Source organism: Mobula birostris, chromosome 21 (genome assembly GCF_030028105.1).
Source record: "Mobula birostris isolate sMobBir1 chromosome 21, sMobBir1.hap1, whole genome shotgun sequence".
In the NCBI taxonomy this organism is placed as follows: Eukaryota; Metazoa; Chordata; class Chondrichthyes; order Myliobatiformes; family Myliobatidae; genus Mobula; species Mobula birostris.
Window position 1 is genome coordinate 5,635,372 of NC_092390.1, and position 72,089 is coordinate 5,707,460.

A 72,089-nucleotide genomic window follows, 5' to 3' on the forward strand; every position below is an offset into this window, starting at 1 on the left:
GGGTGATCTGTAATGGACCAAATTTGATTAGAGAATATAGGGTAATGGAACCCTTAAAAAGAAGCGATCATAATATGATAAAATTCACCCTGCAGTTTGAGAGGGAGAAGATAACGTCAGATATATCAATATTCCAATGGAGTAAAGTGAATTACAGAGGCATGAAAGAGGACCTGGCCAAAGTTGATTGAAAGAGGACACTCAGGGATAACAGCAGAACAGCAATAGCTGAGTTTCATGGGACAATTCAGAAGGAACTAGATGGATACATCCCAAAGATGAAGGAGTATGTTAAAAGGAGGGTGAGGCAAATGTGGTTGACAAGGGCTCTGGGCCGTACCCTCTAAATATCCGGACCTGCCTCTCGGTTTTTCTGCACTACCTTACTTTCCATTTTTCTATTTTCTATTTATGATTTATAATTTAAATTTTTAATATTTACTATCAATTTGTAATCCAGGAAGCGGGAAGTGCAGAATCAAATATCACTGTGATGAGTGTATGCTCTAGTATCAATTGTTTGGCGACAATAAAGTATAAAGTAAAGTAAAAGTCAAAGACACCATAGAAGCAAAAGAGAGGGCATATAATTTGGTAAAAATTAGTCGGAAGTTAGAGGATTGGGAAGCTTTTCAAAACCTACAAAAGGGAACTAAAAAAGTCATGAAGAGAGAAAAGATGAAATATGAAGGGAAGCTAGCCAATAATATAAAAAAGGATACCAAAAGATTTTTCATATATATAAAGAGTAAAAAAAGAGGTGAGAGTGAATAACAGAAACTCGAAAATGATGTTGGAGAAGTAGTAATAGGGACAAAGAAAAGGTGGAGGAACGTAATAAGTATTTTGCATCAGTCTTCACTATGAAAAACACTTGCAGAATGCCAGATATTCAAGTGTCAAGGGGCATACATAAGTGCTGTTTCCATGACTAAGGAGAAGGACCTTGGGAAGGTGAAAGGTCTGAAGCCAAATAAAGCACTTGAACCAGATGGGCTACACCCCAGAATTCTGAAAGAGGTATCTGAAGATATTATGGAGGCATTAGTATGATCTTTCAAAAATCACTAGATTACAGCATGGTTCTGCAACCATGGACTGGAAAATTGCAAATGTCACTCCACTCCTTACAAAGGGAGGGCGGCAGTGAAAAGAAATTTAGATTATGAAGACACGCAGTCCTCTTTTAGTGTCATTTAGTAATGCATGCATTAAGAAATGATACAATATTTCCTCTAGTGTGATATCACAAAAACACAAGACAGACCAAGACTGAAAAAACTAACAAAACTACATAATTATAACATATAGTTACAACACTGCAACAATACCACAACTTGATGAAGAACAGTCCATGAGCACAGTAAAAAGTTCAAAGTCTCTCAAGTGTCCCACACCTCACACAGATGGGAGAAGGAAGAAAAACCCTCCCTGCCATGCCCGATCACAGTCCGACTCTGAGTCGTCTGAAAACTTCGAGCCTCCGATCATCTCTCCGACACCGAGCGATTCGACCTCAATCTCGGTCGCCAACAGCAGGCAAAGCCGGGGATTTTGAGGCCTTCCCTCCGGAAGAGACACGATCGCGCAGTAACGACAGCAGCGAACGGGCATTTCAGAAATTTCTCCAGATGTTCCTCTGTGCTTTCACGTCTGTCTCTATCAAATCAGAGTTGTACACGGCCCCTATTTAACGGATACGATATCATTTTTCACCGGAGGCCAGTTAGTCTGACTTCAGTGGTTGCGAAGATGTTGGAGTCCATTATTAAGGAAGAGGTTTCAGTGTACTTGGATAAAATAGGCCAAGGTCAGCATGGTTTCCTTAAATGAAAATCTTGTTTGACAAATCTGTCTTAATTCTTTGAGGAAATAACAAGCAAGATATATAAAGGAGAATCAGTGGATGTTGTTTACTTGGATTTTCAGAAGGCCTTTGACAAGGTGCTGTATATGAGGCTGCTTTAACAAAATAAGAGCCCACGGCATTACAGGAAAGATACTGGCAAGGATAGAAGATTGGCTGACTAGCAGGTGGCAAAGAATGGGAATAAAGGGAGCCTTTACTAGTTGGCTGTCGGTGACCAGTGGTGTATCATGCAGGTCAGTGTTGGGACTGCTTCTTATCACATTATATGAATGTTATCATATTATATGAATGGTTTGATGAATTAATGGCTTTGTGGCCGGGTTTACAGATTACGTGAAGATAGGTGGAGAAGCAGATGGGTCTGAGGAGGCATGGAGTCTCCAGAAAGACTTAGACATATTGGGAGAAAGGGCAAAGAAATGACAGATGAGATATAGTGTGGTGAAGTGCACGGTCATGCACTTTGGGAGAAGGCATAAAGGCATAGACTATTTTCAAAATGGGGAGAAATTTCAAAAATCACAGGTGCAAATGGACTTGGGAGTCCATGTGCAGGATTCCATAAGACCATAGACTGTAAAATATAGAAGAATTAGGTCATTTCACCCATCAAGTCTGTTCCACCATTTCATCAAGGTTGATCCATTTTTCCTCTCAGCCTCACCCAATCTCTTGCCTTACCCCCCCCCCACCCCACCCCTGTATCCCTTCATGCTCTGAGCAATCGAGAACCTATCAACTTCTGCTTTATATATACATAAAGACTAGTCCTCTACAGCCACCTGTGGCAAAATAATCCACGGATTCACCACTCTCTGGCTAAAGAAATTCTTCCACATCTCCATTCTAAAAGGACACCCTTCTATTCTGAGTCTGTTCTGAGTCTGTGTCCTCAGTCTTAGACATTCACATTGTAGGAAACATCCTCCCCACATCCACTCTATCAAGGCCTTTCATTATTTGATAGGTTTAATTTGGTCACCTCTCATTCTTCTGTATTCCAGTGAATGCAGGCACAGAGCCATCAGATGCTCTTCATATGACAAGTCATCCGTTTCATCCTGGGTTCATTTTTGTGAATCTCATTTGAACCCTCTCCAGTTGCAGCACATCCTCCCTAAAAGATAAGCAGCCCAAAACTACTCAGAATACTCCAAGTGAAGTCTCATGTGTGCTTCACAAGGTCTCAACATTACACCCTTGCTGTAATTTTCTAGTCTTCTTGAAATAAATGCTAACATTGCATCTGCCTTCCTCACCACAGACTTAACCTGCAAATTTACCTTTAGGGAATCCTGCACAAGGACTCCCAGATCTTTTAGCAGCTTAGCTTTTTGTATTTTCTGTCCATTTAGAAAATAGACCACACTTTCACTTCTTCTACCAAAGTGCATGAGCATACGATTCCCAACATTGTATTCCATCTGCCCATTCTCCTAATCTGTCTGTCTTTCTGTAACCTCTCTACTTCCTCAAAACTACCAGCCCCTCTGCCTTTTGTCAGATCTTCTGCAAATTTTACTACAAAGTCATCAATTCCATCTTCCAAATCATTGACATATAAAGTAAAAATAATCGGTCCCAATATCCTGCAGAACACCACTAGTCACATGCAGCTTACCAAAAAAGGCTCCTGTTATTCCCACACTTTGCCTTCTGCCAATCAGCCACTGTTTTACCCATGCTAGAATCTTTCCTGAAATGCTATGGGCTCCTAGTTTGTTAAGCAGCCTCATGTCGGGCACCTTACAAAGGCCTTCTGAAAATCATCATCAACCAATTCTCCTTTGTTTATCCTGCTTGTTATTTCTTCAAAGAGTTCCAACTGATTTATCTGGCAAGACTTTCTCTTGAGGAAACCATGCTGACTAGCCTATTTTATCATGTGCCTCCGAGTACCCTGAAACCACATCCTTCACAGTCAACTCCGACATCTTCCTAACCACTAAGGTCAGATTAACTGGCCCATAATTTCCTTCCTTCTGCCCCTCTCTCTTCTTGAAGAGTAGAGATACCTTCGCAATTTTCCAGTCTTCTGGAATCTTTCCAGAATCTAGTGATTCTTGAAGGATTATTATCAATGCCTCAACAATATCTTTAGCCAACACACATCAAAGTTGCTGGTGAACGCAGCAGGCCAGGCAGCATCTGTAGGAAGAGGTACAGTCGACGTTTCAGGCCGAGACCCTTCGTCAGGACAGTGTGGTCGAAAAGTTGAAGAGCCGAAGAAATTACAGATGGGGAGCAGTGAGAGATGGTTTCACTGAACTCCCGTCGAAGAGAGGATCTAAACTTCTTCAGTGTAGGCATCACCGGAAGAGGCTTCGCAGTAGTGAATTTAAACGCAAACAACAGAATTCTGCAGATGCTGGAAATTCAAGCAACACACATCAAAGTTGCTGGTGAACGCAGTAGGCCAGGCAGCATCTGTAGGAAGAGGTGCAGTCGACGTTTCTGGCCGAGACCCTTCGTCAGGACTTTATATCTTTAGCCACCTCTTTCAGAACCCTGGGGTGTACACCATCTGGTCCAGGTGACTTATCTACCTTCAGACCTTTCAGTTTCCCAAGATTCTTCTCTCTAGTAATGGTAATTTCACACATTTCATGACCCCTGACATTGGTACTTCCAGCATACTACTAATGGCTTCCACAGTGAAGACTGATGCAAAATACTTATTCATTTCTGTGTCCCCCATTACTACCTCTCCAGCATCATTTTTCAGCAGTCCGATATCCCTCTTGCCTCTCTTTTACACTTTAAGTATCTAAAGAAACTTTTCATATCCTCTTTAATATTACAGGCTGATACTCTTTAATAATACTTTCATATTCCATCTTTATATTCTTAATTATTTTTTATTTACCTTCCAGTTTGTATTTCAAAACTTCCCAATCCTCTAAATTCCCCGTAATTTTTGCTCCATTATATATCCTTTCACTGGCTTTTATGTTGGCTTTGACTTCTCCTGTTAGCCATGCTTGTGTCATCATTCTTCCTACTTGGGCTGCATATATCCCATGCTTTCCAAATTACTTCCAGAGATTCCAACCAGTAGTCATCCCTGCCAGTGTTCTTTTCCAATCAGTTCCAGCCATCTCCTCTCTCATGCCTCTGTAATGTCCTTTACTCCACTATGATACTGAAACATCAGACTTCAGCTTCTCCTTCTCAAATTTCAGGGTGAATTTGATCATATTATGATCACCTTCCCCTAAGGGTTCTTTTACCTTAAGCTCTCCAATCAATTCTGGTTCATTGCACAACACCCAATCCAGAATAGCTGATTCCCTATTGGACTCAACCATAAGCTGCTCTAGAAAGCCATCTCGTAGGCATTCTAGAAATTCCTCCTCTTGGAATCCCACACCAACCTAATTTTCCAAATCTACTTGAACATTGCCCTATTGGCATGCATTTTATATCTCCCATTGTAACTTGTAGGCCACATCCTTACTACTATACTTTATACTTTATTGTCGCTAAACAATTGGAACTAGAACGTACAATCATCACAGTGATATTTGATTCTGCGCTTCCCACTCACTGGATTACGAATATTAAATATTAAAAATATTAAAAATAGTTAAAATTAGTAAATATTAAAAATTTAAATTATAAATCATAAATAGAAAATAGAAAAATGGAAAGTAAGGTAATGCAAAAAAACCCAGAGGCAGGTCCGGATATTTGAAGGGTATGGCCCAGATCCGGGTCAGGATCCGTTTAGCAGTCTTATCACAGTTGGAAAGAAGCCATTCCCAAATCTGGCCATACGAGACTTCAAGCTCCTGAGCCTTCTCCCAAAGGGAAGAGGGACTAAAAGTGTGTTGGCTGGGTGGGTCGTGTCCTTGATTATCCTGGCAGCACTGCTCCGACGGCATGCGGTGTAAAGTGAGTCCAAGGACGGAAGATTGGTTTGTGTGATGTGCTGAGCTGTGTTCACGATCTTTTGCAGCTTCTTTCAGTCTTGGACAGGACAACTTCCATACCAGTTTGTGATGCACTCTAGAAGAATGCTTTCTAAGGTGCATCTCTAAAAATTAGTGAGGGTTTTAGGGACAAGCCAAATTTGTTTAGTTTTCTCAGGAAGTAAAGGTGCTGGTGGGCCTTCTTGGCAGTGGACTCTGCTTGGTTGGACCAAGTCAGGTCATTTGTGATACTGACCCCGAGGAACTTAAAGCTTTTGACCTGTTTCACTTGCGCACCACCGATGTAAATTGGGTCGTGCGGTCTGCTACTCCTTCTGAAATCAACAACCAATTCCTTCGTCTTGCTGACGTTGAGGGATAGGTTATTGTCTTCGCACCATGCCACCAGGTTCTTAATTTCCTCTCTGTACTCAAACTCATCATTACCCGAGATATGGCCTACAATTGTTGTGTCATCAGCAAAATTATATTGAGTTTGATGGAAACTTGGCTACTCAATCACGGGTGTACGGTGAGTACAGCAGGGGTCTGAGTACTCAGCCTTGTGGGGCACCGGTGCTCAGAGTGTTTGTAGAGGAGAGCTTGTCTACAGCCTGGGTCCTGTCTGTGAGGAAGTTGAAGATCCAGCTGCAGATCTGAGTGCTAAGGCCCAGGTTCCGGAGCTTAGGAAGCAGCTTATTTGGAATGACGGTATTAAAGGCAGAGCTGTAGTCAATGAAAAGGAGCCTTATGTATGTGTCTTTATTTTCCAGGTGTTCTAAGGAGGAATGTAGGGCCAGAGAGATGGCATCTGCCGTTGACCTGTTGCTCCAGTAGGCAAATTGCAAAGCATTGAGGTTGACCGGTAGGCTGTGGTTGATGTGTGCCATAACCAATCTCTCGAAGCGCTTCATAGCAATTGATGTCAGAGTCACAGGTCAATAGTCATTCAGGCATGCCGCCTTGCTCTTCTTCAGCACTGGGATTATCGTTGCCTTCTTAAAGCACGAGGGGATCTTAGACTGAAGCAAGGAGCAGTTGAAGATGGGGGATCTGCATACAACTCCTATCAGGTTATTTTTACCTTAGTAGTTCCTTAGCTCTATCCACGATTCAACACTTCTGATCCTATGTCACCTCTTTCTGATGGTTTAATTTCATTTTTCACCAACACCACAACCTCTACCTTCCTGCCTGTCCTTTCGATACAATGTGTATCCTTGGACATTTAGATCCCAACTATAATCTTCTTTCAGCCATGACTCAGTGATGCCTACAACTTCAACCTGCCAAACTATAACTGTGCGTTGTTCATTGACCTTATTCCGTATATTGCATGCATCCAAATTTAACACCTTCAATCCTGTAATTTTGTCAATTTTGTCTGCCTTTTATGTTGCAACGCATGCTGTTGACTGCAATTTTGCCCTAACATCAGCCTCTCCTTGCTGGGATCCTCACTACACTTTCGCTCTGATTGTAAACCAACTACCTCATCTCAGCACTATCACTCCAATTCCCATCCTCCTGCCAAATTGGTTTAAACCACCTAAACGATTCTAGCCAACCCGCCCATAACGATTCTCTGAAGGTTAACTTGCATGTTGGGTCAGTGGTAAGGAAGGCAAATGCAATGTTAGCATTCATTTCATGAGGACTAGAATTTACAGTAAGAGTAAGGATGTAATGCTGAGGCTTTATAAGGCATTGGACAGACCTCACTTCCAGTGTTGTTTGAAATTTTGGGCCCCTTAACTAAGAAAAGATGTGCTGGCATTGGAGAGAGTTCAAAGGAGATTCACATCAATAATTGTGGGAATGAAAGTGTTAACCTACGAGAAGCATTTAATTGCTCAGGCCTAACTCACTGGAGTTTATAAGAATGTTGGGGGGGGGGGTTCTCATTGAAACATATCAAATATTGAAAATTCTGGATAGAGTGGATATAGTGAACATGTTTCCTATAGTGGGGAGGTCTAGGACCAGAGGGCACAGACACTTAGACCAGAGATGAAGAGGAATTTCTGTAGCTAGACGGTAAAGAATCTTTGGAAATTATTGCAATGGATGGTTGTGCAGCCTAAGTCAGTGGGTATACTTTAAGCAGAGGTTGATTGGTTCTTGATTAGTCGGGACATCAAAGATTACAAGGAGCAGGCAGGAGAATGGGGTAGAGAGGGATAATTAGACAGCCATGATGGAATGGTGGAGCAGACTCAATGGGACAAATGGCGTAATTCTGCTTTTATGTTTTCTGGTCTTACCCATGGTATTTCTTAAGACAACAGTTTTTTTTAAACTGTGAAATGTTTAGCATTGACGACAACATCATTTTGCTTAGCAACATTATTAAACACAAGTAGAAGGATAATCACCTGCAGTTATCACCTAAAAATGGCACAGGAGCAGATGTCATTTCGGGTCATTTAAAACAAGACAAATGCATCTGTATTCCCAGACTGCTCACTATCTCAGTCTTGCAACTGTACACAGGCAACAAAAAGATCCAGAAGTATCTGAAGAATATCCACTAAATAAAATAAATAACACAGTAATGCTTGTGTTCTCAGTGAAATGGCTTTAAAAAAATACCATCTGATATTTTCTGTTGAACTTTATTCAACGATTATTTGCACCTTCTGCATGTTTATTAATGCATCATAATTTGCTGGATTCCCCAATTATGACTGCTACCCTTCCAATCATAATTATTAAGTTTAAGATTATGTTTTGGTATAAATTATTAAACTAAATCATGAACAAGGTCATTGTTTTATTTATGAGGTCTTTATTCTAGAATACTTTCCAATTAACTGTATTTCTTGAACTAATCAGGATTTGACCTATGTACCTTGAAAGTTAAAAACAGAAACTGTTCCAATTCCCAAAGCCATTATCCATCACACTATTGACATGGAGAGTTATCGTTGTTACAGCAAGGAAAGAGACCATTCAATCTATCAGCTCCAAATACAATTCTCTATAGAGCAGTGTCTTCAGCCCCATCCTTGCCACAAACCTTATTTCCTATTCGTGCAACTTATTTTGCTTCAATATCCCATCTCGAAAGCCCTGACTCACTCTTGCTTCCACTAGGCTTCCTGGGACATCCAGATCAACATCACTCTGTATACATAAAGGATTTGCCCTGAACCTACCCCCCACCCCCACCATATATTATACCCTTTACTTTAAAACCTCTTTTTCTTAATTCATGACCCAGCTGCTTATGAGAACAGCACCATTCCATTTCCTCTATCTGAATCCATCAGAGCAATTCTTTCAAATCTCCTCTCAAGAAATTCACAACAAGAAGAGTCAAAATTCATTTCATGCCAAGCAAGAGCTGAATCTGGAGATTACTACAAAAGCAGCAGCACAGAGAACCTGCCAAAGGAAAATTATTTAGCAGATAACGCATCCCACTGTGACAATAGTGATATTTTCAAAACTATTTATTCCTCGAATATTATTACCTCGCTAATGTAACAGGAATGGATGATAAATGTTTTTGTAACACCTGCGCTTTGGCCCAAGGTAAAGAAACACCCAGAAAACACTGTATAAACCATACCATGAAATACAAATTATACTGTATGTAGTGTGTCTCTCTTGCCAAGAGAGAGCACACAATTCAGAGCATGTAATGTCCCACAACGCTCAGCGTTTTGCTTGTAGTCATTGCTATACCTATGAAAGAATTGTCTATGTTCAGAATAGCAAGCTGGCCCATATAGGGAAAGAAAAATCCAAAGAAACACAGATGTTGTTAATCTGACATAAAATCCAAAACTGCTGGAAACACTCAGCAGGTCAGGCAGCAGCTGTGGAAAGTGAAACTTTTTTATTTTATTATTTCTCATTTTATGTAGGGATACTGCATGGTAACAGGCCTTCTCAGACAAAAAGCCTGCACTACCCAGTTACTCTCATGTGACCAATTAATCTACCAAGCCATACACCTTTGGAATGTGGGAGAAAACCAGAACATCTGGAGGAAACCAACGTGGTCATGGGGAGAATGAACAAACCCCTTACAGACAGCAGCAGAATTGCACCCAGGTCACTGGTGCTGTCATAGAGTTACGCTACTGTGTTGCCCTTTGAGTTCTGGTTCTGACTAAGGGTCTCAGAAATGAATTATTTACTGCTTCACTTTCCACAGATGCTGCCTGGCCTGCTGAGTATTCCCAGTATTTTTCTGTTAGCATTACAATGTTTGAAAACTCCTTCAGCGTGACTGTGGACGAGAAACACACACCAACACCTCTACTCCAGAATGCTGAGGAAATTCAGCCTGTCCGCCATGACTTTTACCAATTTTTACAGACACACCACCCTATCCATGTGCATCAAAGCTTGTGATGGCAACAGCTCTGAAATTGCAGAGTTGAGAACGTAACCCAGTCCATCATGAACACCATGGACACAAGTGATTCTGCAGATGGGAGCAACACTCACAAAATGCTGGAGGAACTCAACAAGTCAAACACCATCTATGAAGGAGAATAAACAGTCAACGTTTCAGGACACGACCTTGCATCGGTACTGAAAAGGAATGGTCTGAAGCCTAAATAAGCTGAACAAAGGGGAAGCAGTACAAGCTAGAAGAAGCTGGGTGAGACCAAGGGAAGGGGAATATGGGGATTGGTAATGCAAGAAGCTGGGAAATGAGAGGTGGAAGAGGTAAAGGACTGAAGGAGAAAATGAGAATGAACAATTGGAATAAAGGGAAGGAGGTTGGGAATCAGAGGGAGTTGATGGGCAGGTGATAAGGGTGATAGAGGAAAAGAGAAGGGGTGAGAGAGTAACCAGAGTGAAGAATGGAAGAGGAAAGCAAAGGGAGATGAAAATACGAGGAGGGAAGTAATTACCAGAAGTTAAAGAAATCGAACACCAGCTTCCCCTCCACTGACTCTGTCGACACTTCCCACTGCCTCGGGAAAGTAGCCAACATGATCCAGGACCCCTCCCACTCCAGTCATCTCTCTTCTCCCCCTCCCAGCAGGCAGACTAAGGGACAGCATCTATCTCACTATTAGCACACCCCTGAGCTAACCTCCCAGATGCTAAAAGATAAATCTTGATCTCCAATCTACCTCATTGCAGATAATTGTCTATCTCCATTGTGTTTTTTCTACTATATTCTGCAGTCTCTTTTCTTTTATACTGCTTCCCTGACTACATTCGGACTGACCTGAATAGATGGCACACAAACAAAAGCTTTCCAGAGGAATTTCAGTACATGGATCAATAATAAACTTATCCTAATATCAATACTACAAATATATTTTTCCTAGGAATGACAGCAGTGATGGTCTTAGTCAATAAAGGAATCCTTTATAAATTGAGGGTTTTAAAATAGAGCAGTGGTACATGGTCTCATTTAGACTGCAGTGCTGGAATCAGTGTCAGACCCATTGATGCTGGAATATTAATAAGGCAGCAGTAGTGTTTCCCTTGGCCAGTTTCCCAAGCTGCTGAAAGCACAGCACCTCTGGCAACATGCAAAGTGTTTCCCCCAACAAAATTAAAACCATTTGTTTCACTCCCTTGCTCCAGGAAGGACAAGCACTCAGCCTGTTCATCCAAGCCAGCAATATGCACTTGCTTGGCTCGAGGTAATGAGGAACTCACTGAGACTTCACAGGAAACTCCCATCACACAAAGCCACCCCATTCTCAGTCTCTAGACAGCACACAGGTACCCAAACCACTTCCCCAATGTGGCTTGAGGGGTGTGGAGAACTTCTCCCTGTGTTCCCAGGTGTGCAGCCAAACATCCAGGAAGAAGTGTCCAGAGATCGAAAATCGGAATTTGATTTCAATATTAATATCGACCACTCTGCACACACAAATGAAAAATCAGGAAATGTTTCTGGAGAAGGAAACAGAGCATAGAGCAAAGAACAAAGAACATAGAAAAGTACAGCACTGGCAAAGGTCTTTCAGGCCACAATATTTTCCCTAATTAATTAGACTAATGATGTCTAATCCCTTTTGTGTGCATATGATCCATATCTCTCCATTCCCTGTATATTCACCTGTCTATCCAAAAGCATCTCCAACTGCTCTATTGTATGTATCTGCCTTCACCACCACCACCCGGTACTCACCACTGTCTTTTAAAAACCATGCCCACACATCACCTTTGAAACTTCTTCCTCCCACCCCGCTTAAATGCGTAACATTTAGTAAGAGACATTTCAACCTCGGGATAAGGATACCAGCTATCTCCTCTGTCCATGCCTCTCACAATTTTATAAAATCCAGTCAGGTTGACCCTCAGCCTCCACCGTTCAGTTGGATCTGGGAATGGTGTTGTCCAGAGGGACCTTTGTAAGCCAAAGGTGTGGTGTAAACAAACTGTTTGTTTGGATGCTCATTTCAAAGAAATAACAATAACCCACTCACTCTACTGTAAGTAAGAACACAAGACAGAGAAAAACAAAGGAAGAAGCCATGGTTGACTTCTGCTGAAAACTTGTGCAAGCTAGACAGATGAGATAGGATAGTTAAGATCAACCTATGAGGCAGTTCAATTTATGTTGTGACACATGCTGCAGACAAGGAAACTACAAAAAATATAGAACTAGTTTTACTACAAATTACTGAAAATTCACTGAAGATTTACAGGTAAACAGGTGACTAAACATATAAGCAAGTATAAAGAAAGTTAAACTGCAAGGAAAATGACAATTTAGAGCCCAATCAAACTAATTCAAAGAAAACGTCCCTTGTTTCTTCAACCTCTTCTTATAGCACATTCACTCTTATCCAGCCGCATCCTGGTAAACCTCTTCTGCACCATCTCTAAAACCTCCATATTCATTCAGTAATGGGGTGACCATAATTGAACATAAAACCCATATGCAGCCTAACCAGAGTTTTACAAATTGAAAGACAGGCCTGATTTTTCAGTACACCAATACTAACTAAACCCATATTTTCTAAATAACTTGGGACTTAGCAGCAGCACTATTTCCCCAGATGGAAGACTACAGTCTCACTCCAGAACACGACTGAACCAGATAAAGACATGGCAGGAAAACATATGAAGACAAAAGCTACCTATTAAACGAAAACTTTTTAGATTCCTGCACCCACCAAGTATACTAATATGGAACCCCTCATGATTTTTTTCAACTTCTTCATCTTGTTTTACCTTGCGGCAGCAGAGCCTGCCGAGGTGCCAAAGGGGCCAGCCGAGTCCGGGATGGTGGAGTAGGAGCCTGTCGGGATATTGGAAGAGCCACTGGGATGTCGGAGGAGCCAGTCTGGGTAGGGGAACTGACCTGGCTGTGGACCGTGTTGCTGCCCGCTATGCGGAAGCATCAAAGTTGGTGCAGTATAACTATGGGAGGTTGGGACATTTCACTTGCGATCGCACAGTGATAATGTAAGCAGACCTGTTACCCTTGTCTGGCAGGGGGTACCGTCGACATGAGAGTTTGTAGCTTTGGCTGTAGCGCGAACTACAGGCCACAAGCCAGACCAGGTGAAAGACGCAGAAGCAACCGGCACGGTTGAGCTCGGCTGGGACCTGGCCTCGCCCGTTGCTCGCTGTCTTCCTGTGTTTGAGAAGTGGAATGACAGGCTGGATTGCATATGCGTGTACACTGCTGGGAGTCTATACTATCGATTGCCAAACATTGTCACTCAGGGTCTTGGATTTTTTTTTGAGGGAATATACTTCCTTGAATTTGTTACTAATTTTTTTTTGAATGTTTTCTTGCTATTTTTGAATATTTTGCACCCTGGCCCCAGAGGAACACTGTCTCATTCAGCTGTATGTATGAATGGCTTGAATGATAATTCAACTTAATTTGTTTTGATTTGATATTGATCTAAGGTTGATCGTTATCTGACTGTACATAGGTATATACAACCAAATGAAGCAACGTTCCTCTGGACAATAGTGTACCCATAAAACATTTAACGTACACAGCACATAAACCAAAATATTACCATAAGTAAGGTAATAAAATTAATTCAAAATTCATGCAGTACAGGTAAACAGAAAACAGCTCACTGACCCAGTGATGAGACCTTAGTGGTGGCAAGGTATTCATTAGTCACAGCCTGGGGGAAGAAGCTGTTACCCAGTCTGACAGTCCTAGTCCTGATGCTCCTGTATCTCCTTCCTGACGGTAGTGGGTCAAAAAGATTGTCTGCGACACTCCCGATATATATCACAAATAAGAGGGAAGGAGACATCAATGATCCTCTCGGCAGTTTTTACTGACCTCTGAGGTGTCTTGTGGTCCGATGCCTTGCAGCTTCCGTACCACACGATGATGCAGCCAAACAGGACACTCTCGACTTTGCTCCTGTAGTAAGTGATTAGAATGGAGACAGGGAGCCTTGCACGCTCCAAGCTCCTCGAAAAGTGTATACACTGCAGTGCCTTCTTGACTAGTCAGGAAGTGTGGGTCCAGGTTAGATCATCTGCTATTTGCACACACCAAGGAACTTTGTGGGCTTCACTCTCTCCACAGCAGAGCCATTCAGGTGTACTGGAGAGTGGTCAACCTGCATTTTGCTCATGTCTACAATCATCTCTTTGGTCTTGTCCACGTTGAGACTGAGGTTATTGTTCTTGCACCATTTGACAAGCCTGTCTACCTCCTCTCTGTATGAGACTCATCTTTGTTGCTGAGGAGGCCAACCACTGTTGCAGCATCACCAAACGTGAGGATGTGGTTTGAGCTGAATCTGCCAGTGCAGTTGAGAGTCAGCAGTGGACTGAGCACACCACCCTGGGGGCACCAATGCTCAGCATGATGGAGCTTGAGATGTTGCTGTCAACTCAGACTGACTGGAGTCTTTCCATCAAGAAGTCCAAGGCCCAGTCACAGAGAGAGGTGTTGAGTCCTAACGAGGACCATTTACTGGACAACCTCTTAGGGATAATCATGTTAAACGCCAACCTGAAGTTGATGAACAAGATCCTGGCATATGAGGCATTGCTGTGCAGGTGAAAACCGGGCAAACACAGCTGACAAACGCCACCAATGGCATCCATGTCCAAAATCTCTGGAATGAGGGAAGTTACATCATCAGTACACACAGGTATGAGGACCAGTCACACAACTTTTCCTGTGTACCAATGATCTGATGAGCAGAATCAGATTCTGGTATTACCACTGACTTACCATATGTTGTAAAATTTGTCACTTTGTGAAAGCATCACACTGCAAGGCATGTAAAATTATTATATGTTACAAGAAAGTGTGAAGGAGAAATAGCAAGGTAGCATTCATGGACCATTCTGGGGGCTGAGGGGGAAGTTGTTCCTAACACATTGAGAGTAGGCCTTCTGGCTTCTGTAGCTCCTCCCTGATGGTCGCAATGAGAAGAGGGCGAACCCGGATGGTACGGCATGGATGCTGTCTTCTTGAGGTACTAGCTTTTGAAGAGATCTTTGATGGTCGGGGGTGGGGGTTGTGCCTGTGACGGAGCTCTCTGTGTATTTGGTCAGGAATTCATCAGGATCGCTCACGTAGCCCAATCCCCGCAACCAGCAACCTCCATATCGTCACCAGCCTGCTTTGTGACTATATGTCAACCGTAATTCGGATGAGAAAGTACATCAAACAAGGAGACACAGAGACTGCAGCTAGTGAAACCTAGAGCAACACTCTGCTGGAGGAAGTCAGCAGATCGAGCAGGTAGAGTACTGTAGTGATTAGCGTAACCCTCCTACTGTGACGGCAATCAGCAACGGGGATTGAATTCCCACCACTGAACCGAAGGAGTTTGTACATTGTCCCCAAGAGTCTATGGGTTCCTCCTACATTCCACAGATGCATGGGTTAGGGTTAGTAAGTAGTAGGCATGCTATGTTGGCGCCAGAGGCATAACGACACTTGGGGCTGTCTCCAGCACATCCTCATATTCTGTAGGTTATTGATGCAAATGATGCATTTCACAGATTGCTTCAAGGTACATAGAACAAATAAAACTAATCTCTCAGTTGGGAAAGGAATTGGGTTGAAACCCTACATCAGGACTCAAACCTGATGCAAGGTTTCAACCAGAAATTTTGACAGTTCCTGTTCCCCCATAGATTCTGCTCAACCCAATAAGTTTCTCTATCAATATTGCTACATTGAAATAGGCTCCGATACATCCAGTCTGATTTATGGGATAAGGGGCTATCCCTTGAGAACAGATTAAGCAGAATAGAACAATACCCTTGGAGTTTCAAAAAATGGGACAATCTCATTGATATACACACTCAGAGCTCACTTTATTAGGGACAACTGTACAGTCCATTAATGCAAATATCTAATCAGCCAATCATATGGCTGCAACTCAATGCATAAAAGCATGTAGACATGATCAAAGGTTCAGTTGTTCAGATCAAGATCAGAATGGAGAAGAAATGTGATCTAAATTACTTTGACAATGGAATAATTGTTGGTTCCAGATGGGCTGGTTTGAGGATCTCATCTCCTGGGATTTTCACACACAGCAGTTGCTTGAGGTTATAGAGAATGTTGTGAGAAACAAAAAAAAACACCCAGTGAGCAACAGATCTGTGAGTGAAAGTCTTGTTAATGAGAAATGTCAGATAAGAATGGCCAGACTGGTTAAAGCTGACAGGAAGGCAACAGTAGATCCAATACCCTGTGTTACAACATCTGTGGAACATCTGTGAACACACAACGTGGCATAACTTGAAGTGGATGGGCTACAGCAACAGAAGACCATGAACATACTTAACTAGGTACAGGAGGTCTCGACCAAGAAGATGTTTAGAGGATGCGTTGGAGAGTTGTGTACGAGATGACATAGCCTCAGAATAATAGTAGCATAGATAAACTAATGAACCGAAATCTGACAAATAATCCACATACTGTTTCAATACTTTCATTTCTTTTAACTAGTGTCACAAATAGTGTATGCAATGTAAAAGGAAGCAATGTTAAGCAATGGTTGAATCCCAATGCAGTAGAAGAGGACATTCTGCATTCACACAGCTCTAAAGAGAAGGAGGCTGTTACTGCTTTGGTGCCCATAAATTGTCCAGTCCAGAAACAAGTACATGCCCTCCTTTCAAAATCGTGTTGGAATTGGAAATAATAATCGGAGTGTCAAAATAGAGGTACATTTGTGCTCTTTGGTTATGCCTGTTTGAAGATGAACACAACTGCCACTTATTCTCCACATTGTTGAGATTAACATTGGCCAGATTAACTAACCAGTAGGTTCTGCTTGGAAGGAGGACGGACAGTCAGTTTCTGAGAAAGCCACCTTCAGATGGCCAGCAATGCCAGGAAATTATTGCCCAGGACAAGAACCACCTAGTTTTTGCTTGGATCAGAGGCTTCCAATATTGCAAAATTGCAGCTCGGGAGATTTTCTGGAACAGATAAACTATTAGCTAGAGGAAACCTCTGGCTGAGTAAGATCCCAGTCACTCCTGGAGTTTCTAGCTCCGCTTGAACAGGAAGAAAACTTCCACAACAATTTGGCTATCTAAAATGTTATAATGAAATAGACATCATTACTGTTTGGGAATAGGCAGCTGAGGATCTGGCTGCTTTACTGCAGGCAGAGTCACAAACATCTACAGAAGCTTCCTGACCTTTCGAGTTCCTCCAGCATTTTGTGTGTTAAGGTTATTTGTAACCAACGTCTGATCAGATTTGGCTCAAATAGCACAAGTAGTTCACTTACTTATTCCAAAAGTTTTAAAATAATCTGATCTAAATTTGAATCATGTCAGGAATGTAAAATCTTATATTAAGCATGGCAAATAATTAGTATTAAACATAGAACATCAAACAGTACAACACAGGCTCATGATGTTGTACTGACCTAATTAAGCTAATGACACCTAATCTATTCTTTGAGTTCCAGCACATGAGGATGAAGGGATAGGGACAATGACACTTAATACAATGATATAGTGACTGCTAATCCTTTTTCCTGCACATGGTTGTCATTATATCATTATATTGGGCATCATTGTCTATATTCATCTATTCTCTGCACATTCATGTGCCTACTGAAGTCTCTGAAATATATCTATCATATCTGCCCCACCAGAGCCCCCAGAAGTGCATTCCACTGCTCTCTGTGTAAAAAATACATGCCCTGCACATCTCTTTGAACTTCTCTCCCTCACATTAAACATCTAATAGTAGATATTTTGACCCTAGGAGAAAATTGCCGGCTCCTGTTCTGTCTATACCTCTCATAACTTTATAAACTTCCGAACATCTCAGCCTCCACCACTCCAGAGAGAACAACTCAAGTTTGTCCAACTTCTCCTCAAGACAAGACACTAGCTACCAAGGCAATATGTCAGTGTAACAGTTAGCGTAATGCTACTACATTGCCAGCGACCCAGGTTCAATTCCCACCACTGTCTGTAAGAAGTTTGTATGTTCTCCTGTGACCACATTGGATTTCCTCCAGGTGCTCTGGTTTCCTCCCACTTTCCAAAGACGTACAGGTTAGTAAGTTAATTGATCACATGGGTGTAATTTGGCAGTGTAGTGACTTGTTTTGCCAGAAGGGCCTGCTACCATGCTGTAACTCTTTAAAAAATCTCTTCTGCACCCTCTCCAAAGCCTCCACATCCTTTCTATAATGGGGCAGCCAGAACTGATTGCAATACTCCAGATGTGGCTACAACAGAACATAATGGCTCTTGAACTCAATGCTTTGATTAATAAAGGAAGGGATGCCATACACCTTCTTTACCACCCTATAGACTTCTGTGGTCACTAACAGAGCAATGGACTTGGGCCCTAAAATTCTTCTCTACATCTCGCTAGAAAGTTAGATTCTTGAAACAAGGATGCATAGCCTGAGATTATACAAGACCCGCTAGTCAACCAAAAGTGACAAAGTGCTTTCTATTTCCAACAGAGATTGTTTCGATATGGTTGAGTAAATGAACAATTAATATGTAAGGGAAATATTGTAGAATATGATCTTGTAACAGGGCAAGTAAATAAGACATATCCTTTGCCAAGAAAATGAAATAATGATCTATTATCCAAAACAATCATAGCTGCTTCAGCTGCATTAACTGTCCGTCTTTGACAAAGTGCTTCTCCTTCCCTGTAGTGAGTAGTTTGTATCAGCAGAGCGCATAGCAAAAGGATGTTCATGCTTGACTACAATTGACAATATAGCAATTAAGTGAATTGCATTTATCTACACTTGTCTCCTGACAAATTCCTCTGCTGATGCTTCAGCTGCTGTTTCAATGACATAGCATCATTACTTACATTCAAGATGTATGACATGACTTAGCATTAAATAGACAAGAAAGGTATTTATTAAGGAGTTTAAACACATCAGAGATTGAAATTATAGCTAAACCCATGTTCTTTGTGCTCAGCTGTAGGCAAAACCAGGTCTCATTTATCACAACATTAGATGAGTACAGGCACTTTTTACTAAATATCAAGTTTTACTTCATCTGATTATTTAATTTTTATGGAGTTCACAGCAATAGTTCTTTCTGCAAATTAATGAAGCAAGCAGAACCTTTCTACATTGGTACCTGAAATATAAAACATGGTTCTAAACTATTACAAAAATCCTACAAGAAGTGGTGGACTTCAATACACACTACTCTCACCTCTTGGCAGAAGGCAAATACTACAACGTTCTATTCTGTGTGAATGCATTAACTGTAGTCCCACGTTAAAGTTAATGCACATATTTGTTTTTGCATGAAAAAAAGATGAGGTACTTTGCATGCAAAATAAATTATCAGGAACCTATTTAATATTGAAGTGCCATATGCAACTTTATGTTGCTATAAAGTTCTGATATATTTAACATAACTGCATATGTAGTTTCCTAAAATCTAGATAACAACTGTGCTTAAATTTACATGGGTTTTCTACCCCATTCCTCTATGGCCAAGAACAGTTTCTCAACCCATTCATGGCTGTTAATAATTACCATAAGAACATAACCCATAGGAGCAGAATTAGGCTATTTGGCCCATTGAGTCTGCTCTATTATTTCATCATGCCTGATTTATTACCCCATTTTCCAGTCTTTTCGTTGTAACCTTTGATGCCCTCATTAATCAAGAACTTAACAACCTTCACCTTAAATGTGCCCAATGACTTCACTTCAATTCAATTTAATTCAAGTTTAGCTGTCATTTAACGCTACATGAATACTCAAGAATAGTGTCCAAGGAAACAGCATTACTTAGTCTGCACAGCTGACTGTGGCAATAAATTTCACGGATTCACCATCCTCTGGCTAAAGAAAATTTTCCTCATCTCTGTTCTTAATAGATGTCCCTCAATTCTGAGGCTGTGCCCTCTGGTGCTGGACTCCCCCAAAATAGAAAACATCCTTTTCACAATCCACTCTATCTAGGTCTTCCAATATTTGATCATTTTAATTAAATAATCAATTCTAAAACATTCTTACTGATCCTGAATGGCTATCTGCAATGAAGAGTCTACAGCCATGATCTAACATGTCATTCAGAATGGAAGAGTGATGACTTATGCTTGTTGAGGATCAGAGTAAACTAGTGAAGATGATTCAGCCCTTGAAACTGCTCTACCTGCCATACAGCCGTTGAGTCATGGAGCACTATATCATAGAAATAAGCTCTTCAGCCTATCTATCCTGTGCCGAAATGTTAGTCTGCCTTGTTCCATTGACACACAGCTGCACCACAGCCTCCATATCCCTCCCATCCATACACCTATTCAAACTTCTCTTGTGCTGTAATCTGCCTCAATGACTAGGGCCTGGTAGCACTTACATCCACAGTCATAAAGTGCTTAGAGAGAATATCAACTCCTGCCTGAGAAGCGACTTGGATCCACTCCAGTTGCATACTGTCACAACAGGTCCACAGCAGATGCCATCTCATTGGCTCTTCGCTCAACGCTGTAACAGCAAAGATGCATACATTAAGATGCTCAGTATTCAATACTATCATCCCCTCAAAACTAAGCAATTAGCCAAGACCTCGGCCTCAATACCTCCTTGTGCAATTGGATCTTCAATTCCCTCACCTGCAGACCCCAGTCACATCTCCTCCACAATTTCCCTCCTCACAGATGTACCACAAGGCTGTGTGCTTAGCTTTATGATTATGATTGTGAGGCAACGTACAGCTCCAATGCCATATTCGAGTTTGCTGATGACACCACAGTTGTTGGCTGAATCAAAGGAGGTGATGAATCAATGTAGAGATGGAAGAATCAAGATGTGGGTGCGAGGCTACAACAACGATCTCTCACTCAATATGAGAAACTCAGGAGGAGGAAATCAGAGGTCCATGAGCTAGCGCTCAAAGGGGAATCAGCAACTTTAAATTCCTTGTTGTTATAATTTCAGAGGATCTGTCCTGGGACCAACACCTAAGTGTTATCACAAAGAAGGCATGACAGCGCCTCTACTTTTTTAGAAGTTTGTACAGATACAGCACATCATCCAAAACTTTGAAAAAATTCTATAGTTGCACATAGAGAGTATACTGACTAGTTTCATCACGACCTGGTATGGAAACACAAATGCCGTTGAATGGAAAATCCTACAAATATAGTAGATACAGCCCAGTCCAACATGAAAAAAAGCCCTCGCCTCTACTGAGTACAATTACGTGGAGTGCTTTCGCAGGAAAGCAAAGACCCCACCACCTAGGCATGCTTTCTTCTCACTGCAGCTATCAGAAAAAAGGTACAGGAGCCTCAGGACTTAGACGAGCAGGTTCAGTAACAGTTATTACCTTTCAACCATTAAGCCAGAGCAGATAGCTTCATTCAACTTCACTCAGCTTCACTCGACCTATCACTGAACTGTTCCCACAACCTATGAACTCAGTTTCAAGGATTCTTCACCTCATATTCTCAATCTTTACTGCTTATTTATTTTTTTGTATTTGCACAGTTTGCTGTCTTTTGCACATTGGTTGTTTGTCTGTCCTGTTGGGTGTGGTCTTTCATTGATTCTATTGTGTTTCTTGAATATATTGTGTATGCCCACAAGAAAACGAATCTCAGTGTTGGATATGGTGACATATATGTACTTTTTTCATAAATTTACTTTGTACTTTAAACTTTTAATTGAACTCATATCCACTACTTTCACTGGTAGCTCATTCTAGACACATCACACTCTGAGGTTAAGGCTACTCCTCAGGTTCATCTTAAATATTTCACTTTCAACCCTTAACCTATGACCTCTAGTTCTAGCCCTCACTGTCCACCACGTACCCAATCTTGGTGTCATGCAGAGTTTGCTGATCCAGTAAACTACATTATCATCCATGTAATTTACATAGATGACAAACAATAATGTGTCAGGCACCTATCCCAGTGAAATCTGCACCTGATTGTTGACCTGTCTTTGTAACATGTCCATGATAGTTTTGCAGCTTACTTTGCCCATCACCAGTATGAACAAGTATATTACCTTGCATTCAACCACGAGGCAAGAGACAAACCAATTGTCAAAGTATTTCCTGCAGAAACTATAAACAAAACAGGCTTCCAGTAGTGACATGTGAATACCATACTGGTTAATAGTAAAGCAATGAATAACTCAAACAAGGAACTACCACAGAAAAGCAGCAACACCAGGATCAGAAGAGACACCATTAGAAAGTGAGTGAGTAATGTCAAAGCTAGTTAAAAGCATCCACAACCTCTAATCCACGCCAATGAATGAACCGACCACAATACTGCTGCAGTATCAGTGCTGCTGCCTCAAAAGAAATCATAGCCTGAGAAGCATGAAATGAAACTGTGATCTTAGAAGAAGCTGCTGCAAAGGAGGTGAAACTCAGATACACTCTGAGAAAAATCCCTAACTTGTTCCTCTTTCTATAGATACTCTCCGACCATCTGAATATTCCTGTCATTTTCTGTTTTTATTTCAGATTTCCAGCATCTGCAGATATTTTTAATTGCCCCAAAACACCAATTGAGAAAAAAAGACAAGATGTAGAATAACAACTTTTCTATTTCATCGAATATTGCCCCTGAACTCACAACAGTTTTTATACTAAGTCATGAAGTCAAGCGACTTCTGTTCCTCATTTTCTGCTATTGGATATCTTAATTAACTGCAAAAATAAGTGAAATTGTCCATTTTTTCAGATGGAGGTGGTGGGAATGTTGTTTAAGATGATAGATGTCATCTACATCTTGCAAATGTGAGCTGCATCATCTCCCAAGGAGCTGGGAGTGGAATTGACCATTGTTCACTGCTGACTGTACAGGTTGCAGACTTAAGGAAGATCATAGGTCAACCAGCTGAAGATAGCCTAGACTACACTACACTGATAAGATCCTTGTGCAGGATCTGGGCATGAATATTCTCCAATGTACACAGCCACCTCTCTTCAAGTGTGACATGGTGACTGTATGACTCCACTTGAAGCTACTCTGGATGCCCACTGTTCACACTCTCTCGTAACACATTTCTCATAAATGACCAAGATAATCAGCACAACAGGACCACATTGAAACAATGTGATCTCAGTGGTTCAGTTTTGCCAGGTTCTAGAGTTGCCAATCTTCCAGGGTTACTGTGCAGTGTCTAAGTATTGTTATACAATCATTAAGGGTGGCACAGGAGCATAGTTGTTAACATAATGTTATTGCAGTGCCACCAATGCAGATTCAATTCCACCACTGTCTGTAGGGAGTTTGCATATTCTCCCCCTGACCGTGTGGATTTCCTCTAACCACTCTAGTTTCCTTCCACATTCCAATAATACAAGCAACGCACACAAAATGCTGGAGGATCTCAGCAGCCCAGGCAGCATCTATGCAAAAGAGTAAACGGTCGACGTTTCAGGCCAAGACCCAAAATATTGACTGTTTACTCTTTTCCATAGATGCTGCCTGGACTGCTGAGTTCCTCCAGCATTTGGTGTGTCTTGCTTGGATTTCCAACATCTGCAGATTTTCTCTCATTTGCCAATTATGTGATTAGTTTGTCACTGCTCTGCGACGACACTGGTGCCAAGCTGTATTGGCCCTTGTCCTTCACTTGGACAACATCAGTGTCGTGGAGAGGGGAGACTTGCAGCATGGGCAACTGCCAGTCTTCCATACAACCTTGCCCAGGCCTGCACCCTGGAGAGTGAAGACTTTCCAGGCACAGATCCATGGTCTTGCAAGACTAACTGATGCCTTTATTTAATTGATTTTGTCACTGGGGTATACTTGAATGGGAACAGGCTGTTTGGACCAGTAGGCCCTATACTAAGCTGTATCCCTAATTAAAATTAACAGGAAAATTAATCCCTTGGACAGTCAGTGTGGGAGATAGAGGAAATAAGTTATACTTGCAGAAATGTAATTGTGCATATGATAGTAAATATTTTGGGGATTAAATAGGTGTGAATGGGGGAAGAGGGAGAAGAGCAATTAACAGGGGGATACATTGAAAGGCGGTAGATCACACCGTGAAGTCTCAACCATCTAGTCCTGCCAGATATAATCCCCTTAGTTTTAATAGACAATAGAGCTATGATAATTAAAGGTGTTTTAGCTAAAGAAGTGGAAGAGAAGTCTTAGGAAATTAAGGAAGGTCTTAAGTGCGTGGCAGCCATAATTTCCCAAGAGATTTTTTTTAAACTAATTCTCTAGTGAGGCATTGAGGGTAACAGTCCAAAGGACACGCTTTCCTTCAAAAAATCAAGGTATACACTCCATCAGAGCTGTAATTTCCACTGTTGTCTGACTGCAACTTCCACTGTTTTGAAATATAATGTCTTGGAACATAGCATGTTTTCCCAAGTCCTGTTATCAAATAAAATTCAGGCAAAGCACAAAGGAACGTAACATGGTGCACTGAAGGGAAAGATTTTAAAGACTCTTTAAAGAGGAGAGAAAGAGATGGAGATTGGGGGGAAGGATGGGAAAAAATTTCCACTGTTTATGGTTTTAGCTGATTTAGGCACTGACACCAATATCGATGTAAATAAATAAACACAAAAGACTGTGCAGAAGCTGGAACTACAGCGTAACGCACACAATGTGCTGGATGAACTCAGCAGGTCAAGCAGCATCTGCAGAAATGAATTAAGAGTCGACGTTTCGAGGGAAACCCTTCAACCGCACTCCTGATCAAGGATCTCGGCCCAAAACGTCGACTCTTTAAATAAATGCGACCTGATCAGCTGAATTCCTCCAAAATTTTGGAGCAATTGAAGCCAAAGGATAACAAGTGGCAAAGTTAGATGGGGTGAATTGGGGAGAAATATGATACCAGTAACTTTCGATCCACTGCCCAGATGGGAGATTGTAAGGGATGTATTAAGAGCGTTTGGCTAAACTTACATCCCCAATACAAATCCTACACTGCGAACTCGGCATTTTGAAATTAGACACCTCTAGTCTAAGTGGTTAATATTTTTGATTGAAATCGTCACACTTTAATGCCAAGAAGTGGCAAAGTCGCAAAAGTAATTAAGCAGTAATGCGCAACCCAGTGCATAACAAAATACTTGTTTATTTCGCAGTGGAGCTGGTGATAAATCCATCGATTAAAGACTTTTATTCACAAAATTGTAACTAAAATATTGAAGCGAGGCTCACTACTGTCAGATGCTGATTCCGACACAATTTAGCTCAGTAGAAACCGATTTCGTACAACGAAACCCAGACCCTCAATTTACGATCAGTGAACTCAGAAAAGACTACTCGAAAACACAAGAGATTCAGCAGATGCAGGAAATCCAGAGTAACACGCTCAGGCCAGCATCTGTGCAAAGGAATAAATAGTCAACTTTTAGGGTCGGAACCCTTCACCGGGACTGGAAGGGAAGGTTGTGGAGGGGTGGGGTTTGGGGGGGTGGGAGTTGGTGTGGTGGAGAGAAGCAAGTTGCTAATGTTAATCCCCGGGAAACAAGCACATTAAAAGGGCGGTGGGGAGTGTAGAATTATGATGACACGGTATGGACCTTTACTGATGTAAAATTGACGGGCGCAGCGTTGCGCTGAGCGCGATGCTGTTACAGCTCGGGCGTCCCGGAGTTCGGGGTTCTGTTCAATCCGGCGCCATCCCTTTCAGAAGTCTCTATACGTCCTCTCGCGGGGTGCGCCCGGTTTCCCCGGGTGCTCCACATTCCTCCTACAGTCCAACGACCTACCGGGGTAGTTTAATTAGTTATTGCAAATTGTCCTGTGATTAGGTTAGGGTTAAACGGGGTTGTGGGGTTGCTGGGGTGGTATGACTTGAGGAGCTGGAGGTGCTATTTACTAATAATAAAATAAATAAAATTGCTTGCAAGAATCATAACTCGAAATGGATAACTATCAACCAACATCTGAGGGAAAGTATAGTCGAGATATAGATACGGTTAAAGATTTTTCTAAATATCAAGGATATGATAAAGTGAACATGCAGTTCAGTCCTGATGCCGGGTAACCACCCGAAACGTCGCTTCCATACATGTTGCTCGACCCGCTGAATTCCTCCAGCAGATTTTTTTTTGGGGGGGGGGAAGGTTTGCTCCAGATTCGGCCATCTGCAGTCTCTTGTCTCTCTTATCTCCTGCCAATTTTGTGACAATTTTAACCGGAGACTGCCCCTCCATGCCAACTACCAACAGTTCTCGCTCTCCACTCGCAAGTCACAGAGGCCGGTTCTGTTGTCATTAGCCCCAACAGACCGCCAGTTATATTCAGTGTTTCACCCTTCCCTGGCTTAATAGTACCTTAGCAAAGGCTGAATGGTCATGTTTTATTTACGAGAGTCGCCGGACAGCAGAGCAGGTATTTTCCTTGGTAGACATTGGTTTAAGGATCGATGCCGAGTTATTGACAACACCGGAGAGGCACGGTTTGAGTTCGGCATCTATTCCACGAATAGCTTTGCCCTCAGACGGTCTGCTTGAGCGGAGATGCAATGGGAACCGCAGACGGAGAGTTCCAGATTATTACCTGAAGTCAGATATTTATAGAGTTTTCACTGTGTGTGCAAAGATGGGGGAAGATGGATGCAATTTAAGTGTCTGCTCTCACTTCCAATGTTCATGTAGTTGGAATATTGTAAATGCTCGGAGCTGGAGCCAACGGCAAGGCGCCTTGCATTCGGCCAAGCGGAGCTATATTAACCGCGCGCAGATTCGTTCTCTTCGCCTTTTCGGCTCCCTCCTCATTTCCAATCATTAGGGACAAGTTGTCGATTCGGGGCTGGGTCAGCCGGGGTGTTTACATCACCGCTGTATGCCCCTCGCCCTTGAGAACAAAGGGACATCTGGATACGAGCCCGTCTGTTACGCTCTCTTTAGGTTTCAAACCTTCAACTTTCAAAAGTCGGGTTGTGAGGAGCCAAGACGGATGAAAAGCAGTCCTTGAAAAATAGAGACCAGACCTAACTCCATAAAGTATAGGTTTCAGTCATAACTTTACGTCAAAAAAGAGTAAAATTACAACAAAAACACATAAAATAACGGACGTTAGTCCCATTAATGTATCTAAAGCGGGGTTTAATTGGAAATGATTTAAACCCAAATAAATTCACGAAAAAAATCGCACTACTCTATAATCATTTGCAATTCTATTAATCCTAGTTCCCTTTCAAAGCGGAAAAAAATGGTCCCTTGTAAATTTAGGGACACCGACTATCTTCCATGGGACACGTATGGTTTCTTCCCACTTCATTATGCAGCTTATACTAAAATATAAACAGTTTGGGTTTACTTTACCCAGGGGACAAAATCCACACTTGGACCGGGATCATTGTCAAATAGTCTGGCAAGTTAAGTACATTGACAGGTAGCTGCTTCCCCTCCTTTAAACAATGCCCAGGCAATGAACGAATCCCTCTCCGCCCCCCCCCCGCCCCCACCCCGTTTTACGTATCCGTATTATTTAGCTTCTATATCTATCATACTTCGAGTTTAAAACTGGTATTAGTTGAAATAACGGTCACTCACATCCCATTGCTACACCAAGTTTATTACTATGGGGTCTTGGAGACGATCAATGATTGGAGTTTTATCAGCTCTCCAACAACTATTCTCGGAGGATTGGTTAAGAAACTGACGGCGACTTTATAACCCTTCTTTAGAAGAGTCACCTCATTTTATGACAACCCGACTTTCTGTACCTTCAACCCACAATCGAAATGTTACTTGCACAATTCTGACCAGTAGACGAGCCATAGACCAGCTTTAAAGAGATTCGAAACTAGAGCAATTGCATATAAAACTTGAATAGAACACTCAAAGAGGTATGCGAGGGTTAAACGGTTATATCAATCACAATATGGCTAAATGCAACTTAAATAATCTACAGCATGTTTTAATATAAAATCCCACTGCTTACACTACTGTTCTGCCCAGACCAGTGCACCATGGCTTGATTGTGCGCGGAATCACCGGTCAATGCGAAGGTGGTACTGTTCAGTTCCATCTCCTCCGGCCGCGGGTTAGTCAGTTTCACCGCCTCCCGGCGGGATTTGCCACCGTGACCCAAGCCGGGTGCGCCCAGACGGGGGAACTCGTCCAGAACCCCGCGGCGCCATCGCCTCGCCGATGCTTGCGCGCCTAGGTGCACATGCACCGATCCCTGTTGCCTCGCCTGAGAAGGGACGCGACTCAAGTCCGCAGAGGCGAGAGCGGCGAATAGTATCCAAAACATCCACACCGGGCTCCACACAACCTGCGCCACCATCCTTGAGACCCCCGGCCACAAAACTTCACCCTCTCAGAGACACCCGATCCAACTCCTTGGAAGTTCTGTGACGCCGGCGGGGTATTTTTAATCAATATTTTTTATCTTGCAAAAAGTGCTCCCAACTGATAAAACAGTTCGCATTCAAGGTTTTAGGCAAAAGTGCGCCAGTAAGAGAGAAGGGCGAGGGATAGAAGGAGGTTGTTAATAAACTGACTCAGGGATGATGGTGAGATCCACCACTATGTTGTGTACGCCGAGCTGCAATCATTTATCAATGCTTCGATGTCGTGTTATAGGCATCCTGGTCACACGGTTGCAAAAAAAAACACTCCGGCGATCTGGGAGTGTGTAATGTCCTCAATAGCTCAGACTCTCTCTGCTTTCGTTATTGATTCGGCTGGTAAGAACATCGTCCTCCTCATTAACTCGTACGCCGTGTGAAAGATAACCGCCCTCTTATTAATAACCTCTAGGCGCGTCAGAGTAGGTTGGACGGTCCGCCGGGGCGTGGGAGTCTTTGCAACCTCATCGCTCTGGACTCTGCCTCGTGTTTTTTTGTTAAGGGAACGGATGACAGCTTCGGCCGCATCCACCACACCCCTGGGGCGCTCCCGCCGTCCCGCTCCCGGGTATCACCCGCCGGACTCTTGAAGTCTAGAATTCACTACCCCTTCCCCTTCCCCGCCCCGCACCCTCTCCGCTTTACGCGGGCCCTCTTGGGTTTATATTTAAAACCTGTCAGAGTCGCACGGTGCCACGGGCGTTCGGTAAGCCGGGACTCGCTGAAGAGGAACTGAGGAAGGTTGGAGGGGAGGGATGGAGGAATGAAGGGCACACTAACCCACTGAGGGGCCGAATAAATCCTTCGGTACACTCAGTTTGTCAGAGGAAGGACGACCGCGTCGCCCAGACCCACGGTGACAAGCCACTGGGCGAAGTGTGTTTACAAACGACTGACACTCACACCAATGATCCTCTGGCAAATCAGTGACCCCCTTCTGTCCTCCCACTCCCCCGCCAAACCCAAACAGCAGCCAAACCTGTGACAACGTCAGTCTCCAAAACTTAATAGTTAAATGTTCAAGTTGAAGTTTATTGTCAGAGTACCCAGGGTGTAAATGCCATGAAAAATTAGCTTTATGCAGAAGCAGCCCAGCGCATTGCAAACAGAAGTTTAGCATAAATTAATGCAATTGAAGTTGAGTTTTGGGGGAATTTAAGTGGTCTCTTGCTACAAGTAGTGGTCATAGTGCGGATACAAGCAGAGTGGAGAAAGGTTCCTGTGAGACGGAACTATATTGCACGCAGCCTGGAGTCGATTACGACCTACGCACTGAATCACTCGGCAGTAACAAACTTTTTTCCCCAGCCGACACTCTGTTCATTCATCTCATACCATCTAGTGGATCCTTGGTGCAGGTGCGTACTCCGTCCTTTCCCCCACCCACTCCCTATTTCTCTTCACCCCCCCCCCCCCCAGGAAATCAGAGACAGCGCTTAAAACACTCTCAGCTCTGCAGTCTCTGCTGACTCGGGTGTGCTCTTCGCTCGCAGGTTCACTCAGCCAGCGTTGATGCGGGTCCCGCTGCTGTTCGCCCTGGTGCTCCGGGACTGCCCTTGTAAGCCCACTGACTTGCCCTGGGTGAATAACATCACCTGTCAACTGAAACACACGCACTCAAAATGAGACCCCAACCACTCCACTCAACCACTATCCCCCGAATAAAACTTAAGTAGGTAAACCATAAAAGGTACTCCCTTTAAAACGAACGAGCCACACACAAATTGTTAGAGGAACTCGGCAAGTCAGGTGGAATCTATGGAGGGGAATAAACAGTCGACGTTTCGGGCCAAGACCATTCATCAGGATCCCTAATTAAAATTAACGCATTGGCTTAACATTGAATGTGTTGGGTGTAATAACATAATACCGACTTTTGAATTTTGCTTTTCTTTAAATGCTTTTCATGCAGTGAAATATAGTCAAGGGAGAAGGAAGTGCGGCAGGTAATTTGCGCACAGCAAGATCGTGCAAGAACACTGATAATAACCACGTAACTTTTAAAATAATTTTTATTAAGGGTTGTTAAGTATAGACTGACACAGCAGGAAGAACACCAAAACTCATAAAAATATGGAATGTTTTATATTCGTGTGAAAATCAGATGTGGGCATTGGCTTAGCATTTCATCGGTTTTTTCGTGGTATTTTATAGAACTGTCAGCTTAGATTTCTTTATTCATGGCACTTAAATCCATAGCTGCAGATTCGAGAGCGAGAGTTGTACCAACTGAGGCATGGTGTCAAGGGATGCAAGTGCTGAAGCAGTTATGCTCATTCCCAATTTGGTTACAGTTCACTCTGATACAGTGACAATATGCGTCAAAATTTCTAAGATTTATTTGTTTCAATGGAAACTTATTTGCGATTAATTCTTGCCTTTAAATCTACATGCGTAGTGTTACATCGATGGTGTTAGATTAAATACCAAACAACCCTTTGTTTCTTAAAAAGGTAAGGAACCTCTGGAATAGATGTGTGGTCACTGGCTCCTCAATGAACAGTTCTCTGGACTCATTTTCAAGGGCTCTTCATCTGTTCTCAATATTTATTGTTTGCTCTAGGTTATAGAAAGAGGCAAAGCATGAGATTGCTGGGCATTGACCAGTATCTTTGTGTCTTCTCTAGCCACTGGTGAGTGACTGATGCTGCATTTCTACTTAAGAAGGGAACAATGGAAAATTCTGGGTACTATAGACAGGTGAGTCTCACATCAGTTGTAGACTGTTGGAGAAAATCCTTAGGAATAGGATGCATGATCATTCGGAAACCCACTACAAATTGTCTGTTTAGACTCAGAACTGGCTTGAACATAGAAGACAGAGAGTAGTGGTTGAGGGGACTTATTCAAGCCGAGGTCTTTACTGCATTGAGTTCTGCTGGGACCTCTGCTGTTTGTGATGTATATACAGTAAATGACCTGGAAAATGTAGACCGGTGGGTTAGTAAATTTGCAGATGATAGCAAGTTTGGTGGACCTATGGATAGTGTAGGGGTCTGGCAAAGAATACAGCACAACGTAGATCAGTTACAAATATGGGCTGAGGAATAGCAGATGGCGTTCAACCCAGATAAATGTGAGGTGTAGCAGCTCAGTAGGGCAAATGCAAGGAAACAGTACACTGTACAGGGCAAGGACCTTGACAGTGACTGCTGAGCAGAGAGATCTTGGGATCCAAGTTCATAAACTGGTCGATAAGGTAGTTAAGATGGCTTGTGGAATGCATATTTTTATTAATTGAGGCAATGAATTCAAAACTCAGGAGGTTATGTTGCAACTTTATAGAACTCTGGTTAGGCCACATCTAGAGCATTGTGTGCACCACTATAGGAAGGATGATGAGGCTTTGGAGAGGGTGCAGAAGACATTCACTGAGACACTGCCTGGTTTGGAGGATATGTGCTATCATAAGAGACTGGATGAAGTTAGGGAGTTCTCTCTGGAGTGCCAGAGGCTAATGAGAGACCTGATAGAAGTTTATAAGATTATGTGAGGCATAGACAGAGTGGACAGAGAACATTTGTTTCCCAGAGTTGAAATGCCTAATACCAGAGGGCATGCATTGAAGGTGAGAAGGGTAGGTTCAAGGGGGATGGGAGGGATAAGTTTTTTACTCAGAGAGTAGTGGATGCCTGGAATGCACTGCCTGGTATGGTGGTAGAGGTAAATGCATTAGAGCTTTTAAGGAACATTTCGATAGACACAGGAAGATGGAAAGATATATGATATAGTGTTTGGGTGATTTTGATTTACTTTTTAGCTGGTTCAGCACAACATTGTGGGCCAAATGGCCTGTTATGTGCCTGTACTATTCTATGTTCTATCCATTTATTATTATTTAATTTTGTATTTGCACAGCTTGCAGCCTTTTGCACACTGGCTGTTTATCCATCCTATTTATCATTGATTCTATTGTACTTCTTGTATTTACTGTGAAGGCCAGCAAGCAAATGAATCTCAGGGTTGCATATATATAGATATATATGTGTACATACAATAAAATTGCCTTGAACATTGAATTTCAATTTGCTTTTAAATTCAACTTTGAATTTTGGCTGGCATGGCAGATTGGGGCGGTAGATTGATGTTTGGGATGGTAGATTGATGTTTCGTGTGGTAGAAGATTGATGGTTGGGGTGGTGAGTATTGACACTTTGTCACCTTCAGTGGAAGCAGGACTGGTCTTTGACAGAAGATACCTGATATTTTGAGATTAAACATGGTCTGCATTTTCTTGTCCATTCAGCCCGTGATGAGATCAGAGACCTTTCCAGAGATTTGTTCCCATTAACAGCACTGGAGACTTCTTTGTTTATATTGACTCTTCCTTGGTTGGAGATAGAAGTGCAGGATGGAGAAAAAACATAATGTGTCTTCCAAGCTTGATGGAACATTGGAATTTAATTGCTTATCACTTTCAATCATTCTGCAGCATCTTGGCCCCTGCATCTTATTGTACACCTGCTCTGCACTTTCTCTATAACTGTCTTGATATTCTGCACTCTGTTATTGTTTTTTCCCTTTGTACTACCTTAATGTACAGATGTTTTGAAATAACCTGTATGGATGGTGTGCGTTCTTCACTGTATCTCAGTGCATATGATAATAATCAGCCAATTACCAGTTACTCAGGCAATTGATTTTCATGGAAACACAAAAGACTGCAGGTGTTGAAATCAGACACATAAAACAAATGGTGGAAGAACTCAGCAGGTTAAGCAGCATCTGTGATCACAAATACCACCTAACCAACTGAGAACCTCCAGCAATTTCTTGTGCATTGTTGGTAATTGAAGTTTTTTTTCAAAGTACATTTTCTCTGCAAAAAAAAGTATTGATATTATCTAATTGGTGTGAAAATCTCATGGATATTGCCCATAATAGATGGTAACTCATTGTCTTGAATGGTTAAGAATTAAATGGTTTATACCTTTCTTAGTTACACGTGGGAAGCCTTTATCACCATTCAGTAGCATTAAGTACATTATACTGTATAATCACCTTAACTTGTTACTTCATCTCTGTAATTCATCCTAGGGACTTCAAAGGAATGTATTTCAGAACCAGAATTCAATGCACTGAATGTCGGTATAACAATAGAATCTAAATTATCCATAGGAGTCTTGCAGTACTGCCATTTAGCAATTTCATGCTAGATACTGGACCAAAAATAATTTCAAGAGTGCAGCTCAAATTATACTCAGCCCATTTCCTAAAATTGAACCAATTAATCCTCCCCTATACCTGAGATATCTGCAGTCCACTTTTATACCTAAGTAAAGTATTATGGTAGCTTGCATCCTCCAGACCCACTCTGCATCCATCTCATTCTGAACAGAGTAAAATTTCTCAACTGATGCCCTTCAAAAGCAGGGCATTATATATGGGATACCATTGTAATAATCTGTTAGTGCAGTAAGTAGTGTGATCACTCAAGTTGAGTATGATATTCTTCTCGGGGTTGTCTATTGTTGGTTTTTTGGGTGACTATGGAGGCTGATCCACATATTCTGGTGCAGTTAATCTGGGATGTTAGAGTGGATTCCTTAATGGAGAACACCTCTGCATGACTTTATATAATGAGGGGAGGCTGATGCATGGGCACAGTCCTTGGCAGGTCGCGTTCAGAATCCTGTGGCAAGATGACTGGGGTCCCTTTCACTGCCGCAACCTTCCTCTGTCTTCACTGCCACCCTGCTGTGTCATCATCTTCCACAAGCTCCACCAGTGAGGTCTTGGTTGGATTACTCCTAATCTGGAACTTCCACATTGACCATAGGTGATCCTACCAGGAGGTAAGTGCCAGGTAGCTAAACTGCAGATGGCATTGTTCTTGGGATCTCAAGACCTCACAAGTCTTTCTACCATGACAAGGTGATGATCCCTGGAGAAGATTCAATTAATGAATATACCGTAAAGAGTACTTCAATTCAGCAAGCTAAATAAATAAATAACTGAAAAGATAGCATACACCACATGGAAGTTTATGGGTAGAATAATGCATGTAAAATGATAATCCAATCCAGGTATTAAATTAAATTAGAAGACATCAGAAAAGCCTGCAGTGATACAGGTAATGTCAGTGCGTTTCACAGAACTCTCTTCAAATCAAATTGAAATCTAGTCACAATAGAATAAATTCATAGTGATAATAGGTTAAGGGTTTCATTAGTTAGGTTGATGCTTCATTTTAGAAAAGAAGAGGGATGTAGGGGATATTCTTGGCAGCTGAAGTATGGACACAATAGACCAAGGGTTTATAGTAAGGAGTCAAAATTGACAGAGTACAGAGATCACGGAGGGTGAGACATGATTTTAAAGTTGAAGCACTGCTTATCTGGGCACATATGTAGGCCAGAAATCACAAGAGTCTGTGAAAGTTAGGTCAGAAAACGCAAGGTCAGATATGATACCATGACTATAGACATTCTAGCCGAGTATCAGACAATAGCCCAGACAATAGCTGGAATAGATAGCAAAAGGACCAAAGACGATGGCTTATCTCTTCCCATTATTTCATCAGAGGTAATAGCTACTAACTGGTTGTCAGATATCAGACATACATTTGGACAATTTATGGACAGTGGAAACTTCCAGGTAAATTATACTGATCCAGGTAAATGATACAGAATTTAACTGGATTAAACATATACTTGAAGGGACTGCAAAGTAACTATTTTATTCAGGTTTTAAGATGACATTGCCAACCACAAGACACAAGTTGAAAGTTTTTCTTAAGAACAAGATTAAATAACAGCTGTGAAACCATTCAAGAGTCAGCAGTTTCTGTAGGCTTGGCTCAGCTTCTTTGCAAACAGCTAGTATTATTGCAAACCTCAACTGACATTTTGGTGCATGATTGTATTTATAAGAGCAATTGAAATAGAATTGCATCAGGTTCTAACAAGGAATAATTTCTAGTAATCGACAATGCATCACAAGGGACATTGATGCAAAAGGTCAGATATGCCGTGTACATATACTGTGTTTTATCTATTCTGGATAGTCTTCTACTTAGCTCAATTGTTCCTGGGGTTCATGATGGCACAGTTAGTGAAATGAAGTATCTCTTTGCACAGTTTTGGACTTAAATGCAAAGCACTTACACAAGGGGCAAAACTTATGACACATCTCTGACAATGCCTGTGAAGTGAAAATATCCTGTAGGTCTGCGTAATATACACTCAGTGTTCACTTTATTGGAAAAAAAGTGACAACTAAGTTCATGATCTTCTGCTGTGAGAGACCATCCGCTTCAAGGTGTGACATGTTGTGCATTCAGATATGCTCTTCTGCACCCCCTGTTGTAACATGTGATTATTTGAGTTACTGTTGCTTTCCTGTTGTCAGCTTGAACCAGTCTAGCCATTCCCCTCTGACTTCCTTCATTAATCCAATTTGTTTTCGCCTGCAGAACTGCTGATCACATAAAGTGCTTTTGTTTTTTGCACTATTCTCTATAAACTCAAGAAACTATTGTGCATGGAAACACCAGGAGATCAGCCGTTCTGAGATATTCAAACGACTCCATCTGGCCCCAACAATTATTGCATGGTCAAAGTCACTTAGATGACAATTCTTCCCCATTCTGATATTTGGTCAGAACAATAACTGAACTTCTTGACCATATCTGCATTCTTTTATGCATTGAGTTGCTGCCACATGATTGGCTGATCAGATATTTGCATTATCGAGCGGGTGTACGCGATAAAGTGGCCACTGTCTGCCTAAAAAAATTAAACTTGTAACAAGGCATTGCAATGAATTTCACAGTAGTATAATCAGACAAAAATATGACTCACAAATCGACATTTGGGCAGGTAACCAGAAGAATAATCAAAGAGATAGCTCTTACATAGCCTGTTAAATGAGATAGAAAAACAGAGTTTTAAGGAAATAATTTTAAGTTCTCGAGTCTATGGTTCCAAAGGCATGAATTTCATTGATGGGCCAAGGAGGTCAGTACTGAAAGAAGATAGAGACATTAGAGGTTTGGAACAACAGAGGAGAAGAAGATATGGAAGTGTGTGGCCATAGACAGACTTGATGGACAAATGTGTGAGTTTTAAAACTAAGGTGTTGCTTTATCAGAATGCAATGTAAAATTCACTGATGGGTGAGTGAGTGAGTCATAGTGTAGTTTCAGAGAGATGCAGGAGAATTTTTGATAACACGTGTTGAAAATGCTACCAAAAATAATCTTGGCTCTTGAGAAGTTGTTCATAGCAGGACGTAGATGTAGAGAAGCTTTAATGAGGACTAGCAAAGATTTGATAAAAGCTCTGACCAAGGACCATCAACATGAAACTTTTACTCTGTTTTTCCTCCCACAGACGTCACCTGACCTACTGAGTGTTTGAGAAATTTTCTGTTTTCATTTTAAATTTTCGGCATCTGCGGCTTTTGTTTTTGTTTTCATGTGATAGATCAGTTCAAAGTTCTTAGGAAGCATGCACAGAAAACACTGCTGTCAAGGATTAAGAATGTTAATAAGTTTAACATTCCCACCAGGGCGAAGGAGAAGAGAGCAATATCCTTTATACTGGAGATCATTGAGACACTTAGTTTCTGACTAAAAAGAATCTAAACTAGAACCTTAATTAATTTCTAAAAAAAAATAATGGATCATAGTTTGAAACAGCAAAGGGTGGGGAGTGGGAAAAGCACATGGGGATATTAGGCAGACGTTGTGCACTACAAATTTTAAAATAGAAAGGAATATCACAACTGCTTCTGGCTATTTCTGTTGAAATGGTTGAAAGATAACCCTGCTAGGATCATGCCAACCCTGTGCTCAGTTTGAGTAAAGCCGTAATTTTGTTACATGAGTTTGGACCAGAAGAGGTGGAACTCTTTCTCAAGGTAGTTGAATGGGATTGGATCAGTGTTGTCAATTCTTGTTGCCTCAACAGAGAATAATACTCCGCAAATTATGTGACATTGACTTTCAGAGGCCAGGATGGCTGAAGAGAAAATTCAATTGGGTGCTAACATTAGTCCTAAAAATTTTACCCCTAACCTTAAAGGAGCAAATGTAATTGACATTGACTGACCTCTGGTGGAGAGGTTCAGTGAACATGTGATTAACAGATCTGGTTATAATGCCATTCTCTTTGTTAATTACTATTGCCCTGGCTTACATCATGGGCAATAGTTATTCAGGAGGCGGTACATGACTTATGTCAGTACAATAAAAGCTATAACCCAGTAGATCTCAGCATCTTTGGGAAAAAAGATTGAAGACAAAGCTGTTTTTTTAAACTCAGAGATTTTGCAGCTGCTAGAAATCCAGAACAACAAATACAGAATGCTGGAGGAACTCAGCAGCATCTATGGAAAGGAAAAACAGCCAACATTTCGGGGTTCATCAGTACTGCATCTCTTCTCCATAGATATTGCCTGACATGCTGAATTCCTCCAGCATTTTGTGCTTGCTGTTTTTTTTAAAAGCTTCACAGAATTAAATTTCAGAAAAGAAAGAAAATGCTGGACAGAGAATGAGTTATATCTTTAAAGTCTAATAGTGAAATAACTGCCTGAATTGAAGCTTAATCTTATTTATTCATAGTCCCCTTGTTTGCAATTAATGAATTGAAGTGACACAATCTTTTAACTGTATGTTAATTAATTAAAATAAGACAAATGTCACAAGCAAGTGTAGAGTTACCACATTTCACACCCAATATACACCCCTCAACAAACACTACTAAAGTAGTTTATCTATTTGTTACCATAATGATGATTGTGGAGATCAAATCTATTAAGATCATTGCTATGTTGCCTACCTTATACTGTCAATACTTAACTAGAAGTTCTGTGCCTCTGTATGGCACATTGGGATACTCCTAAGTAGCTGTGGAAGTAACCATATAAATGTAAATCTGTCATTTATTGATCCGCATAGATAGGAATGTGAATTTAGGGAGATAAAAACTAAAAACTGCAGATCCAGGAAATCTACAATAATTTAGAATAATCGCAAAGCACACAGCAGGTCAGGTAGCATCTGTTCAATAATGTTTCAGGCCAATGACTCTCTGTTAATCATAAGCTAGAGGCTTTGGTTTTGATGTGACTCAGATCTAAGCGTTTGTCTGATGGAAGATCTGAAAAATAAATTTAATTAAATGTTACCTTCAAAAACAATATGGTAATAACGATACTTTTTGTAAAATAATCAGTTATGCTTGCCAGCATCCCACTCTCACTCAGAAATAAATACCAGGCTTAAATGAATGTCAAAGCTAAATGATACTCGTTCGTTCATTATGTGTCGTGTAGAATGATGTGGGCAATCATAGTCGTTCCACAACCATGATTGTTCTTTGCAAGTTTTTCTACAGGTGTGATTTGCCATTGCCTTCTTCTGGGCAGTGTCTTTACAAGATGGGTGATACCAGGCATTATCATTATTTTTCAGTGACTGCCAGCCTGGCATTATGGGTTGCGTAACCAGGACTTGTGATGTGCATCAGCTGCTCATATGGCCGTCCACCAACTGCTCCCATGGCTTCACATGAGTCCGATCTGTAAGGGCTAGGCAGGTGCTACACCTTACCCAAGGGTGACCTGCAGGTTGATGGAGGGAAGGAGTGCCTCACACCTCCCTTAGTAGAGATGTATCTCTACCCTGCCATCCATAAATATTACAATCTTAAAAAACAACTTATAACTTCTGTACATTTACTGCAAGGGAATGGTTAACTCACACATTTAAAATAAAAATGGCCCAGAAGCTACATGTTTATAAATGCATAATGTGCTTATTTTAATTTCTACAGTTTGTTATTTTAGTAAAGGTTTTCATCAGTTTACTTTCTATTTGATTTTGTTTTCCTGCTTATAATCATTATAATACAGAGATTATTGTGGTAATTTCATTCATAAATGTTAAACAACAAATTCTGTAAATTATTCTAAAGTTTTTTAAATATTTATCTACAATTCCAAAGGATTTTTGCCGATGATTGTATTATGGTGATTGATTGGGAAACCATTCCAGAAATGATATGCCTAGATTCCTGGCCAACGTGAATTCTTCAACAAGTGAGACGCAGAACACACCCACTCAGCAATTGTTCAGTTTGAAAGAAAAGTAATAAAAAGGGAAAACTGCATTTGCAAGAACACAAGGAAGTAGAGACAGAGTAGGATATCTGGTCCCTCAAGCCTGTGTGGCTATTCAACAGCAAAACAGTTGATCTATCCTAGAGTAGAGACTCTCTACCCAGCTTCAAAGCAATAGGAAAGAAAAGCTGAAATATGAAGGTAAACTAGCCAATATAAAAGATGATAACAAAAGTTTTTTTCAAATATATTAAGAGTAAAAGAGAGGAAAGAGCAAACATTGGATTACTGGAAAATGATGCTGGAGAGGTAGTAATGGGGAACAAACAAGCAGAAGTGAGTGTTGTCGCTATTATGAAGCAGAAGATGCTTGGGAAACTGAAAGATCTGAAGATAAATAAGTCACCTGAACTAGTTGGGCTACTCCCAAGGCTTCTGAAAGAGCTAGCCGAACAGCAAACTCAGCCTTCGCAGTCTGGATATTTGGGGTCCTATTAGAGAGATTTCAACCATCTGTAGTGACAGGTGAGGATTGAGAGTGCTCCGAGGCACTTGATAAACTAGGCACATGTCAACATAGTTTACCCAAGGGGAAAGTTGCCGGAAAAATTTGTTGAAATTCTTTGGGGAAGTAACCAGCTGGATAGACAAAGAAGAATCAATAGAAGATTGGCTGACTGGAAGGAAGTAAAGAGTCAGAATAAAGGAGATGCTTTCTGGTTGGCTGCCAGTGACTAGTGGTGTTCCACAAACATGGGTCTTGGGTTCAATACTTTTCATGTTATATGTTAATGATCTGGATGATGGAATTGATGGCTTCATAGCCAAGTTTGTAGATACAAAGATAGGTGTTGGGGCAATTAGTGTTAAGGAAGCAGAGAGTCTGTGAAAGATCTAGAAGAGATTAGAAGAAAAGGCAAAGAAGTAGTAGATGGAATACAACATAGCGAAGGATATGGCCACACAGTTTGGAAGAAAGGAATAAAGGTGTAGACTATTATTAAGTAGGGAGTGATTTTAGGAATCAGAAGTGGACAAAGGAGGGGCAGTGGACGTAATTTACTTGGATTTTCAGAAGGCATTTGATAAGGTGCTACACATGAGGCTGCTTAACAAGATAAAATCCTATGACGTTACAGGAAAGACAGAGGAATGGAATGGTTGACAGGCAGGAGGCAGTGAGGGGGATTAAAAGGGGCCTTTTCTGGTCGGCTGCCAGTGACTAGTGGTGTTCAGCAGGGCTCAGTATTAAGACTGCTGCTTTTCACGTTGTTTGTCAATGACTTGGATAGTGGAATTGATGGCTCTCTGGCAAAGTTTGCGGATGATATGAAGATAGGTGGAGGATAGGTAGTGCTGAGGAAGCAATGTGACTGCAGAAGGACTTAGACAAATTGGAAGAATGGGCAAAAAAGTGCCAGATTGAGTACAGTGGTGGGAAATGTATGATAATGCATTTTGGTAAAAGGAACAATAGTGCAGACTATTATCTAAACGGGGAAAAGGTTCAAACATCAGAGGTGCAGAGATGCTTAGGAGTCCTTGTACAAGATTCCCAGAAGGTTAATTTATAGGTTGAGTCCGTAGTAAAGAAGGCAAATGCAATGTTGGTATTTATTTCAAGGGGAATAGAATATAAAAGTAAGGAGATAAAACTAAGCCTTTATAAGACACTAGTCAGGTCGCACTTGAAGTATTGTCCACAGACTTGGGCCCCATATCTCAAAAAGTATGTATTGTCCACAGACTTGGGCCCCATATCTCAAAAAGTATGTGTTGTCAGAGGAGGTTCACAAGGATGATTCTAGGAATGAAGGGGTTAACATGTGAGGAGCGTTTGGCAGCTTTGGGCCTGTATTCACTGGAATTTAGAAGGATGCAGGGGGTTCTCATTGAAACTTATTGAAAGTTGAAAAGACTAGATCGGGTAGATGTGGAGAGGATGTCTCCTATGGTGGAGGTATCCAGAACTAGAGGGCACAGCCTCAAAATTGTTATATATGGCATAGTGGTTAGCTCAACGCTTTACTATACGGGTGATCCGGGCTCATTTCCCGCTGCTGCCTGTAAGGAGTTTGTACCTTCTCCCCGTGACTGTGTGGATTTCCTCCAGATGCTCTGGTCTCCTCCCACAGCCCAAAGACGTACCAGTTGATAGGTTAATTGGTCATTGTAAATTGTCTCATGTTTAAGCTAGGATTACATCGGGGCTTTGTTAGGCAATATGTCTCAAAGGGCCAGAAGGGCCTGGTCTGCACTGTAGCTCAATTAAAAAAAAGATACTAGTATATTCTTTATTAAATAGGGGACCAAAACTGTGCACAATATTCCATATGTGTGCTCAGAAACACATTATAAACTGTATCAATATTTATCTATTTTTAAAAGCCCCCTCCTTACAATAAAGCCATTATGTAATTTCCCTTCATAACCACTTGTTGCATTTGCCTGCTAACTTTTTACGTTTCATGCACAAGAAAATGCAGATCCTTCTATAGTCCACTGCAGTCTCTTTCAGTTAGATAACCATCTCATTCACTCCTGGCAAATCATATAGCCTCACACCTTACTACACTGAACCCCATATGCCAAACCCTTTGCTCGCTCAATGAGCCTGGTATATCCTAATGTAGGGTCCATATATTCTCAACAGACTAATGCCTTTCCTAGAGATGCTGCCTGGCCTGCTGCATTCACCAGCAACTTTGATGTGTAATGCCTTTCCAACCATTTTTTGTGTCATCAGCAAACTTGATACCTGCTCCCTCATCTTAATCATTACCAGAGATAGTAAGTAATTGGGTGTCAAGAAAAGATCCTCAGAATGCTCTGTGTTATATATGTTCAGTAAGAAAAAGACCTATTAATTCCAGCTCTCTAAAATGTATTTTTTTGTTCTGTGTAGACTTCAGTAGGTTATAGGGTCAGTTTCTGTGCTGTACAAATCTATGACATTCTGATTGCTAATTGTTCTTGTAAAGGTGAGCTGTTGACAAGGGAACAGAGATTTATATTCAAGTCAGTATGCTGTGGGACTTAGAGGGAAATCTGCAAGGCAACTTCTGCCCTTCAAACACACCCACTATCGTTTATTATTTCTGGAAGATATAAGAACCTCTGACATTCAATGGAAAAAAATCAGACTCATTAATTTATCGCAAGGACATCAAAACTTATAAGGAGATGTACCGTTTACATTTACAACCAACATACCCAGAGATGTGCTGGGGGCAGCTTGCAGTGTTGCCTCACGGTCCAGGCCAACATAGCATGCCCACAAATGCTCATCAGAACAACACAGAACACAACAAAAACAGAGCCCATCAAGCAACAGAACTACAAGAGGAAAACCAGCCCCTTTTCTCTGTCTACTCATCCACACACATAGACAATCAAACAATCCCAGGACAGTCCTCCAGGCCTCCAGGATGACTGCAAAAGAGGCTGTCAAATTCAAAAATTCCATCATTTTGTATGAACAAGGTGAAGATATTTTTGGATCAGGTAAGAACTATTGTTGGAGAAAGATTCGACACTTTCTTCCAGACAAAGCCCATTCCCTCTTGTAAAATATTTTTAAAAGTGCAGTTGCAGATTGTCAGAAATAAAACCAGAAGATCTGGAAGCACTCACAGGTCAGTCTGCATTAGCAGATAAAGAACCAACATTGCACATCAGAGACCCTTTGTCAGAATTGTGCAACTGTGATGTAGCATCAAGGAAACCAGACTTTAACCTTTTTAACAAACTACAGGATGCACACATTTATCAGAGATTTACAATTGCAAATTAAAATACAGTTACTATTCTCAACAAAACATACAATTCTCCGGTGGCACCGTTCTCAGAACTCTTCCACCTGCACACTGCCTCCTGACGGACGCCCGGGCACGAATGTAACTCCAGAAAAGGGGCAGGCAGTTGGCTAGGCACAGCCTTTACTGCACACCACCTGGGCCTGTAAATGGCTTAGGAGCAAGCCAATCAGTTGATTCCTCCTAAATGATTTACTCCCTCTGTATTGGGTGTCCGTATTTCAGCTTTCTGCTCTGGTCTGTCAACCATCCTGTGTGTGCTGGACTGATTGTAATAGCCAGGACACTATTCAATCAAAGCAGATTGAATTAAGAATCCAACCAAGAGTTACGTACATTTGTTTGGAGAAGCATCCACCATTGAACAGGAATATTTCAGAACATCTTTCAAACGAAGTACAGGAAAGTGCAAAGTTATAATGGACCATGTTATAATTTTGAAAACAGTGATGTAACTGTTGCATACTTACCAATGTCCAGTTTCACAAATGACCATAACATATTTTTTCCCTTGAGGCTATTTTCATAATGAATGATTCGCCAACAACACAATTTCCCATCGTTCATTAAGTATGTCCTCAGATACACTGGCAGGGATAGCTTGGAAGGCAAAAGAAATAAGTTGCTATGAAACCCATTGCTTCTGAGTCGTTTAGCAGGAAAATAGCCACAGGCCCTATTTCATAAAATTACAATCATTTTGTTTCCAACTGGGTAAAGCCAACGTATTTTGCAGGCGACATTCATTCAGAAGTTTCATGCACACTTGAATGCCAGTCAGCTGCAGGCTTTTGATTAATAATATTTGTTGAAGGGCCACACAGATCATTTGTTTTAATTATTTTTTCCTAATTGCTGCAGTGTGTGAGCGACTGCTAAACACTCGCCAGCCTAGAAGGTCCATCATTAGTTTCCAATAAGTCAAGTCTGGCATAGGATTCAAATACAAATGTTAATTTATATTGAGATGAAAAAAAAACAATGAAGTGAAACTTAATTAAAGAATATAAATGGGAGAATGAGTATAAATCAATGGTACCCAAAAGGTTCAGGCTTATCCATAGCCAATGTGTCATCAAAAAGCTAAGGCTTATGAGAATGGATTTAAGATTAAAGACGTTATTAACAGTTAATTAATGCCGTAAGAGAAAAAATGATATTAATTTTTTTATGCCACCAATTATTGTTTTAGATAGAACAGTGAAGCAAATTATATACTTGCTGAAACAATTACATGCAAAACTTGATATAATAAACTGGCTTCTCAGTAAATGCTTTCATTCTGATCTTGTATTTTATTACAGTTTGTAACTGCTGGAATAACGGGGAGGCTGATTTCATCACGACCTTGTTCTATTTCTGCAGCAAACACAGTAAAGGCTGCTGGGTAATTATAAACATTGACACTTGCAATCTTGATCATCTTTGAGATGTCTAAAATTATTAGAAATCTTTGCACTTGTCCTGCAAAATAAAGTTCCTACAAGTTCCTGGGTGTCAACATCTTGGACAATCTATCCTGGGACCAACAGTTTGATACAATCCCAAAGAAGACATGCCAATGTCTACACTTTGTCATTAGTTGAGGAGATTTGGTGTCTGTAAGGCTCTTACAAATTTCTATATTGTAGATGTATGGTTTAGAGCATTCTGACTGGCTGCATCACCTCCTGTAGTAGCTGTAGTGTATTCAACGTTGCAGTAATATTTGACTAATGTTATAAATATATAGTTTGATTAAGCATTCTTTGTTTGTTTTCATAATTCATTGTGATCATATGTACAAAATGATTGAATGGCATATGTTACCATGTTATATGTGAGTGTCTCAATAAAGAAAAAGAAACTAAGTAGATATGTTCATCCTGTCTTCTGTGTTTTTTAAAAAATAAGTTTCCAGAGTTACAAAACATAACAATGGCGACGAGATAGTTTTAAACTGAACTGGAAACGACCACTTAAATATTGAAGTGCTGCACGTTTTTCTTCAAAAAAGCAAAGATTCATTGAAGTTTTAAAAAAAGCACAGCACATGTTTATTGGAAGGGCAGACTGATGCTTGAATTTTAAAAAAAGGCAGAAAACGGACAAAATTCACAGATTCATAAACAGTGAGTACTAGGTGATAATAATAATAAATAAATAAAAGCAGAAATGGCAGGCTATTTTGGAAAGATAGACTCATTCAATTGCACAACAGATAACTGGATGATGTACACTGAACAAATTGAGCCAGTATTTTGAAGCAAATGAAATAGCCAATGAAAAATGAGTGCTAGTGTTGCTGAGTACAACAGGAGGGAAACCATACAGTCTACTTAGAAGTTTAACTGTTCCAAACAAACAAGCTAAAATGAGCTTTGTTGATATCATGAACTCAATGCAGGAACACTTAGAACCAAAACCAGTGTTGGTTGCAGAACCCTTTAGGTTTCATAAGCGGAATCAAAAGGAAGGGGAGTTCATTTCTACTTACATGACTGAACTGAAGAAATTGTCCAAGCATTGTCAGATTAGTGATGGTCTTAATGATGCTCTGAGAGATCATTTAGTTTGTGAACCCTTCCAAGAAGCCATTTAAAAATGGCACCATCTGAAGCACAGCTTACATTTAAAGGAGCAATTGAAATCGCTATATCAGAGGAAATGGCAGCCAGAGAAGCAACTGAGTTGTAGTCAGGAATGAAAGTGAGTGTGAACAAAATTGTTGTATCAGACAGACAACTTCCTGACTGACCAAATTGTGTTACCACTGTGGCAGGGCACACACACACCAGACCAATGTAGGTTTAAAGGCGAAATTTATCGACAATGCAACAAAGTCAGACGTACAAAAAGCAGGTTGGGCAGACAAAAATAAATGGACTGCACAGGGAAGATAAAAAGTCAAGTTACACTTTCAAAAAGAGCACCAATCTGCATGTTGTTAATAAAAAATCTGAGAACAATTGGAGTGACATAGGATTGCATAGTCTTGAAACTTACAATGTGAAAACTAACAACAGACAAGCAACATGGCTTATACTAGAAGTGAATGGCGTATTAATTAAAATGGAATTGGACATTGGCTTGGCTGTTTCAGTCATTCCACAAAATGAGTTTGAGTGGCACTTCAAAGATATTGAATTGAAGCCTGCAGATATCTAATTAAGAACTAATAATGGACAACGATAACTGCAGTGGGAATGACATTTGTAACAGTGAAATACAATGACCAGCAAACCACATTGTGCTTGCATGTGATAAAAACAGGAGGGCCATCATTGTGGGGATGTGATTTGGCTGAGACGACTGCAACTTGATTGGAAATCCATCCACCATTTGCATGCCACATCCTCTGCAATAGAGTCAACTGAAAGCAATTTAAGAAAGGTACTGGATGTTGCCGCAGCAGTGTTCAAGGATGGCGTTGGAAATCTCAAACATATCAAGGGTAATATAGTGTTAAATAAAAAGGCTACACCCAAGTCTAACAAAGCCCATCAGGTTCCTTATACCATCTGCGATGAAGTAACCAGTAAGCTAGATCACATGGAGTCTGAATCAATTCTTTCAAAGGTTGAGTGGAGCCCATGGGCAATGCCAGTTGTCCCAGCAGCCAAGAAGTATGGGTCTGTTAGGATCTGTGGTCATTTTAAGGTCACTATCAACTTAGTACGGAAAGTAGATCAATTCCCTCAGCCCAAGATATAGGATTTCTTTGCAAACCTTTCTGAAAGAAACACTTTAGTGAAATGGACTTAGCTGAGGCCTACCTACAGAAGGAAGTGGAAGAAGAGTCCAAAGTGTTTCTCACCATAAACACCCGCAAAGGGTTTTATGCTATTATAGGCTTATTTTAGAGTAGAACCTGCACCTGCACACTTGCAAAAAGCCACGGACCAGGTGCCAAAAGGATGCTCAGAGTCAGTGTTACTTGGATGAAATCATTGTTACTGGTGAGAATGACAAAGAACATCTTCAAAATCTCAAGGCAGAGTACAAAATATTACAAGATTATGTGTTCAGAGCACAACGTGACAAGTATGAACGCTTTAAACCAAGCATCTTTTACTGTGGTCACACCATTGATGCACAAGATTTATACTAGTGTGTTGAGAATATTCAAGCAGTGATGAATGCCCCAAACCAAAGGGCATGTCACAGTTTCCGACCTTTTTAGAATTCGTCAAGTTCTACAACAGATTCCTGTCAAACCTGGGTACTTCTCTCCACCCCTTGAACTCATTACTACAGATTGGGAAGAAATGGCAATGGGCAAAGCAATGTGAGGTGGCTTTCCAAAAGGCAAAGGGAATGGTGATAGTAGACCCTGTACTCACACATTATGATCCACATTGAAGCTTGCCTGTGACGGCTCGCCTTACGGTATAGATGTAGTCATGTCATATGTTATGAGTGAGGGAAGTGAACACCTCATAACTTATGCATCATTTTCTCTGAACACCACAGATAAAAATTATGAGCAGATTGACTGAGGGGCTTTGAGTCTCATTTTGAGTGTAAAATGTTTCACAAAGGACTTGTTTGGGAGAAAGTTTACCCTCACTACTAATCATCAAAATAGTGACATCTTCTATCCACAGAAGAGTGTTCCACCAACAACAACAGCACTAGGCAAAGAAGGGCTCACATTGAGAGTCACAGCGTCATAGAAATGTACAGTAGAGAAACAGTCTCTTCTCATCTGTGTCGAACCATTTAAACTGCCTATTCCCATCAACCTGCACCAGGACCATAGCCCTGCATACCCCTTCCATTTATGTAACTATCCAGACTTCTCTTAAACTGGAGTTTGAGCTCGCTTGCACCACTTGTGCTGGCAGCTCATTCCACATTCTCACCACCCTCTGAGTGAGGAAATTTTTCCTCGCTTTCTCCTTAAACTTTTCACCTATCACACTTAAGCTTTGACTCTGGTTGTAGTCTCATCCAACTTCAGTGGAAAAAGCCTGCATGTATTTACCCTATCTATACCCATCATAATTTTGTATTCCTCTATCAAATCTTTTCTCAATCTTCTACGTTCCAAGGAATAAAGTCCTAGCCTATTCAATCTTTCCTTATATCTCACTAAAGTCCATGTAGAAAACGTCCACTGCCTTGCCTTCATCAACTTTCCTGGTAACTTCCTCAAAAAACTCTGTAAGGTTGGTTAGACATGACCTACAACACGCCAAGACATTCTGACTATCTTTAGTCATTCCTCATCTATCCAAATACTTATATATCTGGAATACTTTTAAATAACTTTCCTCTTCAATAACTTTCCCACTACTGATGTCAGAATCACTGGCCTATAATTTCCTGGTTTATTTTTAGAGCCTTTCTTGAACAATGGAACAACATTGGCTATCCTCCAATCCTCTGGTACCACACCTGTCCCTAAGGATGATTTAAATATTTCTGCTACATCCCAGAAATTTCTGCACTCACTTCTGTTTCTTGGAGGACACAATTACCACATAGAATTCAAGAAGGCAACTAATCATGGAAATGCTGATGGATGGTTTCATTTACCCTTGAAAAAGGAACACCTAAAAATTTCAAAAGAGGACACTCCTCTTGATGTATTCTGCGTTGAACTTACAGCAGAGATGTTCCAAATGGAAACCAGATAAAAACCCATACTGCCTCAGGTCTACATGGCCACCCAGCAGAAATTCCACTTCTGTATTTTTACCAGCACCAGGATGAATATGCCCTTCATGGGGGATACCTTGTGTGGGGGTTGTGAGCTGTTGTCTCGTCCAAGCTGACAGCTAAAGTATTGGAGGAGCTACATGCTGGTCCTGTGGGTGCAGTCAAAATGGAAGTGTTGGCTTGAAGCTTTGTCTGGCAGACTAGGATAGATTAGCAGATCGAACGGCTTGCCACGTACTCTTCATGATGCCAATGCCTCTCCATATTGCTACTGACCTGGTTCGATGTTTCATTCCTGGACAACCAGTTATGGTGAGGGACGACAGAGATGAACAAAAGTGTATACTTGGAAAGATTAAGGACAGAACTGGACCACACTCCTGCACAGTGGAGATTACTTCTGATGCCATCTGGAAATGAAACATTGATCAGTTGAGAAAAGCAGAATAAATTGTTAAAGAAGAAATCTGTCTACAGCTGTCAGACTCACTTCCTGCAGTCTGAGTCTACTCCTACAACCACCACAGAGGAGGTCCTAGGACCTGAGATTGTTTCACAGCCACAGGTCTCACCTGCCAGCAGACTAACCCCTTCTCTACTTGACAGCAAAGACGTTATGCCTCAAGAATAAGAAATCCACCATAGCCATTAAATCTTTAGGCCTGAATAGGACAATTTAAAATTTACTATGCTGTGGACAATAAGATCATAAAATATAGAAATATAGAAACATAGAAAACCTACAGCACAATACAGGCCCTTTGGCCCACAAAGCCGTGCCAAACACGTCCCTACCTTAGAAATTACTAGGGTTACCCATCGCCCTCTATTTTTCTAAGCTCCATGTACCTAATCCAAAAGTCTCTTAAAAGACTCTATCGTATCCGCCTCCACCACCGTTACTTGCAGCCCATTCCACGCACTCACCACTCTCTGAGTAAAAAAACTTACCCCTCACATCTCCTCTGTACCTACTCCCCAGCACCTTAAACCTGTGTCCTCTTGTGGCAACCATTTCAGCCCTGGCAAAAAGCCTCTGACTATCCACACAATCAATGCCTCTCATCATCTTATACACCTCTATCAGGTCACCTTTCATCCTCCGTCGTTCCAAGGAGAAAAGACTGAGTTCACTCAACCTATTCTCGCAAGGCATGCTCTCCAATCCAGGCAACATCCTTGTAAAAGTCCTCTGCATCCTTTCTATGGCTTTCATATCCTTCCTGTAGTGAGGCGACCAGAACTGAGCACAGTACTTCCAAGTGGGGTCTGACCAGGGTTCTATTTAACTGCAACATTACCTCTCGGCTGCTAAATTCAGTTCCACGATTGATGAGGTCCAATACACCGTATGCCTTCTTAATCACAGAGTCAACCTGCGCAGCTGCTTTGAGCATCCTATGGACTCGGACCCCAAGATCCCTCTGATCCTCCACACTGCCAAGAGTCTTACCATTAATACTATATTCTGCCATCATATTTGACCTACCAAAATGAACCACTTCACACTTATCTGGGTTGAACTCCATCTGCCACTTCTCAGCCTGCCAAGGCCTTCTCATGGCCCCTTCCGGCTCTCCTAATTTCCTTCTTAAGATCCTTCCTGTTAGCCTTGTAATCTTCTAGATCTCTAACTTTACCTAGCTCTCTGAATCTTTTGTAAGCTTTTCTTTTCTTCTTGACTAGATTTACTACAACCTTTGTACACCACGGTTCCTGTTACCTACCATAACTTCCCTGTCTCATTGCAGAACTCCACACTAATATCCCTTGAACATTTGTCACATTCTTCCGTACCTCTCCCTGAGAACTTGTGTTCCCAGTTTAAGCTTCCAGGTTCCTGCCTGATCGCCTCATAATTCCTCTTACCCCAATTAAACGCTTTTCTAACTTGTCTGTTCCTATCTCTCTCCGATGCTATTGTAAAGGAGCTGAATTAGGCAATTCAGCCCATCGAGTCTGCTCCATCATGTCATCATGGCTGATCCCAGATCCCACTCAACCCCATACACCTGCCCTGTCGCCATAGCTTTTCATGTCCTGACCAATCAGGAAATGTTCAACTTCCACCTTAAATATACCCATGGACTTGTCCTCCACCACAGTCTGTGGCAGAACATTGCATCACTACCCTCTGGCTAAAAAAATTCCTTCTTACCACTGTTCTAAAAGGTCACCCCTCAATTTTTAGACTGTGCCCTCTAGTTCTGGGTATCCCCACTGTAGGAAACATCTCCTCCACATTCACGCTATATAGTCCTTTCACCATTTGGTAGGTTTCAATGAGATTCCCACCTCCCCCCCACTCGCTTTCTTCTAAGTCCAGTGAGTATGGGCCCAAAGTTCCCAAACACTCCTCGTACGTTAACCCCTTCATTCCCAGAATCATCCTCTTTTGGATTCTCTCCAATGACACCACATCCTGTCCGAGATATGAGGCCCAAAACTGTTTACAGTACTCTAAGTGCAGCCTGGCTAGTGTCTTATCTCCTTATTTTATATTCTATTCCCCTTGAAATAAATGCCAACATTGCTTTTGCCTTCTTTAGCACAGAATCAACATGTAAATTAACCTTCTAGGAGTCTTGGACAAGGACTCCTAAATCTCTCTGCACCTCTGATGTTTGAATTTTCATCTCATTTAAAAAATAGTTCGCACTACTATTTCCTTTACCAAAATGCATTATCATACATATCCCAACACTGTATTCCATCTGCCACTTTTTTGCCCTTTCTTCCAATTTGTCTAAGTCCTGCTGCAATCGCATTGCTTCCTCAGCGCTACCTACCCCTCCACCTATCTTCGTATCAACTGAAACTGCCACAAAGCTATCAATTCCATTATCCAAATCATTGACAAACAATGTGAAGAGTAGCAGTCCCAATACTGACCCCATCTCTTACCAACAGAGCCACACCACTGCCTATGCCTTTCTGTCTGTCCTTTTGATACAAAGTATAATTTGATGTTAATCCCTCAAGTATGGCCTTCTTTAAGCTACAACTCAGTGATGCCCACGACATCATACTGACCAATCTCTAACTGCTCCACAAGTTTGTCCAACTTATACCGAATGCTACGCACATTTAAATACAGCAACTCGTTAATCTCATTAATGTACACCTCGTTAATAAGGCCATAAGACATTGGAGCAGAATTAGGCCATTCGGCCTATTGAGTCTGTTCCACCATTCCATCATGGCTGATTTATTATTCCTCTCAACCCCTTTCGCCTATCTTTGACATCCCAAGAACCTATCAACCTCTGCCTTAAATATACCAAATGACTTGCCCTGCACAGCAATGCCAATGCATTCCACAGATGCAGCCTCTGGCTGTTGAAATTTTTTCATATCTCTGTTCTAAATGGATGTCCCTCTTTTCTGAAGCTGTGCCCCCGATCCTAGACTCCACCACTATAAGAAACATCCTCTCTACATCCACTCTATTTAGGCCTTGTCTACATAGCAGTTGCTTATATAGTGTAATGTGATATTATGGGATATATATATATACACATGTATAAATATGTGATGACTAGAAAGCAATATATTACATTTTTGAGTTGAGATGCATTCTATATTGATTTGGAGTTTATAGCAGAGTAGGGTGCAGTGTATTTAATATTTCAGTAATATTTGAGTAATTTAAATATATTGTTTGATTAAGCATTCTTTGTTTACATCATTTTTTATGGTTATATGTATGAAGTACATGAGTGCCATATGTAATTAGGCCACCGCATCATACGTGAGCACCTCAGTAAAAAACAAGAAATAAAGTAGATGCGTTCATGCTGGCTTCCGTGATCTTCTTTCAATTAGTTTCCGGAATTACAAAACATAAGAGAGGCTCTGATGCACAGGATGGCAAGAGGGCTGTAGGCTCAGCAAGCTCCAGCAACCCTCCCCCACCACTGAGAATATCTTCCATCCGGGGTGCCTCAGGAAAGGAGTTTCCATCACTAAGGACCTTCACCATTCGGAACATGTCCTCTCTTCATTACTAGCACCAGACTGAGGACGTTCACCATTCGGAACATGTCCTCTTCTCATTACTAGCACCAGACCGAGGTACAGGAGCCTAAAGACCTACATTCAATGATTTAAGAACAGCTGCTTCCCTCCACCATCAGATTTCTGAATGGTCCATGTAACTATGAACATGACCTCATCATTCCTGCTTCGCGCACTATTTAATTATTTTTGTAATTTACAAGGGGTGATTGATAAGTTCATGGCCTAAGGTAGAAGGAGTCAATTCTAGAAAACCTAACACATTTATTTTTCAACATAGTTCCCTCCTACATTTACACACTTAGTCCAGCGGGTGTGGAGCATGTGGATCCTTTCTTTGTAGAAGTCGGCGTCTGGATCTCCAGAGAGTGGTCCAGAGAAGGGGTGATTGATAAGTTTGTGGCCTACAGTAGAAGGAGATGAGTTATACTGCTCTCGTTACATGCATGTACAGTTCAACTCTGAGTGATTATGCAGAAAGTTTGAAGTTAATAACTCATCTCCTTCTACCTTAAGCCACGATCTTATCAATCACCCCTGATGAGGATCATTTTCTGGAGGTCCAAGACATCGATTTCTACAAAGAAGGGATCTGTCTGCTCTACGACTGCTGGACTAAGTGTGTAAGTGTAGGAGGGAATTATGTTGAAACATATATGTGCTAGGTCTTTCTACCTTAGGCCACAAACTTATCAATCACCCCTCGTATAGTAATTTTATATCCTTGCACTATACTGCTGTTTCAAAACAATAAATTTCATGTCATTTAAGGCAGTGATAGTAAATCTGATTAGGATTCTCAAGTCAACACCAAAAGTCAAGTCTTGCCCATTTCATACTCTTTTTTTTCATGGCATAAAGTATTAATCACCGTTAATAAATCTTTCCCACATTGAAAATCGATAGTAACAATTTTGGATTGAAAAATAAACTGCACATTTAAGAAATCTGAAATAGAAACAGGAAGTACTGGAAATGTTCAACCAATTAGGCAGCATTTATGGAGACAGAGTCAGAACTAACATTTCAGATCATAGAAAACATAGAAAACATAGAAAATAGGTGCAGGAGTCGGCCATTCGGCCCTTCGAGCCTGCACCGCCACTTATTATGATCATGGCTGATCATCCAACTCAGAACCCTGCACCAGCCTTCCCTCCATACCCTCTGATCTCCCTAGCCACAAGGGCCATATCTAACTCCCTCTTAAATATAGCCAATGAACTGGCCTCAACTGTTTCTTGTGGCAGAGAATTCCACAGATTCACCACTCTCTGTGTGAAGAAGTTTTTCTTAATCTCAGTCCTAAAAGGCTTCCCCCTTATCCTCAAACTGTGACCCCTCGTTCTGGACTTCCCCAACTTCAGGAACAATCCCCCTGCACCTAGCCTGTCCAATCCCTTTAGGATTTTATACGTTTCAATCAGATCCCCCCTCAATCTTCTAAATTCCAACGAGTACAAGCCTAGTTCATCCAGTCTTTCTTCATATGAAAGTCCTGCCATCCCAGGAATCAATCTGGTGAACCTTCTTTGTACTCCCTCTATGGCAAGGATGTCTTTCCTCAGATTAGGGGACCAAAATTGCACACAATACTCCAGGTGTGGTCTCACCAAGGCCTTATACAACTGCAGTAGTACCTCCCTGCTCCTGTACTCGAATCCTCTTGCTATAAATGCCAGCATACCATTCGCCTTTTTCACCGCCTGCTGTACCTGCATGCCCACTTTCAATGACTGGTGTATAATGACACCCATCAATGAGTCTTGGTCAAAACTGCAGATGAGATACAAAGGATATAGCTTTAAGTTGGCAGGAAGAATACAGAGAACAAAGAGAATATCTGAGATAGTGTGAAGGCAACTTTGTGGTGAGGATAAAGCAGGAATTCTCCAATCAAATTGGTTAATGAAGGCGTCTAGAAAGCAATAACAGATTTAGAGCAGAGTGTGCGACATACCAGCAACTGTTTGAGGTACGTGACCTCAGTTTACAAATCTTTTATCACTATCATAAACCAAAGCAGTACTCAGCTCATAAGAAGGTGTGATACTAAAATATTCTTCATGCATTTCACATGGATTTTTCAGTCTGTCAAAGTTCTCTTAACAGGAGCGCATTTCTTTTGTAAATTGAGGAATTAAAGTAATGACTTTACATAAGCACCTCTCAAACTCTCATGTCAATCATCAAGGAAGACAAGTGGTAGCAGGCACATGGGATCATTAGCTACAGGTTTCTCTCCAGATCATAGAAACATAGAAAACCTACAGCACAATACAGGCCCTACGGCCCACAAAGTTGTGCCAAACATGTCCCTACCTTAGAAATGACTAGGCTTACCTATAGCCCTCTAGTTTTCTAAGCTCCATGTACCTATCCAAAAGTCTCTTAAAAGACTCTATCGTATCCGCCTCCACCACCATTGCCGGCAGCCTATTCCATGCACTCACCACACTCTGAGTAAAACACTTACCCCTGACATCTCCTCTGTACCTACTCCCCAGCACCTTAAACCTGTGTTCTCTTGTGGCAACCATTTCAGCCCTGGCAAAAAGCCTCTGACTATCCACACAATCAATGCCTCTCATCATCTTGTACACCTCTATCACCTCTCATCCTCCGTCACTCCAAGGAGAAAAGGCTGAGTTCACTAAACCAGTTTTCATAAGGCATGCTCCCCAATCCAGGCAACATTCTTGTAAATCTCCTCTGCACCCTTTCTACGGCTTCCACATCCTTCCTGTAGTGAGGCGACCAGAACTGAGCACAGTACTCCAAGTGGGGTCTGAGCAGGGTCCTATATAGCTGCAACATTACCTCTCGGCTCTTAAATTCAATTCCACGATTGATGAAGGTCAATATACCGTATACCTTCTTAACCACAGAGTCAACATGTGCAGCTGCTTTGAGCGTCCTATGGACTCGGACCCCAAGATTCCTCTGATCCTCCACACTGCCAAAAGTCTTAATATTAATACTATATTCTGCCATCATATTTGACCTCCCAAAATGAACCACCTCACACTTATCTGGGTTGAACTCCATCTGTTACTTCTCAGCCAGGTCTTGCATCCTATCAATGTCCCGCTCTAACCTCTGACAGCCTTCCACACTATCCACAACACGTTCAACCTTTGTGTCATCAGCAAACTTACTAAACCATCCCTCCACTTCCTCATCCAGGTCAGTTATAAAAATCATGAAGAGTAAGGGTCCCACATGTTATCACTTCAAAACTCTAAACTCAATCAAAATTATTTTAAAAAAAGAGTAAGGGTCCCAGAACAGATCCCTGAGGCACTCCACTGGTGACCGACCTCCATGCAGAATAAGACCCGTCTACAAACACTTTTTGCCTTCTGTGGTCAAGTCAGTTCTGGATCCACAATGCAATGTCCCCTTGGATCCCATGCCTCCTTACTTTCTCAATAAGCCTTGCATGGGGTACCTTATCAAATGCCTTGCTAAAATCCATATACACTACATCTACTGCTCTTCCTTCATCAATGTGTTCAGTCACATCCTCAAAAAATTCAATCAGTCTCGTCAGGTACGACCTGCCCTTGACAAAGCCACACTGACTATTCCTGATCTTATTATACCTCTCCAAATGTTTGTAAATCCTGCCTCTAAGGATATTCTCCATCAACTTACCAACCACTGAGGTAAGACTCACTGGTCTATAATTTCCTGGGCATGTCTACTCCCTTTCTTGAATAAAGGAACAACATCTGCAACCCTCCAATCCTCCGGAACCTCTCCCAATCCCCACTGATGATGCAAAGATCATCGTCAGAGGCTCAGTAATCTCCTCCCTCGCCTCCCACAGTAGCCTGGGGTACATCCCATCCGGCCCTGGCCACTTATCTAACTTGATGCTTTCCAAAAGCTCCAGCACATTCTCTTTCTTAATATCTAATGTTCAAGCTTTTCAGTCCGCTGCAAGTCATCACTACAATCACCAAGATCCTTTTCCATAGTGAATACAGAAGTAAAGTATTCATTAAGTACCTCTGCTATATCCTCCAGTTCCATACATAGTTTCCCACTGTCACACTTGATAGGTCCTATTCTTTCACGTCTTATCCTCTTGCTCTTCACATACTTGTAGAATGCCTTGGGGTTTTCCTTAATCCTGCCCACCAAGGCCTTCTCATGGCCCCTTCTGGCTCTCCTAATTTCCTTCTTAAGCTCCTTCCTGTTAGCATTATAATCTTCTAGATCTCTAACATTACCGAGCTCTCTGAACCTTTCGTAAGCTTTTCTTTCCTTCTTGACTAAATTTACTACAGCCTTTGTACACCACGGTTCCTGTTACCTACCATAATTTCCCTGTCTCATTGGAATGTACCTATGCAGAACTCCACACAAATAACCCCTGAACATTTGCTACATTTCTTCCGTACTTTTCCCTGAGAACATTAGTTTTCAATTTAAGCTTCCAATTTCCTGCCTGATAGCCTCATAATTCTTGACTCCAATTAAATGCTTTTCTAACTTGTCTGTTCCTATCCCTCTCCAATGCTAATTTAAAGGAGATGGAATTATGATCACTATCTCCAAAATGCTCTCCCACTGAGAGATCTGACACCTGACTTGGTTCATTTCCCAATATCAAATCAAGTACAGCCTCTCTTCTTGTAGGCTTATCTACATATTGTGTCAAGAAAGCTTCCTGAACACACCTAACAAGCTCCACCCCATCTACACCCCTTGCTCTAGGGAGATGCCAATTGATATTTGGGAAATTGAAATTTCCCATCACGACAACTTTGTTATTATTACAGCTTTCCAGGATCTGTTTCCCTAACTGCTCCTCAGTATCCCTGTTACTATTAAACATAGAACATAGAACATGGAATAGTACAGCACAGTACAGGCCTTTCGGCCCACAATGTTGTGCTGACCCTAAAACCCTAAGCCCCCATATAACCCCACCACCTTAAATTCCTTCATATACCTGTCTAGTAGTATCTTAAATTTCACTAGTGTATCTGCCTCCAGCACTGACTCAGGCAGTGCATTCCACACACCAACCACTCTCTGAGTAAAAAACCTTCCTCTAATATCCCCCTTGAACTTCCCACCCCTTACCTTAAAGCCATGTCCTCTTGTATTGAGCAGTAGTGCCCTGGGGAAGAGGTGCAGGCTATCCACTCTATCTATTCCTCTTATTATCTTGTACACCTCTATCATGTCTCCTCTCATCTTCCTTCTCTCCAAAGAGTAAAGCCCTAGCTCCTTTAATCTCTGATCATAGTGCATACCCTCTAAACCAGGCAGCATCCTGGTAAATCTCCTCTGTACCCTTTCCAATGCTTCCACATCCTTCCGATAGTGAGGCGACCAGAACTGGACACAGTACTCCAAGTGTGGCCTAACCAGAGTTTTATAGAGCTGCATCATTACATCACGACTCTTAAACTCTATCCCTGGACTTATGAAAGCTAACACCCCATAAGCTTTCTTAACTATCCTATCCACCTGTGAGGCAACTTCCAGGGATCTGTGGACATGTACCCCCAGATCCCTCTGCTCCTCCACACTACCAAGTATCCTGCCATTTACTTTGTACTCTGCCTTGGAGTTTGTCCTTCCAAAGTGTACCACCTCACACTTCTCTGGGTTGAACTCCATCTGCCACTTCTCAGCCCACTTCTGCATCCTATCAATGTCTCTCTGCAATCTTCGACAATCCTCTACACTATCTACAACACCACCTTTGTGTCGTCTGCAAACTTGCCAACCCAGCCTTCTACCCTCACATCCAGGTCGTTATTAAAAATCACAAAAAGTAGAGGTCCCAGAACCGATCCTTGTGGGACACCACTAGTCACAACCCTCCAACCTGAATGTACTCCCTCCACCACGACTCTCTGCCTTCTGCAGGCAAGCCAATTCTGAATCCACCTGGCCAAACTTCCCTGGATCCCATGCCTTCTGACTTTCTGAATAAGCCTACTATGTGGAACCTTGTCAAATGCCTTACTGAAATCCATATAGATCACATCCACTGCACTACCCTCATCTATATGCCTGGTCACCTCCTCAATGAACTCTATCAGGCTTGTTAGACACGATCTGCCCTTCACAAAGCCATGTTGACTGTCCCTGATCAAACCATGATTCCCTAAATGCTCATAGATCCTATCCCTAAGAAACACTTCCAACAGCTTTCCAACCACAGATGTAAGGCTCACTGGTCTGTAATTACCCGGACTATCCCTACTATCCTTTTTGAACAAGGGGACAACATTCGCCTGCCTCCAATCCTCTGGTACCATTCCCCTGGACAACAAGGACATAAAGATCCTAGCCAGAGGCTCAGCAATCTCCTCCCTCACCTCGTGGAGCAGCCTGGGGAATATTCCGTCAGGCCCTGGGGACTTATCCATCCTAATGCATTTTAACAACTCCAACACCTCCTCTCTCTTAATATCAACATGCTCCAGAACATCAACCTCACTCATATTGTCCTCACCATCATCAAGTTCCCTCTCATTGGTGAATACCAAAGAGAAGTATTCACTGAGGACCTCGCTCACTTTCACAGCCTCCAGGCACATCTTTCCACCTTTATCTCTAATTGGCCCTACCTTCACTCCTGTCATCCTTTTTTTCTTCACATAATTGAAGAATGCCTTGGGGTTTTCCTTTACTCTACTCGCCAAGGCCTTCTCATGCCCCCATCTTGCTCTTCTCAGCCCCTTCTTAAGCTCCTTTCTTGCTTCCCTATATTCCTCAATAGACCCATTTGATCCTTGCTTCCTGAACCTGACGTATGCTGTCTTCTTCCACCCGACTAGATTTTCCACCTCAGTTGCCATTTGTGGCCTAGAAATACACCCAGTAAAGTTATTAACCCCTACCTGTTCCTAACCTCCACCCACAGAGACTCTGTAGACAATCCCTCCATGGTGTCCACCTTTTCTGCATCCGTGACACTCTCTCTGATAAACAGTGCCATGCCCCCACCTCTTTTGCCTCCCTCCCTGTCATTTCTGAAACATCTAAAACCCGGCACTTGAAGTAACCATTCCTGTCCCTGAGCTATCCAAGTCTCTGTTATGGCCACCACATCATATCTTCAAGTAGTGATCCACGCTCTAAGCTCATCCCCTTGTTCACAACTCTCCTTGTCTGAAAATATACACATCTTAAACCTTCGGTCTGAGCGTGTCCCTTCTCTATCACCTGCCTATCCTCCCTCTTGCATTGTCTACAAGCTTTCTCTATTTGTGAGCCAACCTCCTCTTCCCCAGTCTCTTCAGTTCAGTTCCCAACCCCCAACAATTCTATTTTAAACTTTGCCTTAGCAAACCTCCCCGCCGGGATATTGGTCCTCCTGGAATTCAAGTGCAACCCATCCTTTTTGTACAGGTCACACCTGCCCCAGAAGAGGTCCCAATGATCCAGAAATCTGAATCCCTGCCCCCTGCTCCAATCCCTCAGCCACGTATTTATCCTCCACCTAATTCTATTCCTATTCTCACTGTCACGTGGCACAGGAGCAATCCCGAGGTTACTACCTTAGCGGACCTCCTTCTCAGCTTCCTTCCTAACTCCCTGTACTCTTTTTTCAGGCAACTCACATCAAATTTGCTGGTGAATGCAGCAGGCCAGGCAGCATCTCTAGGAAGAGGTATAGTCGACGTTTCAGGCTGAGATCCTTCGTCAGGACTAATTTAAACTTCTTCAGTGTAGGCATCACGGAAGAGGCTTTCAGGACCTGTTCCCTTTTCCTACCTATGTCATTGGTACCAATATGCAACACGAACTCTGGCTGTTCTCCCTCCCACTGCAGGATATCTTGGAGGCGATCTGAGACATCCCAGACCCTGGCACCTGGGAGGCAAACTACCATCCGAGTTTCTTTCCTGCATGCATAGAATCGCCTGTCTGACCCACTAACTATGGAGTCACGTATCACTACTGCCTTCCTCTTTCTTTCCCTACCCTTCTGAGCCATGGGACCAGACTCTGTGCCAGAGGCATGGCCACTGTCGCTTCCCCCAGGAAGGCTGTCCCCCAACAGTACTCAAACAGGAGTGCTTATTGTCAAGGGTTACAGCCACAGGGGTACTCTTTAGTACCTGACTCTTCCCTGAAAAGGGAAGAGGGCCACTGAAAAGGGCCACTTTTCAACATAATTGTATAAGGGCTAAGAGAGTTGTAAAAGAGCGCCTGAAGGCTTTGTGTGTCAATGCAAGGAGCATTCGTAACAAGGTGGATGAATTGAAAGTGCAGATTGTTATTAATGATTATGATATAGTTGGGATCACAGAGACATGGCTCCAGGGTGACCAAGGTTGGGAGCTCAACGTTCAGGGATATTCAATATTCAGGAGGGATAGACATGAAAGAAAAGGAGGTGGGGTGGCGTTGCTGGTTAAAGATGAGATTAACGCAATAGAAAGGAAGGACATAAACCGGGATGATGTGGAATCGATATGGGTAGAGCTGCATAACACTAAGGGGCAGAAGACGCTGGTGGGAGTTGTATACAGGCCACTTAACAGTAGTAGTGAGGTCGGAGATGGTATTAAACAGGAAATTAGAAATGTGTGCAATAAAGGAACAGCAGTTATAATGGGTGACTTCAATCTGCATGTAGATTGGGTGAACCAAATTGGTAAAGGTGCTGAGGAAGAGGATTTCTTGGAATGTATGCGGGACGGTTTTTTGAACCAACATGTCGAGGAACCAACTAGAGAGCAGGCTATTCGAGACTGGGTTTTGAGCAATGAGGAAGGGTTAATTAGCAATCTTGTCGTGAGAGGCCCCTTGGGTAAGAGTGACCATATATGGTGGAATTCTTCATTAAGATGGAGAGTGACATAGTTAATTCAGAAACAAAGGTTCTGAACTTAAAGAGGGGTAACTTTGAAGGTATGAGACATGAATTAGCTAAGATAGACCGGCAAATGACACTTAAAGGATTGACGGTGGATATGCAATGGCAAGCATTTAAAGATTGCATGGATGAACTACAACAATTGTTCATCCCAGTTTGGCAAAAGAATAAATCAAGGAAGGTAGTGCACCCGTGGCTGACAAGAGAAATTAGGGATAGTATCAATTCCAAAGAAGAAGCATACAAATTAGCCAGAAAAAGTGGCTCACCTGAGGACTGGGAGAAATTCAGAGTTCAGCAGAGGAGGGCAAAGGGCTTAATTAGGAAGGGGAAAAAAGATTATGAGAGAAAACTGGCAGGGAACATAAAAACTGACTGTAAAAGCTTTTATAGATATGTAAAAAGGAAAAGACTGGTAAAGACAAATGTAGGTCCCCTACAGACAGAAACAGGTGAATTGATTATGGGAAGCAAGGACATGGCAGACCAATTGAATAATTACTTTGGTTCTGTCTTCACTAAGGAGGACATAAATAATCTTCCAGAAATAGTAGAGGACAGAGGGTCCAGTGAGATGGAGGAACTGAGCGAAATACATGTTAGTAGGGAAGTGGTGTTAGGTAAATTGAAGGGATTAAAGGCAGATAAATCCCCAGGGTCAGATGGTCTGCATCCCAGAGTGCTTAAGGAAGTAGCCCAAGAAATAGTGGATGCATTAGTGATAACTTTTCAAAACTCTTTAGATTCTGGACTCGTTCATGAGGATTGGAGGGTGGCTAATGTAACGCCACTTTTTCAAAAAGGAGGGAGAGAGAAACCAGGGAATTATAGACCGGCTAGCCTAACGTTAGTGGTGGGGAAACTGCTGGAGTCAGTTATCAAAGATGTGATAACAGCACATTTGGAAAGCAGTGAAATCATCGGACAAAGTCAGCATGGATTTGTGAAAGGAAAATCATGTCTGACGAATCTCATAGAATTTTTTGAGGATGTAACTAGTAGAGTGGATAGGGGAGAACCAGTGGATGTGGTATATTTGGATTTTCAAAAGGCTTTTGACAAGGTCCCACACAGGAGATTAGTGTGCAAACTTAAAGCACACGGTATTGGGGGTAAGGTGTTGATGTGGATAGAGAATTGGTTAGCAGACAGGAAGCAAAGAGTGGGAATAAACGGGACCTTTTCAGAATGGCAGGCAGTGACTAGTGGGGTACCGCAAGGCTCAGTGCTGGGACCCCAGTTGTTTACAGTATATATTAATGACTTGGATGAGGGAATTAAATGCAGCATCTCCAAGTTTGCGGATGACACGAAGCTGGGCGGCAGTATTAGCTGTGAGGAGGATGCTAAGAGGATGCAGGGTGACTTGGATAGGTTGGGTGAGTGGGCAAATTCATGGCAGATGCAATTTAATGTGGATAAATGTGAAGTTATCCACTTCGGTGGCAAAAATAGGAAAACAGATCATTATCTGAATGGTGGCCGATTAGGAAAAGGGGAGGTGCAATGAGACCTGGGTGTTATTATACACCAGTCATTGAAAGTGGGCATGCAGGTACAGCAGGCGGTGAAAAAGGCGAATGGTATGCTGGCATTTATAGCGAGAGGATTCAAGTACAGGAGCAGGGAGGTACTACTGCAGTTGTATAAGGCCTTGGTGAGACCACACCTGGAGTATTGTGTGCAGTTTTGGTCCCCTAATCTGAGGAAAGACATCCTTGCCATAGAGGGAGTACAAAGAAGGTTCACCAGATTCCTGGGATGGCAGGACTTTCATATGAAGAAAGACTGGATGAACTAGGCTTGTACTTGTTGGAATTTAGAAGATTGAGGGGGGATCTGATTGAAACGTATAAAATCCTAAAGTGATTGGACAGGCTAATGCAGGAAGATTTTTCCCGATGTTGGGGAAGTCCAGAATGAGGGGTCACAGTTTGAGGATAAAGGGGAAGCCTTTTAGGACTGAGATTAAGAAAAACTTCTTCATACAGAGAGTGGTGAATCTGTGGAATTCTCTGCCACAGGAAACAGTTGAGGCCAGTTCATTGGCTGTATTTAAGAGGGAGTTAGATATGGCCCTTGTGGCTACGGGGATCGGGGGTATGGAGGGAAGGCTGGTGCAGGGTTCTGAGTTGGATGATCAGCCATGATCATAATAAATGGTGGTGCAGGCTCGAAGGGCTGAATGGCCTACTCCTGCACCTATTTTCTATGTTTCTATGTTTCTATGTTTCCCCTTCCCCCTCCTGACCGTGACCCATTTGTCTGTCTCCCGTGGCCCCGGTGTGTCCACCTGCCTATAACTCCTTTCTATCACCTCCTCGCTCTCCCTGACCAGATGCAGGTCATCAAGCTGTACCTCCAGTTCCGTAACTCGGTCCCTTAGGAGCTGCATCTCGACACACCTGGTGCAGACCTGGCCGTCCGGGAGGCTGATGGACCAGATTCATGCTGGGCTGAAAATAGTCCTGGAGCTGAGGATCAGTTATGGTCTTATTGAATCCAAACCACTCTGGATGACTCATCTAGTTTACATACACTTGCTTCCCATTCTTATCCCTGTGTTCCTGACCTGAGACACCTATTTGTGGCAGTGATATATAGAATCATTAAGGGAAAAAAAAGCTCCACGTCCACAGAGAAAGAGCAGGTGTTGTTATACTAGGTATTAAATGCGAGCAAGGGCTGAAGAATTAATCTTCAACCTCCACTCTTGTCAAATAGACACCACTAGGGTCACAACCTTGCCGGATGAACTATCATCTGGAGTTAGCACACAGCTCCTGTCATTTTTTTCAAGCCAGGGCCTTTTCGTCTATTCTTACTTCTCTTTTCAAATCTCAGGGCAGTTTCCTATCAGTGGAAATTAAATTATTCCAAAGCACTTCCAGGCATGTAACTTCTTTTTCAGATGAGGGAAGAGAAACTTGTAGTAGACCCTGAGTATAAAGACAAGGGATTCTGCAGATGCTGGAAATTCAGAGTAACATATGCAAAATGCAGGAGGAACTCAGCATGTCAGGCAGTATCTATGGAGGAAATAAGCAGTCGACATTCTGTGAAAGCATCAGGACTGGAAAGGAATAGGGAAGAAGCCAGAATAGAAGGTGGAGGGGAAGGAGAGTTCTTCCAGCATTTTATGTGTGTTACTCAGGTCTATTGTCATGTGCACAAGTATGGTGAGACATAAATACAATGGAAAATTTGCTTGCACATTGGTAAAGGTATGTGGGAACAGGCATAACACAGAATATGAATTATGCACACGTTATACAAGGAAGTTTAAGAGAGAGCAAAACAAATAATGCAGAATCAAAACATTACGCTGAAAGGCACAATCAGTGACAAGCCCATGGCAGTGCAAAAGAGGTAGTCCATAATATCCAGTCGCTGAGGTGTTGTGGAATTGATGTAGTTTGCAGATATGTAGATTAGGAAGGGGACAATGATCTGCAGTACCAGAAGAGCTGAAGCAGAGGAAGAAACTTGCATTGTTGCCAAGATCGAAGTAGGCAGATTCTGTAATAAAATGTGAGGAACTTCCAACAGTTCAGGCAGCATCTGCGGAGAGAGGAATGGAATTTGGCGATGTAAAGACAGCTCAGGGGAGAAGAGGGTGGTGCAGATTGAAGATGTGAAGCCCATTTCTAAATAGTCACCAGTGACCAATGGGGATTGCTGGAAATCCTGGGGACACAGGTGATCCAAGCGAGACCAGAGATCGAGGCCCAGAATTCAAAAACCCTATGATTAGCGAGTTCAAAGACCAAAGTTGGCAAGTCCAAGCAAAACAGTACAAAATGCTGTAGGAATTCAGCAGGCCAGGCAGCATCTATGGAAAAGAGTACAGTTGATGCTTTGAGCCGAGACCCTTCAGCAGGATTGGAGAAAAATGGATAAGCAATAGAGTTAAAAGCTGGGGGGCGAGGAGGGAGAAACACAGGGTGATAGGTGAAACTGGGAGGGGGAGGGGTGAAGTAAAGTGCTGGGAGGTTGGTTGGTGAAAGAGATACAGGGCTGGAGAAGGGGTAGTCTGACTGGAGAGACTGATGAGCATGGAAGGAAGTAAAGGGGAGAGGAGGACTAGAGGGAGGTGATGATTCCGGAAGATCAGGTGAGAGAGGGAAAGGGGGGTGGGAAATGTTAAAGATGGGGGGGGGCATTACCCGAAGTTCAAGAAATCGATGTTCATGCCATCAAGGTGGAGGTTCCCCAGACGGAACATAAAACATTGTTCCTCCAGCCTGAGCGTGGCCTGATCACAACAGTGAAGGAGGTCGTGGATAGACATGTCGAATGAGAATGGGATGTGGAATTAAAATGGGTAGCCACTGTGAGTTCCCGCTTGTTCTGGCAGATGAAGCGTAGATGCTCAGCGAAGCGGTTTCCTGGTCTACGTTGGGTCTCACCGATATACAGGAGGCCACACCGGGAGCAATGTACACAGCATATGACCCCAACAGACTCACAGGTGAAGCGTCACCTCACCTGGAAGGACTGTTTGGGACCCTGAATAATGAATAACGGCAAGACTGAGTTGAGACCCAAAGGCAGAAGCCCCTGGTTCAGCATGTACAGAAACTGGTGGCCCAGTGTCAATGAGTTTGAGAATCCAGGCCCAAGGGCTGAGGTCGGAGACCTGAAGGCAGCCTGCCCTAGGGTTGAAAGCCTGACTGTGTATGTGAGTGGGTGGGTGTGTGAGAGGATGGGAAAGGGACGTGCCGTGCTGTTGCTATTTTATTTTATTGTTGTTGCTGCTGCTGCTACTTGTGTGGTTCTGCTGAACATCGTGGATATTTACAGGCTGCTCCCAGCACATCCTTGGGTTGTGTTGGCTGCTAAAGCTAATGGTACATTTCACTGCATGGGCTTGCAGTGGGAAATCATCTTTGTATTCTCCAACAGTGGGGCTCCTCCAATTCTGGGTATCAGGCAATCACTCTGACAATGGAGAGGCACTGCCCATGAATTGGAGATGTACTTTGCCCATTTTCTTCTTTAACATGCCCTCTTCTCTTTGCTCTACCGTTTCACAAGAATTTGAATGTGCATCCATCTGTCTCAGCTGTCTCTTGGCCCATTACACATTTCATTTTCTTGTAGTCAAAGCAATCAAGTTGAGAAAGGGTAGAGGAGGGACTAATTTAGTGAAAAGAATAGCTTTGCTGGTGGACCATTTTATAATTCTAAAGCTAGGTAAAAATGAGGTATATCATGCCGAACTATAGAATTGAAAGAATTAAATAGACCTGAGCAGTATATTCATACAATTATGTCAGTAAATATAGGTCATGGCTGCAGTAATGGTGCATTACCAGGTTTATTCCACAAAGGCGCATCCATAATTCATGAAAGCTATTGTGAAATAAAATACAGTAATGCATTTAAACTCAGTGTGAAATTGTACTTATCTATAGACATTAATTTTAATTCTTTTTTTCTTTGAAAAGAGAAGAGAGGAAATACATATAATGTGAGGTTTATGATTAACTATTTCAGAGTAGGATCCACAGACAGAATGGATAGCAATGGTACAAAGATCAGGACATCAACAAATTACATACGTGGCATGACAAACACACTTGAATGTTCTTTTTATGTCTGAGAAATTTTCATGAAGACCTAAGTCTCCATCAGCACAGTTGCACCACAAACCTGTGTGCATAGTCCACTGCTCTACTCATTTTATACTTATAAGCGTGTGGGTAAGCACAGTTTCAGTGTCATATTCAAATATGTTGATAACATCATTGTTGTAAGCCAAATCAAAGATGGTGATGAATCAGTATATAGGAGGGAGATTGAAAATCTGACTGAGTGGTTGCATAACAACAACTTCTTACTCAATGTCACCAATATCAATGAGCAGATTATTGAGCTTAGGAGAAGGAAACCAGAGGTCCATGTGTCAGTCCTCATTGAATGATCAGAGGTGGAGAGGGTTAGCAACTTCAAATTCCTCATTGCTGTTTTTTCAGAGGATCATAAGACCATCAGTCATAGGAGCAGAAATAGGCCATTCAGCCCATCATGGATGATTCCAGATCCCACTCAAACTCATACACCTGCCTTCTTGTCATAACCTTTGATGCCCAGACCAATTATGAAACTATCAATTTTCGCTTTAAATATACCCACGGTCTTGGCCTCCACCACAGTCTGTGGCAGAGCATTGTACAAATTCACTACTCTGTGGCTAAAAAAAAAATTCCTCCTTTCCTCTGTTCTAATTTTGAGGCTGTGCCCTCTAGTTCTGCGCACCCCAACAATAGGAAACATTCACCTTATCTAGTCCTTTCAATATTCGATAGGTTTCAACAAGATCTCCATGTATTCTTCTAAACTCCAGTGAGTACAGGCCCAAAACGGCCAAACAATCCTCATGTATTAACTCGCTTATTCCTGCAATCATTCTTGTGAACCTCCTCTGGACTGTCGCCAATGACAACACATCCTTTCTGAGATAGGGGGCCAAAACCGTTGACAATATTCAGTGTGGCCTGACTAATATCTTATGAAGCCTCAGCATTATCTCCTTGTTTTTATATTTTATTCCCCTTGAAATGAATGCCAACATTGCATTTACCTTCTTTATCACAGTTCAATCTGCAAATTAACCTCGTGAGAGTCTTGCTTGAGGACTCCTAAGTCACTTCGCACTGCTGATGTTTCAATTTTCTCCCCATTTAGATAATAGTCTGCACATTTGTTCCTTTTCCCAAAACGCATTATCATACATTTCCCAACACTGTACTCAATCTGGCACTTTTTTGCCCATTCTTCCAAGTTGGCTAAGTCCTTCTGCAGTCACATTGCTTCCTCAGTACTACATACCCCTCCAGCTATCTTCGTATCATCTGCAAACTTTGAACAAAGCCAGCAATTCCATTATCCAAATCATTGACGAACAATGTGAAAAGTAGTGGTCCCAAGATTGACTCTCACTAGTCACTGGCAGCCAATCAGAAAAGGCCCCCTTTATTTCCACTCACTGCCTCCTGCCTGTCAGCCATTCCTCTATCCATGCCAGTATCTTTCCTGTAATGCTATAGGACTTTATCTTGTTAAGCAGCCTCATGTGTGGCACCTTATCAAATGCCTTCCGAAAATCCAAGTAAATGACATCCACTGTCTTCCCTTTCTCCACCCTGCTTGTTACTTCCTCAAAGAACTCTAACTGATTTGTCAGGCAAGATTTCACTTGACAGAAACCATGCTGACTTTGACTTATCATTAGTCTCCAAGTATCCTGAAACTTCATCCTTAATAATGGATCCCAACCACTAAGGTTTGGCTAATTGGCCCATAATTTCCTTTCTTTTGCCATCCTCCCTTCTTAAAAAGAGTAGTGACATTCGCAATTTTCCAGTCCTCTGGAACCATGCCAGAATCAAGTGATTCTTGAAAGATCATGACCAATACATCTGCTATCTATTCAGCAACCTCTTTCAGAACTCTGGGATGTAGTCCATCTGGTCCAGGTGACTTATCCACCTTAAGACTTCTGAGTATGCCTAGCACTTCTTCCTTTGTAATGGCAATGGCACTCACTCGCACACACAGCTAGTGTCTTCCACAGTAAAGACGAATGCAAAGTACTTACTAACTTCATCTGCCATTTCTTTCTCCTCCATTACTACCTCACCAGTATCATTTTCCTACAGTCCAGTATCAACTTTCCACCTACCTTTTATTCTTTATACAACTGAAAAAGCTTTTAGTATTCTGCTTTATATTATTGGCTAGTTTGCCCTCATATTTGATCTTATCCCTTTTTATGGCTTTTTAGTTGCCTTTGTTGGATTTTAAAAACTTCCCAATCATCCAACTTCCCACTCACATTTGCTATATTACTTGCCCTTTCCTTGGCCTTGATGCAATCCTAAACTTCATTTGTCAACCATGGTTGTCTACCTCTGCCATTTGAGAACTTTTTCAACTGTAGGACATATCTATCCTGTGCCTTGTGAACTGTTCCCAGAACATAAACTGTTCCCAGAAACTTCCGCCATCTGCGCTCTGCTGAAGATACAGCATGACACCTCAAAATTTGACAAACTTTCACAAAATGTCATCATGGGTAAAGCCCTCCCACCATTGAGCACATCTACATGAAACTGTGTTGCAAGAAAGCAGCATCCATTATCGGGGACTCCCACCACCCAGGTCACGCTCTCTTCTCACTGCTGTTGATATCAGGAAGAAGGTACAGGAGCCTCAGAATTCACACCATCAGGTTTAGGAACAGTTATTACCCCTCACCCATCAGGGTCTTGAGCCAAAGGGGATAAATTCACTCAACTTCACTTGCTCCATCATTGAAATGTTCCCACAACTAATGTACTCACTTTCAAGGCCTCTTCATCTCATGTTCTCAATGTCTATTGCTTATTTATTGATTATTGTTATTTCTTTCTTTTTGTATTTTCTTATTTTGACTTTGCACACTGGTTTAACACTCAATTTGGTGCAGTCTTTCATTGATTTTGGTATGGTTATTATTCTATAGAGTTACTGTGTATGCCCACAAAAAATGAATCTCAGGGCTGTATATGGTGACATATACTGCATGTATTTTGATAATAAATTTTCTTTGAACATTGAAGTCTTACATTGCTGAACATTACAAAATGCTGAAGTTAAAGAAAAAAATAAGGCAGAGGATTAAGTCAGCTTAAAGTGTACAAGGTGATAAGAGGCACAAATAGTGTGATCAGCCAGCATCTTTTTCCCAGAGTGACAGTGGCCAATACCACAGGACATCTAGTTAAGATGAGTGGAGAATAGTTTAGGGGACATGCCAAAGTTCAGATCTTTTCACAGAGTGGTAAGTGTCCGAAATACACTGTGGGGGTGCAGGTAGAGAATAACAGGGGCATTTAAAATATTCTTAGATAGGCGCGTGGATGTAGGACAAATGGAGGGTTATGGGTTATGTAGGAAGGTAGGGTTAGATTGATCATAGAGTGGATTTATACACGCTTACACAACAATAGGGGCCTAATGATCTCTTCAGAGAAAATCTGCAGATGCTGGAAATCTGAGCTTTATACTGTTATTCAGTTCTATACTGTTTTATGTTCTATGTCAAAATATTTGTTTTAAAAACTGTAGAGTTTGAGAGAAAGCCTGTTTAACTTTTTTGGAAGGAAAGTGGGTTTGCAAATAAGGCTTAAGCCAGAGGGTGATGAATCTCCGGAATTCATTACCACAGGCAGCTGTGGAGGCCAATTCATTGAGTATATTTAAAGCAGATGTTTATAGGTCTTGTTTAGTCATGCTGTCAATGGTTATGGGCAGAAGGCAGCAGAATGCGGTTGAGAGGTATATTAAATCAGCCATAATGCAATGGTGGAGCCGACTTGATGGGCCGAATGCCCTAATTCTGCTCCTAAGTCTTACGAGTTTTGGTCTTATATATTGTTCAAGAAGGTGGCAGACTTGCAGTGGACATCATACAGGTAGATTTTTTAAAATTTCCCCATCTCAATCCCTGGGTGGCAGGATGGAGATACGTCTCTACCAAAGGAGGTGTAAGGCACTCCTCCCCTCCGCTAGCCTGCAGGTCACCTTTGGGCAAGGTGTAGCCACTGCTTAGCAGCCCTGGTCAGGGTAACACGAAGCTATGGGAGTAAATGGTGGATGGTCATATGAGCACCTGGTGCATATCACAAATCCTGGTTATGTGACCCCTGACGCCAGGTGGACAATCTCTGAACAGTATTGATAATGGCTGAAATCACCCATCTTGCAAAGACACTGTCCAGAAGAAGGCAATGGCAAACAACTTCTGTAGAAAAACTTGCCAAGAACAATCATAGTCATGAGACCATGATCGACTACGTCATACAACATGGCACATAATGATGATTAACCCATTTCCACTCTGAACTATCAGTAGCTTCCTGCACTGTTTCATCAAATCCCAACATAAACTTAAGGAACACTACCTCTTCTTTTATCCTTCTGCCCTTCGGATTCAACATCAATTTCAACAGTGTCATGTTCCAACTGTACCAGAAACATACAGTTCAGTTGTAAGGTTATCTATCTGTAATATTAACTTAGTAATCCTTTCCTCTTCCTAGACACTGACTTTATTAGATACACCATACATCTGATATCACAGCAAATGCTAGTAACTCAATGCATAATAGCATGCAAACATAGTTGAGAGGTTCAGTTGCTGTTCGGAGCAAACAT